The sequence below is a fragment of the Hyla sarda genome, chromosome 1, assembly GCF_029499605.1.
Source record: "Hyla sarda isolate aHylSar1 chromosome 1, aHylSar1.hap1, whole genome shotgun sequence".
Lineage (NCBI taxonomy): Eukaryota > Metazoa > Chordata > Amphibia > Anura > Hylidae > Hyla > Hyla sarda.
This window is the reverse complement of record NC_079189.1, coordinates 509379138-509451226: the sequence shown is the minus strand read 5'-3', so window position 1 is coordinate 509451226 and position 72089 is coordinate 509379138. Positions and strand designations below refer to the sequence as shown.

General features: G+C 43.8%; 1 long non-coding RNA gene across 2 annotated transcripts; it reads right to left on the bottom strand.

Moving 5' to 3' along the window:
* Positions 1-16403: 16403 nt before the first annotated feature.
* Positions 16404-68622, bottom strand: LOC130310525 (uncharacterized). 2 transcript variants are annotated; one of them, XR_008859047.1, is made up of 3 exons: positions 68573-68622; positions 63377-63500; positions 16404-16628 (listed from the first exon to the last, which is right to left on the bottom strand). It is a non-coding gene; the product is annotated as an uncharacterized LOC130310525 (long non-coding RNA). The 2 variants fall into 2 exon arrangements; XR_008859041.1 differs by lacking the exon at positions 16404-16628 and adding an exon at positions 23592-23751.
* Between the last annotated feature and the right edge of the window lie 3467 nt (positions 68623-72089).

Sequence of the window (72089 nt, the reverse complement as noted above, 5' to 3'; positions counted from 1 at the left end):
TTTATTATGAAGCTGAAAACAGAGGATCCCACCATGGACAAGAGGTGATGGGGAAAGCCAACTGTTCTACCCTTTCCTACAGGCAAACCAATGCACAGGCCACAGAGTATGCCCTTAACTCTCCCCAATAGATGTCAATGAGTCATGTCCAAATCAGTTTCTTATAGTCTACATGTCTTCTGCAAAACATATGTCTAAATGGTCTGAGAGCAGAGCAGCAGTCCAGACAAATGGCAGCCCAATCATGTGCAGAACATTGAATAAAAATAAATATTTTTTCATTTTTTTATTTTTAAAATGAACTGGTGCCAGAAATTGAAACAGATTTGTAAATACTTCTATTTATACCCTTAAGGACTGAGCGTTTTTTAGTTTTTGCACTTTCCTCCTCACCTTTTAAAAATCATAACCCTTTCAATTTTGCACCTAAAAATCCATATTATGGCAAATTTTTTGCGTCACCAATTCTACTTTGTAGGGAGATTAGTCATTTTAGCCAAATATCTTCAGTGAAAAGGGAAAATAAATCATAGTGCGACAAAATTGAAGAAAAAATGTCATTTTGTAGCTTTTGGGGGCTTCCGTTTCTATGCAGTGAATTTTTCAGTAAAAATGACATCTTATCTTTATTCTGTAGGTCCGTACTGTTAAAATGATACCCTACTTTTATAGGTTTGATTTTGTCGTGCTTCTGGAAAAAATCATAACAACATGCAGGAAAATTTGTACGTTTAAAGTTGTCATCTTCTGACCGCTATAACCTTTTTTTTTCCGCGTACGGGGCGGTATGAGGGCCCATTTTTTTGCACCATGATCTGAAGTTTATAGCGGTAACATTTTTGTATTGATCAAACTTTTTGATCGCTTTTTATTCCTTTTTTCATGATATGGAAAGTGAACAAAAATACGCTATTTTGTACTTTGGAATTTTTTTGCGCGTACGCCATTGACTGTGTGGTTTAATTAATTATATATTTTTATACTTCAGACATTTCCGCACTTGGCGATACCACATATGTTTATTTTTGTTTTTATTTACACATTTTTTTTTAAATGGGAAAAGGGGGGTGATTCAAACTTTTATTAGCCAAGGGGTTAAATGATCTTTATTAACTTTTTTATTTGCAATGTTATAGCTCCCATAGGGAGCTATAACACTGCACACACTGATCTTTTACATTGATCACTGGTTTTCCATAGGAAACCATTGATCAATGATTCTGCTGCTTGACTGCTCATGCCTGAATATCAGGCACTGAGCAGTCATTCGGCGATCGGACACCAGGAGGCAGGTAAGGGGACTCTCCTCATGTCCTACTGCTGTTCAGGATCACCGCGGTGATCCCGAACAGCACCCTGAGCTAACCGACAGCAGTTTAGCTTCACTTTAGGCGCGGCGATCAACTTTGAACGCTGCGTCTAAAGGGTTAATAGTGCGCGGCACCGCGATCAGTGCTGTGCCCGACCCGCTATGACGCGAGGCTTATAGAAAGAGAGAGGACTCAGAGCGTACAGGTATGCCCTGTGTCCTTAAGGAGTAAAAAATCTTAACCCTTCCAGTACTTACCAGCTGCTGTATACTACAAAGGAAGTTCTTTTCTTTTTAAATTTCTCTTGACACCTCTGACCATGTCAGGAACTTTCCAGAGCAGAATAGGTTTGCTACGGGTATTTTCTCCTACTATGGACAGTTCCTGAGACAAACAGAGGTGCCAACAGAGAGCACTGTAGTCAGACAGAAAATAAATTTAAAAAGAAAAGAACTACCTCTGGAGCATACAGCAGCTGATAAGTACTGGAAGGATTAAGATTTTTAAATAGAAGTAATTTACAAATCTGTTTAACATTCTGGCACCAGTTCATTTAAACAAGAGTAGCAGAGTACCCTTTTAAAGCCAACTGGACTACTATTAGACTTTGTCCACACTATGGTCATTTAGCAAGCTGAATTCTGCTGGCTGAATGACTTCTTGCAGCGCACGTTGTGTGGCAATAGGACCGTGCAGACATGGCTGTCTCCATAGATAGACAACATTTCAAGTAGAAATTAAGATAAGGGCACTCAATATTGACGGTAAATTCTTCTTCTTTATACACCTACATGATGATTGGGGGAGACGAACAGTAAAAGGGGTGTACAGATGAACAGGAGGCAACAGTCTATCGGTCCCGGCGGAGTTCTGCCCAAAGAATGAGCGTTTTTATTCTTTGAGAGGACTTACTTTTCATTGGTGGAAATTCACTGCGGCGTCCTGAAAAGAGCAGCAGAATTCCATTTAAAAACAATAGGACTCTGCCGGCAGAATATCCGCAGTGTGGACGAGACCATATGCTTTTTGAAAGTTTTGCCAAATGTAGGAACTAACTTCTGGGAAGTATCACTGTCCATTTAAAAGTTTGATATTTTTTATATAAGCATTCATGAAATATACCAAACTCAAACACTAAATATGGCATTAAAGGGGTACTCCACTGGAAAACATTTTATTTTAAATCAACTGGTGTCAGAAAATTAAACATATTTGTAAATTACTTCTATTAACCCCTTAAGGACTTAGTCCTTTTTTACCTTAAGGACTCGGCTGTTTTTTAGAATTCTGACCACTGTCACTTTAAACATTAATAACTCTGGAATGCTTTTACTTATCATTCTGATTCCGAGATAGTTTTTTCGTGACATATTCTACTTTAACATAGTGTTAAATTTTTATGGTAACTTGCATCCTTTCTTGGTGAAAAATCCCAAAATTTGATGAAAAAAATGAAAATTTTGCATTTTTCTAACTTTGAAGCTCTCTGCTTGTAAGGAAAATGGATATTCAAAAAAATATTTTTTTTGGTTCACATATACAATATGTCTACTTTATGTTTGCATCATAAAATTTATAAGTTTTTACTTTTGGAAGACACCAGAGGGCTTCAAATTTCAGCAGCAATTTTCCAATTTTTCACAAAATTTTCAAACTCGATATTTGAAGGATTTGAAGGGTCTTCATATTAGAAATACCCCATAAATTACCCCATTATAAAAACTGCACCCCTCAAAGTATTCAAAATGACATTCAGTCAGTGTTTTAACCCTTTAGGTGTTTCACAGGAATAGCAGCAAAGTGAAGGAGAAAATTCACAATCTTCATTTTTTACACTTGCATGTTCTTGTAGACCCAATTTTTGAATTTTTGCAAGTGGTAAAAGGAGAAAATTTTTACTTGTATTTGTAGCCCAATTTCTCTCGAGTAAGCACATACCTCATATGTCTATGTTAAGTGTTCGGCGGGCGCAGTAGAGGGCTCAGAAGGGAAGGAGCGACAGGGGATTTTGGAGAGAACATTTTTCTGAAATGGTTCTTGGGGGGCATGTTGCATTTAGGAAGCCCCTAGGGTGTCAAAACAGCAAAAAAAAAAAAACACACATGGCATACCATTTTGGAAACTAGACCCCTCAGGGAACATAACAAGGGATAAAGTGAGCCTTAATACCCCACAGGTGTTTCATGACTTTTGCAAATGTAAAAAAAACTAATAATTTTACCGTAATTGCTTGTTTTCCCAAAAATTTTACATATTTAAAAAGGGTAATAGCAGAAAATACCCCCCAAAATTTGAAGCCCAATTTCTCCCGATTCAGAAAACACCCCATAGGGGGGTGAAAAGTGCTCTGCTGGCGCACTACAGGTCTCAGAAAAGGAGTAGTCACATTTGGCTTTTTGAAAGCAAATTTTGCTCTGGGGGCATGCCGCATTTAGGAAGCCCCTGTGGTGCCAGGACAGCAAAAAAAAAAAAAAAAAACACATGGCATACTATTTTGGAAACTAGACTCCTCAGGGAACGTAACAAGGGGTTAAGTTAACCTTTATACCCCACAGGTGTTTCACAACTTTTGCATATGCAAAAAAAAATTTTTTTTTTTACCTAAAATGTTTGTTGTTTTACCAAAAATTTTACATTTTTAAAAAGGGTGAAAGCAGAAAATACCCCCCAAAATTTGTAACAAAATTTCTCCCGAGTACGCTGATACCCCATATGTGACCCTAAACTGTTGCCTTGAAATACGACAGGGCTCCAAATTGAGAGCGCCATGCCCATTTGAGGCCTAAATTAGGGATTGCATAGGGGTGGACATAGGGGTATTCTACACCAGTGATTCCCAAACAGGGTGCCTCCAGCTGTTGTAAAACTCCCAGCATGCTTGGACAGTCAACGACTGTCCGGCAATACTGGGAGTTGTTGTTTTGCAACAGCTGGAGGCTCCGTTTTGGAAACAGTGTCGTACCAGATGTTTTTCATTTTTATTGGGGAGGGGAGGGGGGCTGTGTAGGGGTATGTGTATATGTAGTGTTTTTTACTTTTTATTTTATTTTGTGTTAGTGTAGTGTAGTGTTTTTAGGGTACAGTCGCACGGGCGGGGGTTCACAGTAGTTTCTCGCTGGCAGTTTGAGCTGCGGCTGAAAATTTGCCACAGCTCAAACTTGCAGCCGGATAATTACTGTAAACCTCCGCCCATGTGAGTGTACCCTGTACGTTCACATTGGGGAGGGGGGGGGGACATCCAGCTGTTGCAAAACTGCAACTCCCAGCATGCGCTGACAGACTGTACATGCTGAGAGTTTTAGTTTTGCAACAGCTGTAGGCACACTGGTTATGTATCACTGAGTTTGTGACCTAACTCAGTGTTTCACAACCAGTGTGCCTCCAGCTGTTGCAAAACTACAACTCCCAGCATATACGGTGCATGCAGGGAGTTTTAGTTTGCAACAGCTGGAGGCACACCGGTCGTGAAACACTGAGTTAGGTAAAAAAAAAAACTCAGTGTTTCACAACCAGTGTGCCTTCAGCTGTTGCAAAACTACAACTTTCAGCAGTCACTGACGGCCATTGGGCATGCTGGGAGTTGTAGTTATGCAACCAGCAGATGCACCACTAAAACTCCCAGCATGCACTTTAGCTGTTTGTGCAAGCTGGGAGTTGTAGTTATACAACAGCTGAAGGTACACTTTTCCATAGAAAAAATGTGCCTCCAGCTGTTGCAAAACTATAAGTCCCAGCATGCCCATAAGGGAATGCTGGGAGTTGTGGTGGTCTGCCTCCTGCTGTTGCATAACTACAGCTCCCAGCATGCCCTTTTTGCATGCTGGGAGCTGTTGCTAAGCAACAGCAGGAGGCTGCCAATCGCCTCCAACTGCTGCTCCCCAGGTCAGTCCCTCGCCGCCGCCGCCGCTCCTGGGGCCCCGATCCCAACAGGGACGCCGGGGATCGGGGTCCTCAGCTTCCTGCACCCGATCACATCCTCCTGAAGAGGGGCGGAGCGGGCCGACGAATCAGGGCGATCGTGAGGTGACACCAGTGCCACCTCACCCCTGCTGGCTATGGCTGTTCGGGGCCGTCAGAGACAGCCCCGATCAGCCAATAATTCCGGGTCACCGGGTCACTGGAGACCCGATTGACCCAGAATCGCCGCAGATCGCTGGGCTGAATTGTCCAGCGATCTGCGGCCATCGCCGACATGGGGGTCATAATGACCTCCCTGGGCGATATGCCGCGATGTCTGCTGAACGATTTCAGCAGGCATCTGGCTCCGGTCCCCAACCGGCTAGCGGTGGGGACCGGAATTCCCACGGGCGTATGGATACGCCCGGCATCCTTAAGGACTCGGAATGCAGGGAGTATCCATACGCCCTGTGTCCTGAAGAGATTAAAAAAATCTTAACCCTTCCAGTACTTATCAGCTGCTGTATACTACTGAAGAAGTTCTTTTCTTTTTGAATTTCCTTTCTGTCTGACCACAGTGCTCTCTGCTGTCACCTATGTCTATTTTAGGAACTGTCCAGAGTAGGAGCAAATCCCCATAGCAAACCTTTCCTGCTTTGGACAGTTGCTGACATGGACAGAGGTGTCAGCAGAGAGCACTGTGATCAGACAGAAAGGAAATTCAAAAATAAAAGAACTTCCTCTGGAGCATTCAGCAGCTGATAAGTACTGGAAGGATAAATATTTTTTAATAGAAGTAATTTACAAATCTGTTTAACTTTCTAACACCAATTGATTTAAAAGAAAACGTTTTCCAATGGAGTACCCCTTTAACAGTTAACATACATTCAATTCTCCATTCTCTTTTCTAATTACCTATACTGCAATATTAGTATAAAAGTTAGAACCTTTTTCAAGAAAATTAAAGAGGTTGTTCGAAGATTTATTTTAAAAAAGACCAGGCTCAGCTAAAAAAAAGATTTAAAAAAATGTGTATAAACCTGCCCCGATCCCCCAATGCTGACATTCTGACAGTGCCGGTTCCTTTTGCCAAAAACTTGCCAAGAGGGGTCACCTCTGCGATCAGAAATTGGCCAGCAGTTTTTTCTTTATTTCAATTCAGTTGCCCGTATGGAGGAGCCATTTGGGGAGATTTTTCAGAACCTGTGCAGAGGAAAAGTTGCCCAGTTGCCCATAGCAACCAATCAACTGACTTCTTTCATTTTTAACAAGGCCTCTGCAAAATTAAATAAGCGATCTGATTGGTTGCTATGGCAACTGGGCAACCTTTCCTTTACACAGGTTTTGATAAGTAATGAAGGTGCTTGCTTAAGGAATGCAGCATTCTGTTCTGAAAGACAGTTCAGTATCCAATCCAGAAACCCCTAGAGCTGCTTCTCAGCACTACCAGTAGTGGTTGGGGAGGTGTTCAGTGCACAGAGCGTTTGGCACTTATCATAAGGAGTCCACCTCCAGGGCACTTGTGATAGCAGTGCCTAGGAGGCTACAAATATTTTCCTTACTGATACTTTAATTATTAAACTATTATTAAAGGGTACTCCACCCCTAGACATCTTTGGATAGGGGATAAGATGTCTGATCATGGGAGTCCCGCCGCTGGGGACCCCCGCAATCTCACTGCTGCACCCGGCGTTCGTTTAGAGTGTTGGGTGCAGTGACTTGCATTGAGGGGGTATGGCTGTGACTTCACAGCCACACCCCCTCAATGCAAGTCTATGGGAGGGGGCATGATGGCTGTCACGCCCCCTCCCATAGACTTGCATTGAGGGGGCATGGCCATGATGTCAAAAGAGGGGCGTGACTGTGACATCATAAATCTCCGCCCCGCATCGCCAGCATTGGATGTCTGAGGTGCCGCAGCGGAGATTTCGGGGTCCCCAGCGGCAGAACCACCGCAATCAGACATCTTATTCCCTATCCTTTGGATAGGGGATAATATGTCTAGGGGTGGAGTACCCCTTTAACCCCTTAAAGGGGTACTCTGCCCCTAGACATCTTATCCCCTATCCAAAGGAATTGACATGGGGGGGTCTCAGGACCCCTCCATGGGTTTGCACTGGGTGCCTATTGAATGATATAAGCAGTCATCCTGGTCCGGTCCCCGCCCAACACGCAGCGGGGACCAAAATTCCCACTGGCGTACAGGTACGCCCTTGGTCCTTAAGTACCAGGGAGCAAGGGCGTACCTGTATACTCTTGGTCCCCAACAGGTTAAACTCTTAACACCCCATCCACTATGTGAAACTGTCAGCCAGATTTATTCTCTTTCATCCCATAAAATCTCATAATGCTATCTCCTCCTGTATGAACCATACGAGCACTTACAAAGAATGTATCTATACTCACTATACATTTGTATAATCACTATAAATTCTTATTTGGTTACCAGCAGCTTTTTTCATTTTCTAATGCTTTATGCCTAACATTTTCAGCCATTACTTATCTTGCTCTCACTTTAAAATTTTAGTCGTTCTTGACAGTAGAGTTTTTAATTGCCTTATGTAAGATAAAACATTAGACAATATCAAAGCCTCAAGTTCTTTCAACCCAGCAGAAGCTTCTTTTCCTTTGGAATTACTGTCATTATTAATAGAAATTAAGAAACCTCCTCAGTCCTATAAAAGACTTCCAACAAGGAGGGAGTTTCAATATTCTTTCCTAATATAAATATTAAATGCCTTGAATTACCTAGAAATGTAGAATGTTGACCCACTTGATTTCTGCCATACAACATGAAGTACAATAATACAATATCATTACATCGCTCTCTGGTGAGTCAATTTCCATTGTAACTTCCCAAGGGCTGATAAAATATAGGTATCCTTATAATGGGTTACAATGAAACTCCCATGTCGTTCTTCCTTATCTCTTTCTTAACTAGAAAAATTATGTAACTTAGTCATAAAAAGCAAATATTCTTAAGACCTTATGATACAAAAAACTGTTATATTAGTAACAGGTTGTAAAGTTTTTCTTGTACTAAATTACTTGTCTTCAGACATTTATTGAATATATTCAAAATGTTCAGTAGTAATATAAAAGCGTAAACCTCACTTATACAGAATATTTCCATATTAACTGTAATATTACTTGCAGATGTCAAACTATTATGCTCCCACTGCTCTAATGTTATTTCTGGAGTTTACATTCTACCTGAGCAACCACAGCAGCTACCGGCAGGGAAGCTAAAAATGATTCTCTATTCATAGTTTTCCAATGCTCCGATCTGATTTACATGTTCTCAAAACCAGGTCTCTCAATAAGGGCATTCAATGCTAAATATTTATGTAAATCATATAATATTTTTGCCCTGCCATCACAGGGTTGGAGTTGCCAATCAGCAGGGCTGGACTATCAATTTGGTATTTCTGGCAAATGCCATGTGGGCCACTGGAAAGTTGGCTGGTCATCAAGCGACCTATCACTCATACAGACAGCCGATTTGCTACACGGTCATTGTCAGAATAAGGCTTTGTTGGTATTGACTTTGTAGAACAGTCTTCTCAGTCTCCTCTCCTATGATTGGAGGCTGGGAGAGCCCAGCAGGTCTCCTTAGCTTCCAATGGCGATCACAGTCTATTAGGCCACTTTCACATGTGCAAGTCCTGGCTTAGTGCTATGATTGTTTCAGTTCAGTTTAGACCTACTGTAGCCATAACAATAATGCTTATTTATTAATTTATTTTTTAAATTATCTATTTTTAACTTATTTTTTTATTTAATAAAATAGGGAAAGGGGGGTGTTATTTTTAATATTTGAGATTAAAAAATGCTATTTTTTCTTGGACAGTACACTACCATACTTATGTATTGCAATGAACTGCAAACTGATGATCTCCTATTAACATCTGTAACAGGAGATCTTTCTGAGCAGACACAGAGGTCTTCAGAGGGCCTCTAGCTTCTATAACCCCATAATTGTGTCGAGGGGGATACTTTTGGTCACATGACAGACACAGCACCTGTCAAGTGATTTTGATTCCTGCAGCTTCTGGTGGGTGTCAGGTCTACTATAAAGCCTGCATGTGCCACACCTTCTGGTTCACCCTCACCTGCCAGTCCCTCCTTCATTGACATATAGACTCTGTACATCGATCATGGAGTAAGGGTGTGTTCACACTGCAGATATTCACACTGCGGAATTCAGCGAGCGAAGATCCGGCCTGGCAGCTGGCGGCGGCTATATGACCGGGCAGCACTGCGCTGTCACCATTGATGGCTATGCAGTGCTCGGGGAGTTCCGCTCAAAGAATGAACATGTTCTTTCTTTGAGTGGAACAATTTCAGAGGCAAAATTCGAAGTCTGCAGCTGAAATTGCTCAGTGTGAACGGGTCTGGCGGAAGACCCATTCACACTGATGTTAATGTTCACTGCGCATAATTCTGATCGCGGAATTCCGCAGGAATTCCGTAGTGTGAACGCACCCTAACTGGGAGGGTACATACAAGGCTGTGGCACTTAAGCAACTCAGTACCACCACCTTGAAACTTGGCTAAGAATGAAAAGGCATTGTCCATATAAGGAACAGTGTAAAAAGGAAATAATCCCACATTTGTATTTTTGTTTATTTATTTATTTCATTTTTCAATTTCACCCCACAAATCATTTTTTCTTAGCTCACATTACATTTTATAGTAAAATAGTAATAAATGCTAATAAAAATATAGATAACCATGAAAATAAAACAAGCACACATATGGCTCTTGTTATGTAAGAGATAGGGCTCTTACGGGAGGCAAGGAGAAAAAAACAAAAACACAATAAGAAAAAACAGCTCTTGATCAAGGGTTAAAATAACACAGCTTTTTGATGTTTTTCTTAAAAGCTACATAGTTTTTGTTACGCCGAGCGCTCCGGGTCCCCGCTCCTCCCCGGAGCGCTCGCTACACTCCTCTCACTGCAGCGCTCCGGTCGGTTCCACGGACCCGGGGCGCTGCGATACCGCCTCTGGCCGGGATGCGATTCGCGATGCGGGTAGCGCCCGCTCGCGATGCGCACCCCGGCTCCCGTACCTGACTCGCTCTCCGTCAGTTCTGTCCCGGCGCGCGCGGCCCCGCTCCCTAGGGCGCGCGCGCGCCGGGTCTTTGCGATTTAAAGGGCCACTGCGCCGCTGATTGGCGCAGTGGTTCCAATTAGTGTTTACACCTGTGCACTTCCCTATATCACCTCACTTCCCCTTCACTCCCTCGCCGGATCTTGTTGCCTTAGTGCCAGTGAAAGCGTTTCCTTGTGTGTTCCTAGCCTGTGTTCCAGACCTCCTGCCGTTGCCCCTGACTACGATCCTTGCTGCCTGCCCCGACCTTCTGCTACGTCCGACCTTGCTTCTGTCTACTCCCTTGTACCGCGCCTATCTTCAGCAGCCAGAGAGGTTGAGCCGTTGCTAGGGGATACGACCTGGTCACTACCGCCGCAGCAAGACCATCCCGCTTTGCGGCGGGCTCTGGTGAAAACCAGTAGTGACTTAGAACCGATCCTCTAGCACGGTCCACGCCAATCCCTCTCTGGCACAGAGGATCCACTACCTGCCAGCCGGCATCGTGACAGGAGATCCGGCCATGGATCCCGCTGAAGTTCCTCTGCCAGTTGTCGCTGACCTCACCACGGTGGTCGCCCAGCAGTCACAACAGATTGCGCAACAAGGCCAACAGCTGTCTCAACTGACTGTTATGCTACAACAGTTACTACCACAGCTCCAGCAACCATCTTCTCCGCCAGCTCCTGTACCTCCCCCGCAGCGAGTGGCCGCTTCTGGACTACGACTATCCTTGCCGGATAAATTTGATGGGGACTCTAAGTTTTGCCGTGGCTTCCTTTCCCAATGTTCATTACACTTGGAGATGATGTCGGACCAGTTCCCCACTGAAAGGTCTAAGGTGGCTTTCGTAGTCAGCCTGCTGTCTGGAAAAGCCCTGGCTTGGGCCACACCGCTCTGGGACCGCAATGACCCCGTCACTGCCTCTGTACACTCCTTCTTCTCGGAAATTCGAAGTGTCTTTGAGGAACCTGCCCGAGCCTCTTCTGCTGAGACTGCCCTGTTGAACCTGGTCCAGGGTAATTCTTCCGTTGGCGAGTATGCCGTACAATTCCGTACTCTTGCTTCTGAATTATCCTGGAACAATGAGGCCCTCTGCGCGACTTTTAAAAAAGGCCTATCCAGCAACATTAAAGATGTTCTGGCCGCACGAGAAATGCCTGCTAATCTTCATGAACTTATTCACCTAGCCACTCGCATTGACATGCGTTTTTCCGAAAGGCGTCAGGAGCTCCGCCAAGATATGGACTCTGTTCGCACGAGGCGTTTCTTCTCCTCGGCTCCTCTCTCCTCTGGTTCCCTGCAATCTGTTCCTGTGCCTCCCGCCGTGGAGGCTATGCAGGTCGACCGGTCTCGCCTGACATCTCAAGAGAGGACACGACGCCGCATGGAGAATCTCTGCCTGTACTGTGCTAGTACCGAACACTTCCTGAGGGATTGTCCTATCCGCCCTCCCCGCCTGGAAAGACGTACCCTGACTCCGCACAAAGGTGAGACAATCCTTGATGTCCACTCTGCTTCTCCACGTCTTACTGTGCCTGTGCGGATGTCTGCCTCTGCCTTCTCCTTCTCTTCTGTGGCCTTCTTGGACTCTGGATCTGCAGGAAATTTTATTTTGGCCTCTCTCGTCAACAGGTTCAACATCCCAGTGACCAGTCTCACCAGACCCCTTTACATCAATTGTATAAACAATGAAAGATTGGACTGTTCCATACGTTTCCGCACGGAGCCCCTTCTAATGAGCATCGGATCTCATCACGAGAGGATTGAACTTTTGGTCCTCCCCAATTGCACCTCGGAAATTCTCCTTGGACTTCCCTGGCTTCAACTTCATTCCCCAACCCTGGATTGGTCCACTGGGGAGATCAAGAGTTGGGGGCCCTCTTGTTCCAAGGACTGTCTAAAACCGGTTCCCAGTAACCCTTGCCGTAACTCTCTGCTTCCTCCAGTAACCGGTCTCCCTAAGGCCTATATGGACTTCGCGGATGTTTTCTGCAAAAAACAAGCGGAGACTCTACCTCCTCACAGGCCTTATGATTGTCCTATCGACCTCCTCCCGGGCACTACTCCACCCCGGGGCAGAATTTATCCTCTCTCTGCCCCAGAGACTCTTGCCATGTCTGAATACGTCCAGGAGAATCTAAAAAAGGGCTTTATCCGTAAATCCTCCTCTCCTGCCGGAGCCGGATTTTTCTTTGTGTCCAAAAAAGATGGCTCTCTACGTCCTTGCATTGACTACCGCGGACTTAATAAGATCACGGTTAAGAACCGCTACCCCTTACCCCTCATCTCTGAACTCTTTGATCGCCTCCAAGGTGCCCACATCTTTACTAAATTGGACTTAAGAGGCGCCTATAACCTCATCCGCATCAGAGAGGGGGATGAGTGGAAAACAGCATTTAACACCAGAGATGGACACTTTGAGTATCTGGTCATGCCCTTTGGCCTGTGCAACGCCCCTGCTGTCTTCCAAGACTTTGTTAATGAAATTTTTCGTGATCTGTTATACTCCTGTGTTGTTGTATATCTTGATGATATCCTAATTTTTTCGGCCAATCTAGAAGAACACCGCCAGCATGTCCGTATGGTTCTTCAGAGACTTCGTGACAATCAACTCTATGCTAAAATTGAGAAATGTCTGTTTGAATGCCAATCTCTTCCTTTTCTAGGATACTTGGTCTCTGGCCAGGGACTACAAATGGATCCAGATAAACTCTCTGCCGTCTTAGATTGGCCACGCCCCTCCGGACTCCGTGCCATCCAACGTTTTTTGGGGTTCGCCAATTATTACAGGCAATTTATTCCACATTTTTCTACCATTGTGGCTCCTATTGTGGCTTTAACCAAAAAAAATGCCGATCCCAAGTCTTGGCCTCCTCAAGCGGAAGACGCCTTTAAACGACTCAAGTCTGCCTTCTCTTCGGCTCCCGTGCTCTCCAGACCTGACCCATCTAAACCCTTCCTATTGGAGGTTGATGCCTCCTCAGTGGGAGCTGGAGCTGTCCTTCTACAAAAAAACTCTTCCGGGCATGCTGTTACTTGTGGTTTTTTTTCTAGGACCTTCTCTCCGGCGGAGAGGAACTACTCCATCGGGGATCGAGAGCTTCTAGCCATTAAATTAGCACTTGAGGAATGGAGGCATCTGCTGGAGGGATCAAGATTTCCAGTTATTATTTACACCGATCACAAGAACCTCTCATACCTCGAGTCTGCCCAACGGCTGAATCCTCGTCAGGCCAGGTGGTCTCTGTTCTTTGCCCGATTTAATTTTGAAATTCACTTTCGGCCTGCTGATAAGAACATTAGGGCCGATGCTCTCTCTCGTTCCTCAGATGCTTCTGAAATTGAACTCTCTCCTCAACACATCATTCCTCCTGACTGCCTGATTTCCACTTCTCCAGCCTCCATCAGGCAAACTCCTCCAGGAAAGACCTTTGTTTCTCCACGCCAACGCCTCGGAATCCTCAAATGGGGTCACTCCTCCCATCTCGCAGGTCATGCGGGCATCAAGAAATCTGTGCAACTCATCTCTCGCTTCTATTGGTGGCCGACTCTAGAGACTGATGTGGTGGACTTTGTGCGAGCCTGCACTATCTGTGCCCGGGATAAGACTCCTCGCCAGAAGCCCGCTGGTTTTCTTCTTCCTCTGCCTGTTCCCGAACAACCTTGGTCTCTGATTGGTATGGATTTTATTACTGACTTACCCCCATCCCATGGCAACACTGTTATTTGGGTGGTCGTTGATCGATTCTCCAAAATGGCACATTTCATCCCTCTTCCTGGTCTTCCTTCAGCGCCTCAGTTGGCTAAACAATTTTTTGTACACATTTTTCGTCTTCACGGGTTGCCTACGCAGATCGTCTCGGATAGAGGCGTCCAATTTGTGTCTAAATTCTGGAGGGCTCTCTGTAAACAACTCAAGATTAAATTAAATTTTTCTTCTGCATACCATCCTCAATCCAATGGACAAGTAGAAAGAATTAACCAGATCTTGGGTGACTATTTACGACATTTTGTTTCCTCCCGCCAGGATGACTGGGCAGATCTTCTACCTTGGGCCGAATTCTCGTATAATTTCAGAATCTCTGAATCTTCCTCCAAATCCCCGTTTTTCGTGGTGTACGGCCGTCACCCTCTTCCCCCCCTCTCTACCCCCTTGCCCTCTGGTCTGCCCGCTGTGGATGAAATTTCTCGTGATCTTTCCATCATATGGAGAGAGACCCAAAATTCTCTCTTACAGGCTTCTTCACGCATGAAGAGATTCGCGGATAAGAAAAGAAGAGCTCCTCCCATTTTTTCCCCTGGAGACAAGGTATGGCTCTCCGCCAAATATGTCCGCTTCCGTGTCCCTAGCTATAAGTTGGGACCACGCTATCTTGGTCCTTTCAAGATTTTGCGCCAGATTAATCCTGTCTCTTACAAACTTCTTCTTCCTCCTTCTCTTCGTATTCCTAATGCCTTTCATGTTTCTCTTCTTAAACCACTTATCATTAACCGTTTCTCTCCCAAATCTGTTCCCCCCACTCCTGTCTCCGGCTCCTCGGACATCTTCTCCGTCAAAGAAATTTTAGCATCTAAAAAGGTCAGAGGGAAAACCTTCTTTTTAGTGGATTGGGAGGGTTGTGGTCCTGAAGAGAGGTCCTGGGAACCTGAGGACAATATCCTGGACAAAAGTCTGGTCCTCAGGTTCTCAGGCTCCAAGAAGAGGGGGAGACCCAAGGGGGGGGGTACTGTTACGCCGAGCGCTCCGGGTCCCCGCTCCTCCCCGGAGCGCTCGCTACACTCCTCTCACTGCAGCGCTCCGGTCGGTTCCACGGACCCGGGGCGCTGCGATACCGCCTCTGGCCGGGATGCGATTCGCGATGCGGGTAGCGCCCGCTCGCGATGCGCACCCCGGCTCCCGTACCTGACTCGCTCTCCGTCAGTTCTGTCCCGGCGCGCGCGGCCCCGCTCCCTAGGGCGCGCGCGCGCCGGGTCTTTGCGATTTAAAGGGCCACTGCGCCGCTGATTGGCGCAGTGGTTCCAATTAGTGTTTACACCTGTGCACTTCCCTATATCACCTCACTTCCCCTTCACTCCCTCGCCGGATCTTGTTGCCTTAGTGCCAGTGAAAGCGTTTCCTTGTGTGTTCCTAGCCTGTGTTCCAGACCTCCTGCCGTTGCCCCTGACTACGATCCTTGCTGCCTGCCCCGACCTTCTGCTACGTCCGACCTTGCTTCTGTCTACTCCCTTGTACCGCGCCTATCTTCAGCAGCCAGAGAGGTTGAGCCGTTGCTAGGGGATACGACCTGGTCACTACCGCCGCAGCAAGACCATCCCGCTTTGCGGCGGGCTCTGGTGAAAACCAGTAGTGACTTAGAACCGATCCTCTAGCACGGTCCACGCCAATCCCTCTCTGGCACAGAGGATCCACTACCTGCCAGCCGGCATCGTGACAGTTTTAGTTATATTTTATTTTTAGAACTGAGGAAAGGATATGTCCAGCGCGGGTAATGTGCAAAAATCTTCATCTTTTATTGTTTAAAAGCCAGCATTACAGGAAAAAAAGGTGACGCGTTTCAAGTGCCAGTCTGCACTCTTAATAATACATAGCATAACATGTGAGACAATACACATATATAGGGAATTGTGGGGTCAGCCCCCTCCAGGTGAAACCCGGTTAGGCCAGATGCAACGATTAACCCTTCACATGTTAAAACCCTAATACAACAATATTGCAAATATAACAGGACCAAACTGTCAATACATGTGACATACACAAATAGTTTTAACTCCTCTATAAACATAATACAAACACAAAATAAAAATCTGTAGAGAGGAAGTAGTATGTTCACATGAGCAATAATAACCTGTGGTGTTATGACATAAATGAGTACAGGCGCATAAAAGTGATATGCATTATATGGGTTAGTGTACCAAAAACATGTTATTGGCAGGGAGGAGAAATATCTTGCTAGAATACAAAAGACATATAAATGTACATCTATTAACAAGGACAAAATATTATGCACACTTAGAATATATGACAAAGAAACATATAAGGAAGTGTACTAGAACTGAAGAAACATAAAAAGTGAAAAAGAAGGCGAGATTTGTCATGGTGTTATTAAATGGTGTCAGTAATGAAGTATGACATCTTGACGCCCATTCAGACCATGTGGAAATCGAGTAGCTAGTTTAAGAATCCAGTACACTTCTCTATTGAGAAGCTTGTCTTTAGTCTCCTCACCGATATGGTAGATTAACTCTTTCTATACCTGTCAGTCTGATGGAAGAAGTGTCCCCTGCACGCTGTTCTGCGCAGTGTTGAGAGACTGCCGATATGTGTCTGGAATTAAAATGTTTAATATCAGATAGGTGTTTTCTCACACAGACTTTGAGGGTGTAAGTCATGCACCCCACGTACTGAACTTTGCATATGACACAGGAGATAAGGTAAACTGCATAGGAGGTATTGCAATTAATATACTGCTTAATACTAAAAGTTTCTCCTGTGGCATAATATTCAAAGTCAGTAGATGTAGACAAGACATGACAGCAAGCACATTTGTTGTGTCCACAAGAAAACACCCCAAGTGTCTTAGCCATGTTGACAAAATGAGGACACAACATCTAAAGGTGGTGGGAGACACTATTTGCCCAACTGTAGGAGCACGTCTGGCTATACACTTCACGTTGCCGGGAACAGAGTTACCAAAAAGTGGATCACTTGAGATAATGAGCCAATATTTCTTAATACTCTCTGAGATTTTATTAAAATCCATACTGTATGTACTTGAAAAATAAACAAAATTCTTTGGCTCCATCATTTCCGCTGAGGAATGTTTATTAACAGATGTAATTAGATCTTCTTGGTTCCTGGTCAAGGCGATGCGCCTAGCTCGATTAAGGAATTATTTAGGGTAGCCACAACTTTCTAGCCTACTGGTGAGACTATCCATTTCTCTATTAAAGTCTCTACTAGAACTGCAGTTTCTTCTAATTCTGATGGCTTCCCCCACGGGTAAATTTTTTACCACATGGGGAGGGTGGCATGACCTCGCATGGAGAGTGGCATTAACTGTCGTCTCCTTGCGGTATGTAGTTGAAGAAACTTATATGTTGAAACACACATATGGCTCTTATTGTTATGTAAGAGATAGGGCTCTTACAGGAGGCAAGGAGAAAAAAACAAAAACACAATAAGAAAAAACAGCTCTTGATAAAGAGTTAAAATAATACAGCTTTTTGATGTTTTTCTTAAAAGCTACATAGTTTTAGTTATATTTTATTTTTAGAACTGAGGAATTAGAACTAATTCTGATGGCTTCCCCCACGGGTACATTTTTTACCACATGGGGAGGGTGGCATTAACTGTCGTCTCTTTGCGGTATGTAGTTGAAGAAACTTATATGTTGAAGCACACATATGGCTCTTATTGCTATGTAAGAGATAGGGCTCTTACATGAGGCAAGGAGAAAGAAAGAAGAAACTGAAGAAACTTTTTTGTGAACTGTGACACCTGTCAAGTTAAGGTCCAAAAAGGAGACGATTTGCTGATAGTGTGTGAGCGTAAATTTAAGATTGAATTATTAATGAGATGTCTATCAAACAGAGGTGTGCAATCTTGCCCCGATTTCCACGCTATCAGCAAATCGTCTATATATCTGCCATACTAAGCAATATCCGAGGCGAACACATTAGCAGGAGAGAAAAGATGTTTTTTCTCCCAAAATCCCATATGGATATTAGCTAGTGAAGGTGAGAAACGAGCACCCATAGGGGCACCTGTTGTCTGACTGGGGGTGGAAAGATATTATTGTGAATCTTGGGGAAAGAATGGAATATAGCAATAATCCTTCACTCACCCCAAGATTCACAAGAATAATAAGCTCACAGCTGAATTGAAGAGTAGGATTGCTTGACAGAGGTCTATATGTAGATATATCGTTCAATACCTCCAAATTAAGCTTTTTGTATTGATCAGCATCAAGCAAAACAACCACCCCCCCCCCCCCCCTGTCAGCTTGGCGAACTACCAAATCTGGCATGTCCAGAATCTCCTTAAGGGCTATGTGTTCCTGTCTAGTGATGTTGCTGTGTTGTTGTCTTTTGGTATTAGACAGGAGGGCCAGGTCCCTTTCCACCACATCTTGAAAAAGATCCAAGATAGGAATACGAGACATAAGTGGATAAAAGCGTGGATTGCTAGTGTCGAAATTAGCTGACCCAATAGTCTGAGACTGAGTGTTATCTGCCATATGTTGTCAATAATTCATCAAAAGAATAGAAAATGCCCATATCTATAGAAGAGGTATTCGATACAATCCTTGCATCATTAACCCTACTGCTAGTAACATCTTGTACAACACCACACTCCTGCGCACCTAAGGATTCTGAGCTATACGCGGCCAAATTATCAAAATTCCTTTTAACGGTAACCCCTCTTACAAACTTGTTCACATCAAGTAAGGTGGAATACAAATCAAAAGTTCTGGTAGGTGCAAAAGACAGACCCTTAGAAAGTACTGATAGATGGTGCTGTGATAGATAGTACCTTTGCTGACAGGTTGTAAATAGGAATTGTTAATTCTTCTTGTACCGATGATGTAGTTCAGTTCTAGTACACTTCCTTATATGCATAATATTTTGTCCTTGTTAATACCCGGACATTTCTATGTATTTTGTATTCTAGCAAGATATTTCTCCTCCCTACCAATAACATGTTTTTGGTACACTAACCCATATAATGCATATCACTTTTATGCGCCTGTACAGATTATTATCTCTTAACATATTATTATTGTGTGTTTGTATTATGTTTATGGAGGAGTTAAAACTATTTGTGTATGTCACATTTATTGACAGTTTGGTTCTCTTCTATTCGCAATATTGTTGTATTAGGGTTTTAACATGTGAAGGGTTAAATGTGGCATCCGCCCTAACCGGGTTTCACCTGGAGGGGGCTGACCCCACGTTTCCCTATATATGTGTTTTGTCTCACATGTTATGCTATGTATAATTAAAGGGGTACTCCGGTGAAAACTTTTTTCTTTTAAATCAACTGGTGGCAGAAAGTTAAACATATTTGTAAATTACTTCTATTAAAAAATCTTAATCCTTCCTGTACTTATTAGCTTCTGAATACTACAGAGGAAATTCTTTTCTTTTTGGAATGCTCTCTGATGACATCACGAGCACAGTTCTCTCTGCTGACGTTATTATAATAATAATAATGCCTTATTTATTGTTGCCCTTAGTGGGATTTGAACCCAAGTCCCCAGCACTGCAAGGCAGCAATGCTAACCACTGAGCCACCATGCTGCTCTTAGCATACATCTGCTATGCATGGTTGCTAAAAATGGACAGAGATGTCAGCAGAGAGCACTGTGCTCGTGATGTCATCAGTGTTCCAAAAAGAAAGGAATTTCCTCTGTAGCATTCAGCAGCTAATAAGTACTGGAAGGATTGAGATTTTTTAATAGAAGTAATTTACAAATATGTTTAACTTTCTGCCACCAGTTGATTTAAAAGAAAAAAGGTTTTCACCGGAGTACCCCTGTAACCTCTTAAGGACCCAGGACATACTAGAACGTCCTGGCACCCTGGGCTTTAAGGACCCAGGACGTACTAGTACGTGTCTCCGGTCTCTGCCGCGCCCCTGGGCGAGATCGGAAGCGGATGCCTGCTGAAATGCTTCAGCAGGCATCCAGGGCAAACGCCGAGGGGGGCCATGTAGGCCCCCCATGTCGGCGATCGCCGCAAATCGCAAGGGATATCGCCCCTGCGATCTACGGCGATACCGGGCTGATCGGGTCTCTGGGACCCGACCGCCCGGTAATTTTGCATGATCCCGGCTATCACAGACAGCCAGGACCATGCTGGAGTATAGGAGCGAGGTGGCAAGCCGGCCACCTCCTCCTATACCCTGCGATCTGTCGGTTAGTTAACCAACCAATCGCAGGGGGGGGCGGTTACTTCCTCCCGCCCTGCCCGGCCCCTTGAAGTCCGGAGAGGATGGGAGGAAGACCGGAGGACGCGGCGGGGGAGTGCTGGGGCCCGGCCCCGGTACTTACCTCGTCCCTGAAGACCCGGATCCCGGCGATGAAGATGGCGGCGGCGGTGACAGGTGAGTAAATCTTCAGCCGCGGTCGGGCCCTTTACAGCAATGCACGTCGCCGTAAAGCGACATGCATTGCTGTAATGGGACCCTGTAAACTGCAACTCCCAGCATGCCCAGACAGCCCTTGGCATCTGGGCATGCTGGGAGTTGCAGTTTTGCAACATCTGGAGGTCCACAGTTTGGAGACCACTGTGCCCTTCCAGATGTTGCAAAACTACACATCCTCAGCATGCCCTTAGTGTCCAGGCATGCTGGGAGTTGTAGTTAGGTAACATCTGGCCCTTCAGATGTTGCAGAACTACAACTCCCTGCATGCCTGGACAGTTTTGGCATACTGGGAGTTGTAGTTTTGCAACATCTAAAGGGCTACAGCTTGGACACCACTACACAGTGGTCCCCAAACTGTTCTCCTCCAGCTGTTGCGTAACCACTACTCTCAATATGCCCTTCGGCTGCCTGGGCATGCTGGGAGTTGTGGTTTTGCAACAACTGGAGGCACACTGGTTGGGAAACATTGTCTGTTTCCTAACTCAGTGTTTCCCAACCCGTGTGCCTCCAGCTGATAGACCGTGCATGCTGGGAGTTGTAGTGTTGCAACAGCTGGAGATCCCCCCTCCCCCCCCTGTGAATGTACAGGGTACATTCATGTGGGCAGGGGGCTTACAGTGAGTATCAGGCTGCAAGTTTGCGATGCAGCAAATTTTGCGCGGCAGCTCAAACTCGCAGCGGGAAACTCACTGTAATCCCCCGCCCGTGTGACTGTACCCTAAAAACACTACACTACACTAACACAAAATAAAATAAAAAGTAAAAAACACTACATATACACATACCCCTACACAGCCCCCCTCCCCAATAAAAATGAAAAACGTCTGATACGCCACTGTTTCCAAAATGGAGCCTCCAGCTGTTGCAAAACAACAACTTCCAGTATTGCCGGACAGCCGTTGACTGTCCAAGCATGCTGGGAGTTTTGCAACAGCTGGAGGCACCCTGTTTGGGAATCACTGGCGTAAAATACCCCTATGTCCACCCCTATGCAAATCCCTAATTCAGGCCTCAAATGCACATGGCGCTCTCACTTTGGAGGCCTGTCGTATTTCAAGGCAACAATTTAGGGCCACATATGGGGTATCGCCGTACTCGGGAGAAATTGCCTAGCAAATTTTGGGGGGCTTTTTCTCCTTTCTACCCTTATGAAAAGGGGAAGTTGAGGTCTACACCAGCATGTTAGTGTAAAAAATAATTTTTTTTACACTAACATGCTGGTGTTGCCCTATATTTTTCATTTTGACAAGAGGTAAAAGGGAAAAAAGACCCCCAAAATTTGTATTGCAGTTTCTCCTGACTACGGAGATACCCCATATGTGGGCGTAAAGTGCTCTGGGGGTGCACAACAAGGCCCAGAAGGGAGAGTGCACCATGTACATTTGAGGTGATTTGCACAGGGGTGGCTGATTGTTACAGCGGTTTTGACAAACGCAAAAAAAACAAAACCGCACGTGTGACCCCATTTTGGAAACTACACCCCTCACGGAATGTAATGAGGGGTGCAGTGAGCATTTACACCCCACTGGTGTCTGACAGATCTTTGGAACAGCGGGCTGTGCAAATAAAAAATTTTGTACAGCCCACTGTTCCAAAGATCTGACAGACACCAGTGGGGGAAAATGCTCACTGTACCCCTTGTTACGTTCCTCAAGGGGTCTAGTTTCCAAAATGGTATGCCATGTGGAGGTTATTTTGCTGTCCTGGCACCATAGGGGCTTCCTAAATGAGACATGCCCCCGAGCAAAATTTGCTCTCAAAAAGCCAAATATGACTCCTTCTCTTCTGAGCATTGTAGTTTGCCCGTAGTGCACTTCTGATCCACTTATAGGGTACCTCCATACCCAGAAGAGATGGGGTTACAAATTTTGGGGGGTATTTTCTGCTATTAACCCTTGCAAAAATGTGAAATTTGGGGGGAAACACACATTTTAGTGACATTTTTTTTTTACATATGCAAAAGTTGTGAAACATCTGTGGGGTATTAAGGCTCACTTAATTCCTTGTTACGTTCCTCAAGGGGTCTAGTTTTCAAAATGGTATGCCATGTGTTTTTTTTCCTGTTCTGGCACCATAGGGGCTTCCTAAATGCAACATGCCCCCCAAAAACCATTTCTGAAAAACGTACTCTCCAAAATCCCCTTGTCGCTCCTTCGCTTCTGAGCCCTCTACTGTGCCCGCCGAACACTTTACATAGACATATGAGGTATGTGTTTACTCGAGAGAAATTGGGCTACAAATACAAGTATAAATTTTCTCCTTTTACCCCTTGTAAAAATTCAAAAATTGGGTCTACAAGAAAATGCGAGTGTAAAAAATGAAGATTGTGAATTTTCTCCTTCACTTTGCTGTTATTCCTGTGAAACACCTAAAGGGTTAAAATGCTGACTGAATGTCATTTTGAATACTTTGGGGGGTACAGGTTTTATAATGCGGTCATTTATGGGGTATTTCTAATATGAAGACCCTTCAAATCCACTTCAAACCTGAACTGGTTCCTGAAAAATAGTGAGTTTGAAAATTTTATTAAAAATTGGAAAATTGCTGCTGAACTTTGAAGCTTTCTGGTGTCTTCCAAAAGTAAAAACTCATCAATTTTATGATGCAAACATAAAGTAGACATATTGTTTATGTGAATAAAATAAAAAAAATATTTGGAATATCCATTTTCCTTACAAGCAGAGAGCTTCAAATTTTGGGATTTTTCACCATGAAAGGATGCAAGTTACCACAAAATGTTACCACTATGTTAAAGTAGAATATGTCACGAAAAAACAATCTCGGAATCAGAATGATAACTAAAAGCATTCCAGAGTTATTAATGTTTAAAGTGACAGTGGTCAGATGTTCAAAAAATGTCCGGGTCCTAAGGTGTAAAATGGCTGGGTCCTTAAGGGGTTAAGAGTGCAGACTGGCACTTGAAACACGTCACCTTTTTTCCTGTAATGCTGGCTTTTAAACAATAAAAGACGAAGGTTTTTTTCACATTAACCGCACTGGACATATCCTTTCCTCAGTTCTGTTTTTGGTGCCTGCCATAGCACTGTCCGGGCCACGAGCAGGATACACTGTGAGCTGGAGAATTGCTGCTATACATTTTATTTTTTACTATTTGTTTATAAAGTTCTTATAGAGTGCGGTTTGGTTCCTTTCTTTCTTGCTTTCTTTCATGGATATCTTAATATCTCAGCGCGGTTCTTTGAGGTGCGAAGATTGCGGCTCTGTGCTCAATTACAGTGGAATGCAGTTAATATGTCGGGTCCCACAGAGAACTTGATACATCACTTTATAAATTCCTGTACTGAAAGAGAGGATGCTGTGGAGTTTATTGAAAACAAATTGTTTGGATAATCCTTCTCTTCTGACAATCACAAAAAAACCTCATGTCTGGAGTGTGTGCAGCGCATGCTAAATGGAAATGCATTTGAGAAACTCAGAACAAGCCCTTTGAGTTGTGGCATAGTAAATATTGATACAAAGTGTATGTGTCAGATATACAGATTCAATTTCACAAGTAAAAACACAATATTTAGACGGGGTTTATTGACTAATGTTTTATCCTTCCCCAGAACACATCACGTCTTTACAGCAAATACCTGAGATCCTTGCACATCCTTGCACAAGTAGGATTTTCATTATCTTAACATATGGGTGGTCTGCCCAGCGAAAAGTGAATTCTGTATAACAAGATTCTATCCACACAAGAATAACACAGCAAATTGATGTGTAGAATTACAGAGAAGGATTGTCTTTGGCACATTGTCTCTCCAAACAAAAGGAAGATGACCTTGAGCACAATGCACTCTGTTATGTCTAATGCATGCATTTCTCTGATAACGGGAGAGAAATGTTGCTGTAGAGATGAAGGAGAAGTTACATTTGGCTCTTCATTATGGCCAACATAATAAGAATTCACAGTGCACTGCAAATAAAGCATAATCAATGAACTGTATATACACCCACAGATAAAATATTATCATTTCTCAATTCTAGAAAAAAAAAGAATATCCCCATCTCATAGAGTGATGGCATATTATTAGGATATGGCATCACATTATGATAGGTGGGGGTCTGACTTCAGAGATACCACCACTGGGAATGAAGTAACACAGTGCTGGTATAGTGCTGGTATAGTGCTGTTTTCCCCTTCACTGTGTCCTCTTAACAGATCGGTGGAGGTCCAATTATAAATTATGTCACCATCAAGATGTCACCACTTTTAAAAAGGGAAAGAATTTTAAAAGGAGTAGTCCAGTCTTAAAAAATATATCCCCTCTGGGAAAGAATCTTAAAAGGAGTAGTCCAGTCTTAAAAAATGTATCCCCTCTGGGAGCCACCGCGGTCTCCTGACCGGTGCCCTGGCTCTCTGTATGAATGAAGTGTGTTGACTACAGCACAAAGTGATGGCTGACATGCACCCTTCATGCATCTCTATGGGAGAGACGGAGATACCCAAACACTGTACATCCTGTGGACAGGGGATACATATTTTTAGACTAGTTTAACCTATTGAGGATGAAGGGTGTACAGGTACACCCTTGCATCCCAGTACTTAAGGAATAAGGGCGTACATGTACACCTTGGTCCCGTTACCGGTGTTTGAAGTGTGCTCACGAGCTGAGCACATTTCAAACTTCAAATCAGCAGCCAGGACACAGGGTTCATGCCGGGCACCTCTGATCGGGACAATGCCCAGCATTAACCCTTTGATCGCGGTGTTTAAAACTAAACTAAAAGTATCCCGGCAGCTCACATTGAAACCGCAATGTCCTGATCTGCCAAGAGGATGATGGGAGGGCCTTTACCTGCCTCCTCACTGTCTGATGGGTCCTTGTGATGCTCCCAGCATGCATAGCAGGCTGGAGCAGCAGAGCACCCTTAACACTGATCAATGCAATGCTATGGCATGGCATTGATCAGTATATGCAATCAAAAGACTGCATGGTATAGCCCCCTATGGGAGTTAAAAAAAATAAAATAAAGTGTTAAAAAAGTTTATAAAAGTAAATTAACCCCTGGCTAATAAAAGTTTGATTCCCCCCCCTTTCCCATTTTTTTAAATTTCACTGCACAAAGAAGTTTTTTTCTTTCTCCGCAGATTATGTTATAAAATAAGTGATGTCATTACAAAGTTCAATTGGTGACGCAAGCCCTTATATGGGTCTGTGGTGCAAAAATGAAAGCATTAGGATTTTTAGAAGGGGAGGAGGAAATAACGAAAGTGGAAAAATGAAAATTGGCCTGGTCCTTAAAGGGGTACTCCCATGGAAAACCTTTTTTGTTTAGATCACCTGGTGCCAGAAAGTGAAACAGATTTGTAAATTACTTTTATTAAAAAAATCTTAATCCTTCCAGCACTTTTTAGGGGCTGTATACTACAGAGGAAATGTTTTTCTTTTTGGATTTCTCTTATGTCACGACCACGGTGTTCTCTGCTGACCTCTGCTGTCCATTTTAGGAACTGTCCAGAGAAGGAGAAAACATATGCTGCTCTGGACAGTTTCTAAAATGGACAGCAGAGTTCAGCAGAAAGCACTGTGGTCGTGACATAAGAGAAATCCAAAAAGAAAAACATTTCCTTTTTAGTATACAGCCTCTAAAAAGTACTGGAAGGTTTAAGATTTTTTAATAGAAGTAATTTACAAATCTGTAAATAAAGGGGTAGTCCAGTGGTGAAAAACTTATCCCCTATCCTAAGGATAGGGGATAAGTATAAGATCGCGGGGGGTCCGACCGCTGGGGCCCCCTGCGATCTCTCTGTACGGGGGCCAGGCTCTCCGGCCAGATAGCGGGTGTTGACCTCCGCACGAAGCGGCGGCCGACACGCCCCCTCAATACATCTCTATGGCAGAGCCGGAGATTGCCGAAGGCAGCGCTTCGGCTCTGCCATAGAGTTGTATTGAGGGGGCGTGTCGGCCGCCGCTTCGTGCGGAGGTCGACACGCCCCCTTCCCGCGGGCTGTCGGGACTCCGTACAGGAGATCGCAGGGGGCCCCAGCGGTCGGACCCCCGCGATCTCAAACTTATCCCCTATCCTTAGGATAGGGGATAAGTTGTTCACCACTGGGTCACCACTGGACTACTCCTTTAAAATCAAATTCTGCCAACAAAACTCTTATCCGCAATCTTATAATAATAACATATTTTGCCCATTGTTCTGCTACTTTATATTTACCCTTTTCTGCAGATTGTTATGCCTCTTTCTCATAATGGACTTCCTATACGGTATCCATAATGTCTTTACACAATATCGTTGATCACCAGTATATAGCAGAATGAGAGCCTTGTGGAGGTGCTTATCTTTGCAAAAAGGGATGGGATTGAAAAAATTCTACTTATCAGATCCTTTTTCTGCTGACAGGACATATGAAGGGGTCATAGGGCAACAACCACTAGAGGTGATCCACTGTAAAAAATCACATGTTTAGAAATAACCTTCCATGGTTCTTACAGCGGGCTATTAACTATCCAAACACTTTTCTACTTTAATTTGTGTTCTGGGAACATACATTATAGTTAATGATGTTGCCCATGTTGAGTTTGATAAGCTTTTCACAATTCTATTTAAAAGCTATATAATGTATCACGAATATGCTGTAATATTCTCCATAAAATTAATCCATACTGTAAACATGATGAACCCTCTGTAATATCTTTTGCAGACTAGCAGCAGTCAGCTGTTAAAACGTCTTCTCAGCAGAGGATGTCACAGCTTGTAAAAACAGAGCTGCACATCCTTTCCTAGTTTGGCAGCTAACTCAATAATTACACGGGAAAATGAATTGGACCGCAAACTGGCAACAATGAATTCCAATTGAGTGACATAGTGCGGCTAGAATCCAAATAGATATGATAGAAAATTATGAAGATAGTAAAAATTGTAATTATAACGGAACATTCATAAACTGTAGTATTATTGAGGGAAAGACTTTTAAAGCCCATATCTAATCACAAAACAGCATTGACTTATAGAGCACATACAACATTCCAAGTATGTAAAGAAATTCACACAACTACATATAATTCTGACGATAACAGGTATAAAAAGCTATACCGGTCATGCAATATAAGTGGGACGATCTACTAGAGGGAAGAGTTTCTAGTGGGCCACTTTTTGTAGTACACTGCAGCTTCTAGAAGAACAGAGGTCCTAATCTCCATGTTTGAATCATGTTCATTGCATATTATAGACAAATATGTATGAATAAAAATCTAAACCCTAACCACACCAGTGTTAAGGCAGATCCCACAAAAAAAAAAAAAAATAATAATAATAATAATAATTTGTTACTCAGTTACTCAGTTCCTAATCCTGACCATGCGCATCTAATTTTTATGCCTTTATCACCTATATTTATTATAAAAAATATCTATTTTCATTTCATGGGAGGTGATTGGTGTGTCTGTTCATGCAACCTTGTCCATGAGTTATCTTTTGTCCATGACTCATGGACAAGCCTGATGCTGCTGCAGGGCTGGTTAGTGTCCCAGTATGTATGGGGACTTCTAGTGGTGGGATTTTCATGGGTCATTTTCTTTATTAAATATTCACAAATTTTTAAACCATATTACAAAAAGTTTTAAGTGTTTTATGAGTAACAACATATAAAAAGTTTTTGGATCTGACAGTGCCCATTTAAAGTGTTGGAATTTAGATTCCACAGGATATGTGATGACTGTCTGATCTGTTGGGGTCGGACTGATTGGATCCACACCAGTCACCATCTCCTTGCACGAATAAAGCAGCAGTAAAATATGCACACTGCCACTCTATTTAAACTCAATAAGACCTGCAAAGATAGCCAAGTTCTGTACTTACCTATCTTAGGCAGTCCCATACACTTTGAATAACATAGCAGTTCAATGGGGACCCCAATTCTTTGAACAGTGGGGGTCCTAGCCATTGGACCTCCACTGATTTGAAGCTTACCAATTATCTTGTGAATAGGTTATAGGTTATGATAATGTAAAGACCCTTTTAACTAATTAGCGTTGCAACCAAAATGGTGACAATGATGACACTTGATCTGAATGAGAGGGATCATAGAAGATGCAGACCAGAATTCATTCAATAAGAGAAAAGAACATAGGGTTTTACCCCTACAATTACATCCTATGAGTGTGAGTGAATGAGAGTTCCCCCCAATTAGATTATACACAGTAATAGCAGGATGATATTTATAATGATATTTCTCACCCAGCAGTCAACTGGTCGAAACACGCCCCATCCATTCATCTCAATGGGAGAGGCGGAGACGCAGTATTTGCTTGTCTCCGTCTCTTCCATAGAGATAAATGGAGGGTGTGTTTCTACTATCTAATTGCTGGGTGCGAAACACGCATTAGCAGAGGGCCAAGTCAGACATCTTCTTTAAGCTAAAGTTCATCAGAAAAAAGTTTCCAATTTTAACAGATGGGGATTCTTTACTGTAAGAGCAGTGAGACTGTGGAACTCTGTCACATGATGTTGTGATGCCTGACTTAATAAGCAAATTTTACCCTTTAAGGACACAGCCTTAAGGACACAGCCAATTTTGGGGCTTGTTTTTTGCACGACCAATTGTACTTTGTAATGACATCACTCAAATGTTTGGTAAACACCCCAAATTTTTTTTTTGTGTAAGGAAATTTAACCCCTTGAGGACGCAGGGCGTATGGGTATGACCCCATTCCCCTGATCACGCTAAAGGGGTTTAAACCATTCTCAAAAGTGGAGAACAGGTTAAACCCCATGGGTCCCAGTTGCTACAGGCAGTCAGGACCCACGGCTAATGCCGGGCACCACCGATCAGGCCGATGCCCAGCATTAACCCTTTAAAGTATAGTTTTACTTTCAGTTAAGATGCCGCGATCAACTTTGATTGTGGCATCTAAACTGAGAGTAAAACTATCCCGGTAGCTCAACGGAGCTGATCGAGACTATAGCGACAGAATCGCGATGTTCTGATCAGCTTACTGGACAATGGGAGGGTCCTCATCCGATTGGTGATCTACTGCTCCATGCCTGCGCAGCCGGCTAGAGCAGCAGAGCGCCAGTAACACTGATCAATGCTATGCTATGGCATAACATTAAACAGTGTATGCAATCGAAAGATTGCATGGTATAGCCTCCTAAGGGGGCTAAAAAAAAAGTTAAAAGTGGTAAAAAAAACAACAATTTTAAACATACAAATTTTTGTGCATGTAGTTCTAATTTTTTTAAAGTAGTAAAATAAATAACCGTATGGACCTACAGAATAAAGATAATGTGTCATTTTCACCTAAAAGTGCACTGTGCAGAATTGGAAGCCCTAAAAAATAGCAAAATTGCGTTTTTTTTTTTTCATTTCATGCCACAAATTATGTTTTTAGGTGTCTTTAGGTGCAAAATTGAACGTGTTATGATTATTAGAAGATAAGGAGGAAAAAACTAAAGTACGAAAACAAAGATTGTTTTGAGTTCTTAAATGGGCACTGTCGGATACAAAAACTTTTGATATGTTGTAAAGCATGCAAAATGAATAGGTTTTGCAATTGCTTTCATTAGAAAATTTTCAGTATTTCATACTGAAAAAGCCAGTCAAACAACTGCCCCCCCCTACCTGCTTGGACACATATTAGTCCTGCTGTGTCCATGCTTCATCACATATGTCATGGACACACTTCCTTGATTGACAGCTGTGAGCGCAGGACTCACAACTGGAGGAAAAATCCTCCCACTGTCAGCTTGTGTCCCGCTACTGTCAGTGAGGACAAGCTGGGAGTCGTAGTTTTGCTAATGCTAGGGGAGATGTGAGCAGACAGAATACTGAGGGAGAGGGCGGAGACCTGCACAGTGAGGCAATGCCCCCTCCCTTTGAGAGGAATTCAGACTAGTGAGCTAAATTAAAAGTGCAATAAAAAATAAAAATAAAGGTTCTAGACACATAAATATTTGATGTACATGGTCAGGATTAGGAACTGAGTGATATATTTAAAAATAATGTTTTTTGTTGGATCTGACGGGTACGCTTTAAGGTGAAAATGGGCTGAGTCCTTAAGGGGTTAAACAAAAATCACAATTTAGCAAATTTGGGGGGATTGTTTTCACGCTGTACACGTTACGGTAAAAATTACATGTTTTCTTTATTTTGCGGGTCAATACGATTAAAATGATGTCCGTGGTTACATGCTTTTCTATTATTGTACTGTGTTTTAAAAATCTCACTGTTTCTTACAAAAACAGTGCCCGACATTTATCATTGTCTTTAGACAGTTTTTTGTGTCATCAAAAGGCGCAAAAAAGGCGCAAGCAGGGTTTATTTGCGTCTTTTTTGCGCCTTTTGGTTTACACATTTCTGCTGATTTTGAGTTGCAATCCACTGATTTTGGCAATACACATGATATGGAAGGGTTTTATGAACTGTACCTTTTTGTGAAAAGGCGCAAAAAAGGCGCAAAGCCACTGAAAAGTCTTCAAAACTACACTGGGCCCAGACTTAGCTTAGCTTTTTGGTGTATGTGAAGAGACAAATTTAGACCACCTCTAACTTTCTCATTTTTATATGCAAGGGGATGTATGAGGGCTCATTTTTTGCGCCACGATCTGTAGTTTTTTAGCACCACTAAAAAACTTCTTTGCGCATATGTGACATTTTGATCACTTTTTATAAAAAAAAATTTGCAATGTGATGTGACCAAAAAGCAGAACTTTTGGACTGCCGCAGATGCCATGATCTGTATTGATCACGGGCCGGCATCTGAGGGGTTAATGGTGGACATTAGCATGATTGCTGATATCCGCTATTACCATCAGGTCCACAGCTACTGAGAGGCACCAGGACCTGCTGTGCATGAAGTCGCTTCATAGCTCTCCGTAAATGTACGGTGCTGCAGCGCCGTACATTTACGGCATATGTCCTTAAGAGGTTAAGGGGGGGCTGGATGTTTTTTTGGAAAAATATATTATATTGCAGGTTATGGATACTAGATTTATGGGTATGAAACATTAATCCACGGACTCATTCTGATTCTTGTCTTTTTTTCAACCTTACAAACTAAGTAAGAGTGCATGCACACAACGTTTTTGCAATACAGTTCCGGTATATGGTTTCAAGTTAAAAACCGTACGAAACCATATGCATTGACTTAACATTGTAAACCGTATGTCAAACGCATCATCCGGTTTAGTCCGTTTTGCGTCTTATATTTAGTTGTCCGTTTTTATACCCGTACCCAAAACCATAGTCTACCACATTTTTTGGTTCAAGTGAAAAACCGTATTAAACCATATACGTTTTGTTTTTTAACATGGGAGTCAATGGGAACCGCACAGAACCGTTTGTGCGTACGGTTCCATCCGGTTTACACCATACAGTTTTTGACTTTGCACAGTTTTTTTTTCTTGGAATTTCAATCAAACAAGTGAAACTTTATTTAAAATGGAATGAAAAGTTAAAAATTAATACGTTTTTTTCTTAAAAAACGAATGCAACTGGACATCATTTTTCAAACCATATACAGTTTTTTAACCGTATACGAGTTGAAATTTGTACACACGTTTTGATACAGTTTAGTCAGGTTTTGAGGAATCCTTTTTTCATCAAAAACCTGATGCGGGAACTGTATTGCAAAAAGTGGCGTGCATGCACCCTTACTATGTTAATGCAAATGTTGAGTGTGTCAAAATTTGTAACACAAAAATATTGGCCCATACCTATTCCGAAATTCCTCTCAAGGTTACAAATGCTAGGAAATAACATAACATTATATGAGTGCATACAATGCATTCTGAATGTTTTCAGACCCTTTCACATTTTTGCACTTGACAAGTCTGAATACTTCTGTCCATACAATATTTAACATTTTCCTTTCAATAAATTAACAAAGATTTTGAACATTTTGTTTTCACTTTGTCATTATGGTGTAAGTGCAGAATGATGGGGCAAAACTTAAGTCTACCACATAACAAAATGTGAAAAAAATTGAATGGGTCTGAAAATCTTTCTAATCTGATGTATTATTCCAAAGGGAACTGGCTCCTAAGAAATGAATGGACTATATTTTGTTTATTTCTTTAAGTATTTTGTCTATATGACATGTACACTCCATTCCCAATAAATTCTCAAGGCTTCTCACATGTCATAGCCCCTTGAGGCACTTTATACAACTTGACTACTGGCTAATCCTTCACAGTAATTTATTTGACAAAAAACCTTGGTGTCTGATAGATTGACACTCCTATTACATAATGTATTTTGGTGCTTGTTTTAACTTTTAATGACCTCCAATTTGCTTTGATTGAAGCCTTATAATACAGATGCCTGGAGGCTTCTATCTCACAATTACTAATGAATGTCATTTCCAAGCTCAAAATATTCCCAATTATTCTCAGCTTTTGTTGTTAAATACCCAAGTGTGTTAGGAAGTGTAGTCAAGTATGCCACAAATATAATGAAATGGATGTTACTGGGCAGAACATGGTTTGTGAGAAAAATTTAAACACGGCTTCAACAATAATTAGAAAAAAAAATGTTGATACCAAATAATATTCTCTCTAGGCAAGTCTTCTGATACATTGTATTGGTATAATGCCGTAAATATATATAGGTAACACTAAACAAGCTAATATTCCACTTCGTTATTTTTACCACAATCTTCCAAAATCGCTCTAAAAACTGAGCAGTTTAACCAGAATATTGAAACTCTCTATGGAAATGCAATGAAAATGATGGCAGCATAAACAAATACACATCTGAACCATAGCAGCTAAAGGTTATTTCCTATTATTCGTGTATAAAATGTATTCCTGTTTGTTGTCAATAAATAGAATTATTTGTGATGTCATCCAGAGACTTAAAACTAGTGCAGACCTAATATTTTTAACAGCTAGGGACCGATGTATCCAGTGTAGACAATCTTCTATGAGCTTCTCTGCTGCCCGTACAGTAATGTTTTCCAAACAGAGCACCTTCAGTTATTGCAAGACTATAACCCTCAGCATGCCCGGACAGTCTTTGGTACAAATTTTCATCCACTAATAAGGCCTCACATGCTTCAGGAGACGGATATTTGGAGAGAGGGATTACTGTGATAGAGGCTCCTTTTCGACCATCCTACTTATAGCTATTTATTCCATTATTTTTCTCTACCTTATTTCTCATCTTGCATGGTATATTCATTACACAGCATCTTCTTTTTCCCATATCATCTACTGCATATGATCATACACACCAGCTTATATTATTTCATGCCTTTTCCATATGTCCATCATCTGTACATACATATATGACATTCCACTTTATATTTTACACATTCATATTCATTTCTACATTTTCCACCACTTTCATCCCATATCTCCTGCAGATTTGGTTCCTTATTTTATATTCCCATGCATACTGGTCCACATTGTTATTGCTTGTGTATATCCTATGCATTCACATCCAATGCATAAAGATGTGATACCCCATCCATTCCATATATACTCATTACTTCATGCTCAGTCTATTCTTCAGCTTTAACTCTTCTTAGCCATTCATCTTCACTTTACACTCTAACTGTATATTTTATTTCATATTTGATATCATTTGATTTCCTATTACACATCTGTATGGTTAAGTCTATGCCTCTCTTACTACTGTTTGCGTTCCATTTCCCCATCACATGACTCCTGCTTAACGCTGTGGAACACAGCAAGCACTTCTCATGATGCACTTCCAGTCCCACGACATCAGACCGAAAGTCCTCTTCACTGGGCCTATTTTGTCTTTACCTTGGTTTCTCCTTTTGATCCTTGCCATTGTGTTGCTCTTTACTTTTTTCCTTTACTCTCATTTCCCTCTTATGTCTCCATTTTAAATTTTTCTATGACACCTGACCAATGATGCACTTCCGGTCTCTGGACTGGATGTCTCCACCTGACCTGTCTAACTTGTATGAATGGCTCCTTAGGACTGCCTCAAGCCATTCTCCAGTGACTAGAGATCAAAATTACCTTGTGATTCTGCTCATGGGGACAGGCTGTTATTCTATGACTTTTCTATAACTCTGCAGCAAACCAGTAAGTTATGTTTAGGGGAAGGGTCATATGTGCCATAATTTGCTGCCTATTTTTCTGCACAACTTAACTCGCCACGAACCAAACACTTTCAGAAAGCTCGCTCAACTGTAGTAAATAGGCATCAAAAGTGTGTATAGTGAATTTGGAACACACATTTTAGGTCAAGTTATGTGTATTTTCTGCATTTAATCAAAAATATAGTACATATGATACATATAGTATTTCTACCTGGGTTGAACATTAAAAGCATTGAGAGTGAAAGTTGACTTGCAGTTCCTCCACCGCGTGATTACTTGGTTATTGCCAAACCACTCCAAAACATAGTAATAACCTCCAAATCTTTTTAAATTAAAATAAATGTCTCTTAAAGCTTGGCAATAGAAGAGAAAGAGGAAAAAGTACTCCTGTCATGTCCTCTGGTGGAGGTGAAAGCTGTGGCCGAGCATAGCACTATTGGGACTAGTGGTGGTAGGCATGATGGGGATACTGTAAGACATCATGATGTATATGCTGGGGGGGGGGGGCAAAGAGTCCATGATCAGACTTCAGAAGAGCTGAGCTGAGAGAAGTGGCGAAGACGATGAGGAATTTGAAGACGATGATGTAGTTTTGGACAGGACATGAAAACCAGAGAAGAAGAGCAAAGCGGAGGTAGAGCCAGATGCTGTTGTTATTTGAATCACTTCATAAATAAGACTTTTTCGACCCTTCCTTAATTAAACAAGAGACAACAGGGTGACGTTACACTCCCTCCTGACTTTAACATCATTAAAGTCACTGACGGACATTTTACAGGGTACCCCTCCCAGTCAGCTCTTTCAATACACGCAGCTGAGTCATTTCTATCATGCTACGAAACACAAACTGTTGCTACCCAACCTGTGTCTCACACAATCAGTGTTCTCTATGCACTGTTATTCAATGCAGCTACTACTCAACTGTTACCCTTCAGAGCTGGATGGGAAAGGGAACTGGGCCACTCACACCCCGGTGGTGATTGAAAAAAAGCAATAACCCACTGCCCCAGATCTTCCATTTTTTGTAAGGTGCAAGAGATCAACTATTAAAGCCTGAAAAGGGGATAAAGGGTTCCTGCCCTTTAGGTTTCCTTCTACCCGGGAGTCCCTGACACCTGTAGGCGTTGTGATACCTCCACAGGTACTATGCTTCATATCTGGCTGACATGTCCCTCCCTAGCTGACTTCTGGTCCAAAGTTCACGATACTATTAGACACATCACCTCTGTTTGTCTCCCACCCACCCTGGAGATTGTGCTCCTCTCTATCCTGCCATCGAACCTACCTAGAGTAACCTCTCGTTTGACTTCCTTTTTGCTCTTGGCGGCCAGGGCAGTGATTCCTAGGCTTTGACCCGTATACATAGAATGGAAGAATTGCTGGCAGAATCAACCTTCCAGCTAGCAAAATATGAAGACCTAGTCCCTCTGGGGAACTTTCCTATCCTCTAAGTAATTTGAGAATCTTCACATCTCTATCTGAGGCTGTAGACTGAACACCCCTCACCACATTTGCCTCCTTCTCTCCATTATCCCTATATCCCTCACTGAGTGCTTTAGCTTCTGCCCTTATTGCTGTCTTGATTTGCCCAGGTGTCGTGGAGGTTCGGGATCTCTCCAGCTTTCAAGTTTTACTCCTGCTTTGACTTTCTCCTTCATCTTCTATGCTTTGGTCTATACTTTTCTTGATCCTCTCTTTCTGCATAAAACAGCTTACAATTGCGTGGTCTGCAGTGGCAAGAGATACTCAACCCCAAGTGCAGTTGTGCACTCTGTGCTGGGGTGGAGCTCCTGCACTTGTGGTCCATTGCTATGGGCGATCCCCAGCATGATATGCATACAATGGAGGATGCCTGCAAACGGTCACAAGTACCACAATGGCATCCTACACCTGATAATCGTGTGGATGCATGAAATCTAGACATCAAACTAATTAACCGATGTGGTCCAAAATGGCAGATGGTCCTCAACCCCAAGTGCAGTTGTGCACCCCAAACTGGAGTAGAGGTCCTGCATTTGTGGACCACAATATAGGTTCACTACTGTGGCAGATGCAAACAATGACATTAACTAACCCTCAAAACTGATGTTAAAATTGAGACATTAGCCTGTATATCCTCATTTGAAGGACATACCAGAGCCCGCACACCAACGTCATGGTTTCTCAGATGGTACGGGACCTAACACTAACCTACCTGTGCGTAATAAGCAAAACCAGGAACCAAATTACAGCAGCATCAGGTCCAGCTTGTAGACTGCTCCCAGGTTAGCTCCAGTGTGACCATGCACACATACAATGGGAGGGGGAGAGACAAGCTACAAGCCCAACCCTGTTTGGCTAATATATTGCCAGCCTCACAGGTGAAATCTTAATGCTACCCAGTATGATAAAAAGGTTGCATTAGTATAAACTTTAGACATAAAACAGCTTACAATTGCGTGGTCTGCAGTGGCAAGAGATACTAAACCCCAAATGCAGTTGTGCACTTTTGCTTATCACACACAGGTAGGTTAGTGTTAGGTCCCGTACCATCTGAGAAACCTTGATGTTGTTGTGCGGGCTCTGGTATGTCCTTCATATGAGGATATACTGGCTAATGTCTCAATTTTAACATCAGTTTTGAGGGTTAGTTAATGTCATTGTTTGCATCTGCCACAGTAGTAAACCTATATTGTGGTCCACAAGTGCAGGACCTCTACTCCAGTTTGGGGTGCACAACTGCACTTGGGGTTGAGGACCATCTGCCATTTTGGACCACATCGGTGAATTTGTTTGATCCTCTCTTTCTAGACCTCTTTCCCTCTGTCCCCCCCCCCCTTTTTTCCCCCTAACCTGAAGCCACCCCCCCCCCACCTCCCCTAGTTGCCACATTGATAACATTGATTCATTCCTATCTTACACCCCTCATTGTTTACCTTAGACCGATTTTAGGGATCCATTGGCTAACTTATTGCCTTGTAATATGACATTGAATATGCAGGTGCTCAGTAATTGTTTACTTTTTTCTTATGTGATATACTTTTCCCGCTGCAAGGGGTGCTACTGCCGTGGCAATCGTTACTTACTTACGCTCTGTTTATGTATTATGGCTATTCCTAAACTTCATTTTTAATAAAAATTTACAATTGAAAAAAATAAATAAGACTTTTCCTGGTGTGCACTAGAACTGACATCTTAAAAATTAAAGTATTTTCAAAATTTAATTTCAAAAATGTATTCAAAATGGCTGAGCATAGCACTATTGAGACTTTTGGTGGTAGGTGTGGTGGTGATATTGTAAGGCATCATGGTGGATATGCTGAGGAAAAGAAAGTAGCCCAGGATCAGACATCAGAAGTTCATACTGATAGGAGTGGTGGGGACGATGAGAAGGAGTTTGATGATGATGTCAGCAGGCCTCTAGATCTGATCAGCTCTGGAGCAGGTGATGTACCTATCTCTTTATCGTATCCTGTCATATGGAAGTTCTTTACTATCTTACCAGATGCAGACAACCAGGTACAGTGTCCGTCATTGGATATAAGAAATTCATGCTGAGAGAAGTGACAGAGACGATGAGTTTGATATTGACAATGCAGTGTTGGATGGGAAGTGGTAACCAGGTGAGGAGGAGAAGGCATGTTCACAGCAGAAGGATAGTGGTACTGTCATCAAAGAAGAGTGTAGCCTAGGTAGGGCCATAAAACTTGTCAAATATACCAGACATAGCCCTGCTGGTCTAATGAGCTCAGGAGCAGGTGACTGCAACGCTGCTGTATCTGTAGACACAAGAGAAAAACCTTTCAGAAGAGGAACACAGTCTGGCGGTGATGTAACTGTCCTGTTCAATATTCTGTCATGGGGTGTGGTAACACGGGGATACAAGGAATTCCTATCCTATTTGTGATGCCAAGATTTGTGGTGACACAGGGGTGCAAGGAATTCTCATCACTTTGTGACGCTAGGGCACCGATAGCCTATATACAGTCCGAGGTGGAGACAGCTTCTCCTGGGCCAGACCGACGTCGGGTTACGGATAACTGCCTTTTACTGAGCAGTTGCAGATGGTATTACATACAGTATGGAGCAGAGTAGAAAGGATGCAGTGTAACCCTTGGGAGCCCTGTTGCCTTGCTCGGACTTATGGTGCTTTTCACCAACTTGATTCATATAGAATTTAGATTTGAGACTGAAAGTTATCCCACGCTGACTAGGGTTCTGCCAAAGTACAATTACTATCACTGCCAGGGTTTGACCCACCTCTGTACAGGCGAACACTTGCAGAATGGCGGGGCTGGCTTGAGAAGATATTTTCTTAGGCTTCCCCCAGGATTCTCCACACTATACTTCCACCTACTCTCCACACTGTACTCAGCAAACTTCTTACTCTTAGACTGGACTTAGACTGGGGCAATTCCTCCCTCCCCCTACACTATATACTGGCCAATTTAGGGGTTCCCGTTGGGCAGACAGGGTCACCTGGTTAACACTGTATCTTTCCATCTTAAAGGCACAATACATAAATTACATAATACACAGTGAATACAGTAAATGTTATAAAGTGCTGGAACATCCTAAAACATAGCAAACATTTTCACAGTGGGCCTAAAACAAGTGCAGCAGACATGCCCGAGGAGATCCGCAGCCCATCGGACAGCCTTTGGTGCTGGGACACCACAGTGGAAATTCTTTTCTACCTTACTAGATGCAAAAAACGTGGCACTATGCTGTCTCTGCAAACAAAAGTAAACCGTGACCAGGGTATGAATATAGGAACTACATCTCTATGTAGGCACATGGAGGGACATCACAAGGCCATATGGGACAGTTGAGACATCGCATAATGTGAAGAAAACCTTGCCCTTGCTTCTCCTCCATTGTCCACAGGCAGTGCATTCTCTGTCTTTTCCTCATCAATGCTGTGTCCTCTTCACCTACCTCATCTATCCCATCTATTGGAGAATTTATGTCATACAGACAAAATTATTCACCCAGTCACCCTGTTGTAGTGTGTCCCAATTCGCACCTGGCCCAGTTGTTAGTGGTGCAGGCACTGCCATACCATCTTGTTGAGTCCCTGGTGTTTAGGCAACTAATGGGGTGTTTCCAGACCAGGTTGTGCATACCTAGTCACCATTATTTTGCCAAAGAAGTTGTCCTTACTTTGCACAATCTTGTGGCAGAGATGTCCACTCCATGCAGTTGTCAGTGAGTAGCACAGTGAATGCCAGGGTAGATACTTGGAGTCAGGGCCAGATTAAGGCTGCCTGGAAGACGGAGCACTTCATAATGATGCCCCCCCCCCCCCCCCGACATTCCCCCCACATTAGGTGCGGTAGCGTTCCGCCGCATTAGGTTTTTGTTCCCCCCACATTAGGTGCAGTATAGTTCCCCACATTAGGTGCAGTATAAGTCCCCACACACTAGGGGTGCAGTACAGTTCCCCCGCATTAGGGGTGCAGTACAGTTCCCCCCCATTAGGGGTGCAGTACAGTTCCCCCACATTAGGTGCAGTACAGTTCCCCCACATTAGGTGCAGTACAGTTCCCCCACATTAGGTGTAGTGCAGTTCCCCACATTAGGTGCAGTATAGTTCCCCCCCATTAGGTGCAGTATAGTTCCCCCACATTAGGTGCAGTATAGTTCCCCACATTAGGTGCAGTACAGTCCCCCCCCCCCCCCATTAGGTGCAGTATAGTTCCCCACATCATGTGCAATATAGTTCTATCAATAGGTGCAGTATAGTCCCCCCACATTCGGTGCAGTATAGTTTCCCACATTAGGTGCAGTATAATCCCTGACGCCCTTGTGTGCGCTACCTCCCGGCAGCCCCTGCGTTTTTAAAGTTAACGCGGGGCCGCAAAAAGGTAACAGGGACATCCTTGTGTCCTGAAAAGATTTTTTCGGGACACTGGGATGTCCCGAATGTGACGGGGGCCCCCTGCGGGCCCGGGGCCCAGAGCAGGTGCTCCATGAGCACCAATGATGATCTGGCCCTGCTTGGAGTAGTAGCTATGGCCAGGGCCAATACTTGTCTTTTATGCCGCACTGGATCAACATTTAGCAGAATTACTACACCGCAACAAGGCCAAATAATAGTAGTGATACTTCCATTACTGCTGTAAGAGGCAGGAAGAGCAGCAGCAGTGGCATCTTCATGCTGGAGTACATGATGACCAAGTTTTTACATCTGGTACTTCACCCTCACATAATTCATCACCAAAGGGATGTACACCACTGCCCGAACAACCAAACTGATGCATACCTAAGCTGTTCTCTTTCTTTGACAGACACCATGAGCCCAGACCCCATGGATTTTTGGGTTACCAGATTAGACCATTGGCCAGAATTTGCCCAGTTTGCTATTGGTATCCTGTCTGGTCCACCCTCCAGTGTAATATCACAGAGAGGGTTCAGGGCAGCAGGTGTCAGTGTCATCCCTAAGTGAACAAGATTGTGTGCAGCAGCATGGAAAAACTTATGCTTGCTAAAATGAATCAGGCATGGATCAGTAAGGAATTTAAACGGATTGGACAGTACTACTACCACCCTTGCTGTAAGCTGGTTACTACACCTTACATCAGTCTGCCACCTCATGCTGTCTGCTGGTTACTACAACTCCCAACAGTTCACCACTGTCTACTATGACTCCCACAGTCTGCCTCTGCCTGCTCTCTGCTGCAACTCCTACCAGTCCACCACTGCCTTCTGTTCACTGGCTACTACAACTCCCACCAGTCAAGAACTGCCTGCTATCCAATGGATACTACAAATCTCCCCAGTTTACCACTACCTGGCTATTACAACTACAACCAATCTACCACAGCCTGTTGTCTGCTGGCCACAACTACAGCCAGTCCACCATCACCCTTGCTGCTTCTACTACCAGCCAGGCCTACACATACACAATCCATAATCAAGGCTTGTTGCAGCTACCAAAAAGTGAGAATTTTTGGAACACCTGGACAAAGCCATTGCATCTTCTGGTACCACCGTGTGAATTTTAACACTGACAACCAGGCATCTGCCAACTTTATTCACCTCTATTTTTTTGTTATTAAAGCATACAAAAGCATACAAAATCAGTGAGTTTTTAGACAAGCTGCATGTCGCCATAACATTGACATTAAATTAACCTTAAAACCACTTTAAAACGAGGAGGAGGGTAGGTGCGTGGCCTGAACATGGCGCTGTGAGGACGTGTTCTGAAAGAGCTCCCAGATTGCTCTTGCATACGGTAATTATACACTTTGGGCGAGGATATAGGGGGAGACACTCGAAATCTGCCAGGAAGAAAGCTTCCACGGGTCCCCCATCTCCTCAGAAGGACCTCACCACCTACTTTACCCGCTCCCAGCAGCCCAGAAGTGGGTCCATGCTGCCAAGCAACATGGCGTCTACCCTCCCTGCAATGGTGGCTTCCCCTGCTGCGACCAGCCCGGACCTTTGACTCATGTCCCCCGCACCTGTCATGCACCGGACGCGCAACTTGCCTCCAATCAGCCTGCACAAACTCCGGGTGCATCCAACTGTCCCGAAGCCTCCGGTATCAGTCCCACTGCTCCGGGTCCACAGCAGCATGGCACGCAAGATGGCAGGTGGCTCCTCCTGGGTCCGGGGGCACATGCAGCCCCGGCCTCCTCCTCTACATTCTAGATGCTGCCGGCTCCTGCTTCTCCTGTTGGCATGGGCCTGCGATCTACAGTTGCCTCCTCCAAAGCCAATCGGCACTGAAATGCCTACACCTTGCTTTGAGGCTAAGGTAATCCCACATGATGAAGTAAATAAGCCCCTGATGGCCTGAGGCCCACCTGCCTAGGTCCCCATGTTGGAACTTCTTCTGGAGGGGGAACCCTGCTGCTCCAAGGCTCCCATTCCTTCTCCTGGGCAACTGGCTGTGCCCTCTGCCCCTTGGAGACCCCCATCCCCTTGCCCACCATGGATGGACTTTTGCTCCCCACCAGGGGCAATCAGCTGTGGGGATGCCCTTCTACACTGTCCCTGTGTGCTATCAGGGTGCCCCCTTGGTCACAGCACCTTCTTCCCTGCATTGGTCCTCGAGCTCCTCAGCCCCAGCACCGCAGGTCTCTCCCTCTAGTGCTCCCGGGGATCCCTACGGAGTCCGCGCTGCAGCAGATTGCAGGTTCCCAACAACTGTCTCGTCCCTCTCCCCCTGGATATTCTGCCTAGTCTGACGGGCACTCCACCAGTTTTCCAGGCGCAGTCTCCCATCGTGACTACCCCAGCTTCTTTCTCCACTTCAGGTGACCAGTCGAATGTCCTGGCCACGGAGACCTCCTCAGCATCCTCTGATGGTCGACTGGCGGACCTGTTCTCTCTGGTTATGTCCCTGCCTACTAAAGAGGACTTTTCATTTTGGCTAAACAAGTGGTGGTAGACAGGAGTTCTTCACTCTGCACTGACCTCTCAACCCTGTCCATCAGGGTAGATGTGATGGACTTGGCCCAGAAATCATCATCCACATCTCTTCAAGTTGTAACACTCATGTTTCAGTAGATTGGAAAACTAAAGATAGTAGATCCGCTGGACCTGTGTGGTAGATTACTCAGACCGTAGTCTGAGGTGCCACTGGTTTTCACCAGAGCCCGCTGCAAAGCGGGATGGACTTGCTGCGGCAGGCGGCACCATGTCGCTACCCCTGGAGATTCGAGGCACAGGCAACTCGTGGTTAGGATAGCAGAAGGTCAGTGCTGGCGGCACAGTAGCGTAGTCAGGAATGTAGCAAGTGATCAGAAGGCAGGTGGCAAAGGAGCAAGGTCAGGTCACGGAGCAAAGGGTATGATACAGGGCAAGGAAACTCTCAGGAACGCTTTCTCTCAAGCACTAGGGCAACAAAGATCTGGCAGGGAAGTATGGTAGGTGGAGGAATTTATCAATGAGCCACAGGTGTTAATTAACTAATGGGCGCATGGGCCCTTTAAATCTTAAAGCTCTGGCGCATGCACACCCTAGGGGACAGCGATACGCGTGCCAGAGAGGCAGAGGCGGGGACAGGAGAAGCAACAGGTGAGTGACAGACTGGGATTCACAGGCGGGAGCTTCCCACGATGCAAATCCCAGCCCCACCGGCACCAGCAGGTAACGGGACAGCATAACGTAACAGTACCCCCCCCCCCTTTGGTCTCCCCCCTCCTTTTACGATTCAGAAAACTGGTGAGAAGGTCACGGGACAAGATTATTTTGAGAAAACTTGTTTATGACAAGAGGCTTGAGGAGAGAGACGTGGAATGAATTGGGAATACGTAAGCAGATAGACAGAGTTTGTAGGAGACAGGATTCATTTTTTGTAGAATCTGGAAGGGACCAAGGTAGCAAGACCCAAGCTTGTAACAGGGTATTTTGAAGCAGATGTACTCTGATGAAAGCCACACCATGTCACCAGGAGAGTAGGACAGAGGAGGACTTCTACTCTTATCAGCTTGCGCCTTCATGCGTGAAGAAGCCTGGGATAATGACTGTCGGGTCTGTTGCCAGATGGTGGAGAAGTCATTGACCAGATCATAAACAGCAGGTACACCGGGGGAAACTAAGAAAGGCAGAGGAGAATGGAGACAGAGTCTGTAGACAACAAAAAAGGGAGACGTCCTCGTGGACTCAGAATCCTTATGATCATCCGACAATTCAGCCCAGGGGAGAAAGTCGTCTTGGCGAGCTGAAAAAAAATGCCGAAGATAAGTCTCAAGAATTTGATTAGATTAACCCTCTTTACCGGACCATTGGACTGAGGGTGGTAGGCCGAGGAGAAGTCCAGATTGATGTCCAGATGGTTACAAAGGGCTAGCCAGAACTTAGAGACAAACTGCACACCACGATCCAAAACGATACGCTGAGGAAGACCATGTAAACAAAAGACATGCAACAAGAAGTACAACAACCCAAGAAGTACAACAACCCAAATGACAGTGTTATTATGAGATGGTGGCAAATCAGTGATGAAATCCATGGCGACATGGGACCAGGGAGTCTCTGGAAGGGGTAAAGGCTGTAAAAGTCCTGCAGGTCTCTGTCGAGGAGTTTTGTCACGGGCACAAGTTTCCCAGGAACGAACAAAATCAGAAACATCACGTTCAAGATGGGGCCACCAGTAGTGCGAGAGATTAGAACTAGAGTCTTTTGTATACCAGGATGACCTGCTGTCAAGGAAGAATGATCCCATTTCAGTACCTTGCGTCTCAATCTGGCATGCACAAAGGATTTTCCCGGAGGAACTTGCTGAATTTCAGCAGGAGCAACAGGAATCAGTCAGGAGGAATAATATGCCTAGGCGTGGAGTCCAAACCAATTACGTCTGAGGACCTGGAGAGAGCATCTGCCCTGATGTTCTTATCTGCCAGAAGGAAGTGGATGAAGAAGTTGAACCTAGAAAAGAACAATGACCACCTTGCCTGGCGGGGGTTCAAACGCTGAGCAGATTGAAGGAATAGAAGATTCTTATGGTTGGAGTAGATGCTGATGAGAAAAACCTTTCAATAAATGTCGCCATTCCTCCAAAGCTAGCTTGATAGTGAGGAGTTCACGATCTCCAATGGAGTAATTGCTCTCACCAGGGGAGAAGGTCTTGGAGAAGAACCCACAAGTTACAGTCTTGCCCTTGGCGTTTTTTTGAGTAAGAACGGCACCCACTCCAATAGATGAGGTATCGACCTCCAAAGCAAAGGGCCTCTCCGGATCTGGTCTTGTAAGCACAGGAGCAAAGGCAAATGCAGACTTTAAAAGGGAGAAGGCCTCTTCAGCCTCTTGAGGCCAAGACTTTGGATTAGAAGTCTTTTTAGTGAGAGCCACAATTGGAGCAACCAAGGACAAAAAATGGGGGATAAATTGACAATAATAGTTAGCGAATCCCAGAAAGCGTTGAATAGCATGTAGGCCCGAAGGACGAGGCCAATCCAATACTGCAGACAATTTATCTGGATCCATCTGCAGGCCCCGATGAGAGACAATGTAGCCAAGAAAGGGAAGACTAGACTTCTCGAACAGGCATTTCTCCAGTTTGGCGTAGAGATGATTCTTCCGTAGTCGCTGAAGAACCAGATGAACATGAATACGATGTTCCTCTAAGTTGGAAGAGAAGATCAGGATGTCATCAAGGTATATGACAACACAGGTGTAGAGAAGATCACTGAAGATATCATTGACAAACTCTTGAAAAACAGCTGGAGCATTGCAGAGACCAAATGGCATTACGAGATACTCAAAATGTCCATCACGAGTATTGAAGGCCGTTTTCCATTCATTTCCCTTGCGGATACGAATGAGCCTATACGCTCCATGTAAGTCCAACTTGGAGAAAACCAAGGGCAGTCGTAAGGACGATGTGGAGGCAGAGACTCAGCCTGTTTCTTGCAGAATACGTCAGAGAAATCTTGGTAAGGTGGCTGCAGGCCATGTAAAGGAGGAAGATGAGAAACAACTTTAGGCTGAACTGGTTGGAGGCAAAGATTTTGACAGGATTGTCCCCAGCTAATTATTTCTCCAGTTCTCCAATCCCGTTGCGGAGAATGGCGTTGCAGCCAAGGAAGGCCAAGAAGAATCTCTGAAGTACAGTGTAGAAGAACATAGAATTCAATCTTTTCTTTATGCAATACACCCACGTGCATGACGAGAGATTCTGTACGGAAGTGAACCATACAGTCCAGATTTTGTCTATTAACAGAAGAGATGAACAAGGGCTTCACAAGCCGAGTGACAGGAAAATGATTCTTGTGGACCAAAGAAGCATCAATAAAGTAACCTGTTGATCCAGAATCCAAAACTGCTGTAGTACAGAAGGAAGACTTGGCTGAAGCCAAGACGGGTGCCAGGTGAGGATATCTCTGTGTTCGGGCTTGTTCCCTCTCTAAGCACAGTTCCTCCTGTCTCTCAGCAAAACGCACATATTGATGTGTGGCCAAGTGGATATGTTCAGTCAAAGAAGATGGAGGATCACGTGCTGCAAGGGCATCTTTAATCCTGCTTGATAGTCCTTTTTTGAATGTGGCACACAAGGCCTCATCATTCCATGCAAGTTCTGATGCCAGAGTGCGGAATTGAACCACGTCTCAGCAGAAGAGGCATATGCGGGTTCTTCAAAGACTCTGCGAAATTCTGCCAAGAAAGTTGACAAATTGGAGGATACCGGATCACCACGGTCCCAAAGGGGTGTAGCCCAGGCTAGGGCTTTCTCAGACAGTAGACTAATGACAAAGGCCACCTTCGCACGTTCTGTCGGAAACTGTTCAGACATGAGCTCCAAGTGCAGGGAGCACTGTGTGACGAAGCCTCTGCATAACTTGGAATCACCATCATATTTAGAAGGTAAAGGCAGATGTAGCAGGGAGCCAAAAGACACTGCAGGAACTGGTGATGGGAGTGGGCCAGGTTGCGGTACCTGCAGTTGTTGTTGCTGCAAGACCAACACTTATTGCATCATAGCAGACAGTTGGGTAAGTCGCTGTGCCTGTCGCCCCAATTGCTGAGACTGATGTACCACAACGGAGGGAAGATGCACTACTTCAGGCAGGGGTACCTCAGCGGGATCCATGACTGGATCTTACTTGTAACACTCACGTTTCAGTAGACAGGAACACCAAAGATAATGGATCCGCTAGACCTGTGTGGTAGATGACTTGGACGGTACCAGGGAGTGGAGTCTAAGGTGCCGCTGGTTTTCGCCAGAGCCCGCCACAAAGCGAGATGGACTTGCTGCGGCAGGCGGTACCCAGGTCGCTACCCCTGGCACGGCTTGACCACACAGGTGGCTGAGGAGATTCCAGGTAAAGGATGGGAAAGGGCAACTCATGCTCAGGATAGCAGAAGGTCAGGGCTGGCGGCACAGTAGCATAGTCAGATACGTAGTAGTAGGCAGGCGGCAAAGGAGCAAGGTCAGGTCACGGAGAGAAGGGTATGATACACGGCAAGGCAACTCTCAGGAACACTTTCTCTCAGGCAATAGAGCAACAAAGATCCGTTAGGGAAGTGTGGGAGGTGGAGGAATTTATCAATGAGCCACAGGTGTTACTTCACTAATGGACGCACTGGCCCTTTAAATCCCAGCCCCGCCGGCAGCAGCAGGTAACGGGACCATGCGCTCACAGCCAGTGTGTGCGGCCCGGAGTGCATAACATAACACAAGTACTGCAGAAAAGTGGTACAACAGCACTCAGATCAGCTCTTCACCCTACAACAGCATTTGGACGACTTGGAGAATCGCAACAGGCTACACAGGCTTGCCAGAACTCAATCCAGCACTGTTGGCTATCTTCAACGGCCTACTGGATTGCCCTCTTGGCGCTCATATAGAGCTGGATAGGCCCCATAGAGCTTTGCGCCCTCCCTCTTTAGATGACCAACGCCCATGGGATGTTGTACAAGGATGTTCCAGTTAAGCTGTTCCCTTATTTGTCCAGGCATACTCTTGCCCAAAGAGCCACTCTCAAACCCATCCTAGAAATTTTATGAGAACGGGACATCTCATACAGCTGGGGCTTCCTTTTTGCTCTGTTGGGGTGTAAAGATGGGCAAACCCTCACCCTTCGCACACCTGATGATCTGCCTAGCTTTCTACAGGACTTGGACATGCCCTCACTCACCCTGACGGACTGGCCCTCCTTGTCCTCAGCTGCTTTAAAGCAGCCACTTCAGCGGTCCCCCCCTGCAAACTTCTAAATCAGCTCACTCAGGTCTCCCCCCAAAGAGCACATGATATCAAAGACTTGAGATGTGCTGGGAATCGGTGCCTTCTATCTCTACTGGCTCGTGCCCAAACACCTGAGCTGCCCGCTGTCATCTGTTATCATCTATTTTTCTGTTGTTTGTTTTTGCCCATATTTTTCTGATTTATATCCAACGCGGCCCTGCTTGTTTGTTCTCCCCACCCTTCCCAACCCATGGTGAAGGACTCTACCAGTTGTCCAGGTCTCTTCTCCTGTTTTTGAGGGGGACTCATTCTCTCTTGTGCCTCCAGTGTTTCTTCCTCGCCCTTGTCACTGCTCTCTGTGTCCCAGGAGCTCACTCCCTAGTTGCCTTTGCCAAGTCCCCCCCCCCCCCCCCCCCGTAGGTAGGTGTTTTGCCAGGGCTTAACCTTGGTAGGTGCCACCTATGTAGACTTTTGTCCCATTTAGCTGCTGATTGTCTGTTTCGCTTTTATTTTTTTCTCCCTCACGTCTCTCTTCTTTCTCTGACGAAGGTACCACTGAGGCCCTCTAGGCTGCCGGGGTTTTGACGACCACGGTCCACCATGCCCGGACTTGAAGAAAGACGTCAACATCGCCTCCTTCAATGCGAAGGAGCTGAACATACCCTCCAAGTGAGTCCAGATCCTTCATCATTTCCATAGGTGCAAGGCACATATTGCATGCTTCCAAGAGACACACTTCAAAGTAGGTCACTCCCCCTCCCTTAATAATAAATTCTACCCCGTTTGGTTTTGCGCTGACAACCCTGATTCCCGCTCTAAAGTAGTAGCTGTGGCCATTCATAAGTCCCTGGCACATCAAGTCCTGTCTGTCATGATAGACCCCTCTGCCTGCTATCTAGTTCTCTCAGTCGCTCTGGGGGGAGGGAATTCGCCACAGTCATTTCTTACGCCTCGAATCAGGGTCAATTAGATTTCCTCATTTCGTTGTTTGACACTGTCCTCCCTTTGATTAGGGGAACGGTGCTGTTCTGTGGCGACTTCAACCTGACTCTTGATCCTACCATGGACACCCCTCGGATAGGGATTATAGCTTCTTTTCAACCCCGAATTACTCACAGTTGTATACAGTAGATTATGTCCTGGTCCAGCATAGCTCCCTGTCTTGGATTACTGACGCCTCTATTGGGAGCATCCTGTGGTCTGATCATGCACCTGTATTCTGCTCTCTCGCAGTCCCCTCCCTGTCTCGTTCTACGTGGTCATGGAGGTTGAATGAATCCTTGCTTCTTGACATGGCATGTGTTGCTGATCTTTCCCAGGCTGTGAGCGATTGTGTTGGCGATCATGCTGAAGACACCACCTCACCCCCAGTATGCTGGGAGGCTCTAGAATGCATCCTCAGGGGGGGTTCTCATAAAGCCCGGCTCACGACTTAAAGAGTAGCTATCAACAACTAAACTATCCCTAATCCCCATCCGCATCTGTCCCTGACACTAACTATCACTATCCCTAAATTTATTAATAAGTCAAACCCAATTTAATTACCTTTTTAATATCACATTTGGTAGCTCATTGTTAAGCTCTCTGCTGAGGGCAGGAAGTGGGCGTGGCCCGGCAGGCGCGACGTCATCTGAAGCCTGGCCGGCCGGCTTCCGTCCGTCTTCCTGCACTAAGAAGAGGGATATGCAGGCGGCAATATTTAAATTACGCGTGCCGCGCGTGCACGAACTGCACTGGGAGGAGGGAGACGCAGGGGCGGGGATATTCTGACTGTTTCATATACAGGCAGAGAGCGAGCTAAGAACGCACATTTTGGACCATGCAGCCCGGCCAAAAGTGGTCCGAACGTGATTCCTGGGCCATGTAGGGTGACACCTAGTGGCCAGGATTTCAAATGTAAAATAAAGTGTGAAAGAGAATTTTTTTTTTTTAATGACATATATTAGTAAAATTTTTATTTAGGCATAATCTTTTGAAAAAAAAAAAATAATGTTTAATGAGAGTACCCATTTAGAAGGCAAATGGCCCACACAAAGCTTTTGACCGCGTCTCATTGTCCCCCCTGGCACCAAGCCTTTGGCGTATTGGCCTGTGCCCCATGTTTATAGATAACATTCTAACGCTGTACAGGTCCCCGGCGGCCTGCCTTAAAATAAATGGCTCCCTGTCCACTCCCTTTGCAATTAATAATGGCACTAGACAGGGCTATCCCCTTTCTCCCCTGTTGCACGTCCTGGTGATGGAGCATCTCTTGGCCTCTATCAGAGCTGACCCTGATGTCCGTGGTATAATAATTGGAAGCCACGAGTATAAATGTGCAGCCTTCATGGACAATGTTTTATTTTATCTTACCAATCCATTGGTGTCCCTCCCTGTGCTGATGGCCAGGCTCTCAGACTTTGGTAGATAGAAGAAATCCCGGCACTCACTAGGTATGCTGAATCATAATGGTTTTATTAATCCATATGCAAGATAATATAGAGACTCGCAGGACGCGTTTCGGCCAGGTGACCTTTGTCAACTGATCTACCAAATAGAGATCACAGGTGTACATATATAGGGAGAGGAAGCCCTCCCCTTCCGGCTCATAGGTGTAAACACCTGACAGCTGAGTCGGGAGGAGACTGCATCTTACAAATAATACATAAACAAAGGAAAATAAATAAATATAAACCAATAATGGTAAGGGAGCAGCATGAATTTCATTGGATACAGTAGTCATCAAGGAAAAAACTAAATATCTGTACTTGGACTATATAGAGATTCGTTTGGAATCATTCTGACCGTGCTCTATGCTTGCAGTGATGAGTGACAAGAAGAGATATCAATGTGGTCTCTAGAAAAGAAGGAGACATAGTAAATTAACCCCTTAAGGACTCAGGGTTTTTCCGTTTTTGCACTTTCGTTTTTTCCTCCTTACCTTTTAAAAATCATAACCCTTTCAATTTTCCACCAAAAAATCCATATTATGGCTTATTTTTTGCGTTGCCAATTCTAATTTGCAGTGACATTAGTCATTTTACCCAAAAATGCACGGCGAAACGGAAAAAAAAATCATTGTGCGACAAAATCGAAAAAAAAACGCCATTTTGTAACTTTTGGGGGCTTCCGTTTCTACTCAGTGCATAATTCGGTAAAAATTACACCTTATCATTATTCTGTAGGTCCATACGGTTAAAATGATACCCTACTTATATAGGTTTGATTTTGTCGCACTTCTGGAAAAAATCATAACTACATGCAGGAAAATTTATACGTTTAAAAATGTCATCTTCTGACCCCTATAACTTTTTTATTTTTCCACGTACAGGGCGGTATGAGGAATCATTTTTTGCGCCGTGATCTGACGTTTTTATCGGTATGATTTTTGTTTTGATTGGACTTTTTTTATCACTTTTTATTCATTTTTTTAATGGTATAAAAAGTAACCAAAATACGCTTTTTTGGACTTTGGAATTTTTTTGCGCGTACGCCATTGACCGTGCGGTTTAATTAATGATATATTTTTATAGTTCGGACATTTATGCACGCGGCGATACCACATATGTTTATTTATTAGGGACCTATGACACTGCACACACTGATCTCCTATGCTGATCACTGGCGTGTATTAACACGCCTGTGATCAGCATTATCGGCGCTTGACTGCTCCTGCCTGGATCTCAAGCACGGAGCAGTCATTCGTCGATCGGACACCGAGGAGGCAGGTAAGGGCCCTCCCGGTGTCCGATCAGCTGTTCGGGACGCCGCGATTTCACCGCGGCGGTCCCGAACAGCCCGACTGAACAGCCAGGATACTTTCAGTTTCACTTTAGAAGCGGCGGTCTAAAGGCTTCTAAAGGGTTAATACCGCACATCGCCGCGATCGGCGATGTGTGGTATTAGCCGCGGGTCCCGGCCGTTGATGAGCGCCGGGACCGAAGCGATAAGATGCAGGATCGCAGCGTGATCCCGCTTCATATTGCGGGAGCCGACGCAGGACGTAAATATACGTCCTGCGTCGTTAAGGGGTTGAAAACAACAATATTAAATGCAATGACATTACTTATAGAATTTGACTGATTTCATAGTCCCTATTAAGGCCCCTAGGTTCAATAGTTTTGAGGCGGTGTATCCAGTATGTTTCCTTTTTCAGTAGGAGTCGTTTAATGTTGCCTCCCCTTCGTGGTTTTTCAACATGATCTATGACTTGGAATCTCAGTTGTGAGATATTGTGACCCATTTTGTCAAAATGGAAAGGGATGGGGAACAAAAGATTTTTGCAACGAATTGTGCACTTGTGTCTATTGATGCGGTCCCCTACACGCTGGGTGGTTTCCCCAACGAATAGGAGACCGCACGGACACTTAATGGAATAGATGACATTCTTAGACTCACATATGTAAAAAGATATGTAAAAACGGATTTTAATGTTTTCACCGCTATGTGGATGTTGTACAGTATCACCCTTAATGATATGGCTGCATTGAGCACAATGCAGACATGGGTATGTGCCATTCTTTTTACTTTGTAAAAAGGTTTGTCGTGGCAACACTTTTGTTGACCCTATATCAGCCCTAACTAGTTCGTCACGTAAGTTAGGTGCTCTTTTGTTGCAGATAAGGGGAGGGTTTTTAAATTCGGCAATCTGAGGGTAAGATCTATTTAGAAGGTACCAATATTTTTTGATCACATTGTCCACTTTATAGGAGAGGGAATGAAAATTTCTTACAAAGGGGATCCTAGGGTTGGTTGAGGAAATCCTAGTGGAAGGTATTTTTGCTGCCTCCAGGACAGTTTCTGGGTAACCCCTCTCACGGAATTTGTCATCCAATTCCCGCAGTCTCACATCCCTCTTTTGTGGGTCACATACAATCCTCTCTACTCTTTGTCGTTGTGCTCTCGGGAGGGATTTTTTTTACCGAGGTGGGGTGTGAGCTGGAGAAGTGGAGTAGACTATTCCGATCAATAGGCTTTCTATAGAGATCAGTCTCAAGATCGCCCTTTCCATCTTTAACAACCAGTGTGTCCAGAAATGTAATACTTTCCTTGCTGCATGACATGGTGAACTGTAATTCACTCCTAATACTGTTCATGTAGTCCAAAAAACAATCAAGGGTAGAATGTGGCCCCTCCCAAACGCAAAAAATATCATCAATATAACGTTTACAACATCTAACGTGTTGGGAAAAGAATGTATTGGTATAGATAAAAAGATACTCAAAGTATATATAAGCGCTTGCATAGGGAGGGGCCACGTTCGCGCCCATCACCGATCCACGTTGCTGCAAGAAAAAGTTGTCACCGTACATAAAATAATTCTCAAACAGGACTAGCCTCAATAGTCCCAACAAAAAATCCTTCTGTTGTGGGCTGAAGTCACTAGATTCTAGTAGCCATCTGGTGGACTCCATTCCCTTTTCGTGCTCAATGGACGTGTAAAGGCTGACAACATCTATAGTTACTGTTACGCACTCCGGGGAGGAGCAGGGACCCGGAGCGCTCGTGGCGTTCTCCTCTATGCAGCGCCCCGGTAGGGCCCGCTGACCGGGAGCGCTGCACTGACATTCAAGATGGAGATGCGATTCGCATAGCGGGACGCGCCCGCTCGCGAATCCCATCCCAAGCCACTTTCCTGTCCCGGTCCCCGGCTATCATGTTCTGGCGCGCGCGGCTCCGCTCTCTAGGCGCGCCAGCTCTCTGAGGTTTAAAGGGCCAGTGCACCAATGATTGGTGCCTGGCCCAATCAACCTAATTAGCTTCCACCTGCTCCCTGGCTATATTACCTCACTTCCCCTGCACTTCCTTGCCGAATCTTGTTGCCTTAGTGCCTTGAGAAAGCTTCTACTGTGTTTACCATTACTGTGTTTCTGACCTCCTGCTATTACTATTGACTATGAACCTTGCCGCCTGCCCCGACCTTCTGCTACGTCTGACCTTGCTTCTGCCTAGTCCTTTTGTCCCACGCCTTCTCAGCAGTCAGCGAAGTTGAGCCGTTGCTGGTGGATACGACCTGGTTGCTACCGCCGCAGCAAGACCATCTCGCTTTGCGGCGGGCTCTGGTGAAAACCAGTAGCAACCCTAGAACCGGTCCACCGACACGGTCCACGCCAATCCCTCGCTGACACAGAGGATCCACATCCAGCTAGCCGAATCATAACAGTTACCAACCATGTATTACCAGAGATGTTATGTAGGCCTTTTATTACTTCCAAAAAATGTGAAGTATCAAGTAGGAAGGCAGTGGTATTTTTAATCAGAGGGGTAAGGCATTTTTCCAGTGTGATAGACAAGGGTGAGAGGATGGAGTCCACTGAGGCCACAATGGGTCTACCAGGGGGATTCACTGGGTCTTTATGGACCTTGGGGAGTATATAAAAAACCGGTGTGATAGGAAACTCATTACTCAAAAATGTATGCATTTTAGAATCTATCACCCCCTCCTCTAATGATGTGTTGAGGAAGGAAGTGATTTTACTCCTAATTTCAGGTAACGGATCTCTGGTAAGTTTTTTGTATGTAAGGTTATCCGCCAGCTGTATTTCAATCTCACTTCTATATGTCAAAGTATCCATCACCACCACTGAGCCCCCTTTATCGGCTGGTTTTATTGTAATTCATTTTCCTTTGCTTATGTATTATTTGTAAGATGCAGTCTCCTCCCGACTCAGCTGTCAGGTGTTTACACCTATGAGCCGGAAGGGGAGGGCTTCCTCTCCCTATATATGTACACCTGTGATCTCTATTTGGTAGATCAGTTGACAAAGGCCACCTGGCCAAAACGCGTCCTGCGAGTCGCTATATTATCTTGCATATGGATTAATAAAACCATTATGATTCAGCATACCTAGTGAGTGCCGGGATTTCTTCTATCTACCATTTGTACCTTTGGTCCACATGCACCACCACCTAGATGAGTGCCGACTCTCTACTACTTTTGTTAGGCTCTTAGACTTTGGCCATTGGTCCAACTTTAAGATCAAGTACTCTAAATATGAGGCTCTTGGTGTTTCAGTACCAGGGCATGCAGTGGAATCCCTTCGCTCCTCTTTCACTTTTACTTGGCCCTCTAGTGGTATCTCTTACTTGGGGACCGTTATTCTGGCATATTTAGCTTCTTTGTTCTCTCTCAATTTTCCACCGCTGTTGGCCTGCTTTAAAACCAATTTAGCTTCCTGGGATTATAAGGATTTTTGCTGGTTCGCTAGGATCAACACACTTAATCCCTTAAGGACTCAGCCCATTTTCACCTTAAAGGGGTACTCCGGTGGAAAACATTTTTTTTTTTTAAATCGACTGGTGCCAGAAAGTTAAACAGATTTGTAAATTACTTCTATTAAAAAATCTTTACCTTTCCAGTACTTTTAAGCAGCTGTATGTTACAAAGGAAATTCTTTTCTTTTTGAATTTCTTTTTGTCTTGTCCACAGTGCTCTCTGCTGACACCTGATGTTCGTATCAGGAACTTTCCAGAGCAGCATATGTTTTCTATGGGGATTTTCTCCTGCTCTGGACAGTTCCTGATACGGGCATCCGGTGTCAGCAGAGAGCACTGTGGACAAGACAAAAAATATATATAAATTCCAAAGTAAAAGAATTTCCTCTGTAGCATACAGCTGCTAAAAAGTACTGGAAGAGTAAAGATTTTTTAATAGAAGTTATTTCGTTTTTGCACTTTTGTTTATTCCTCCCCCCTTCTAAAAATCATAAGGCGTTCAATTTTACACCTACAGACCCATATTAGGGTTTGGTTTTTACGTCACCAATTGTACTTTGTAATGACATCACTTAATTTATAACATAATTTGTGGCGAAACAAAAAAAAAATTTTGTGGGGTAAAATAAAGAAAATGCCATTTTGCAACTTTTTAGTGCTTCAGTTTCTACGCAGTTCACTTTTCAGGTAAAAATGACACCTGATATTTTTTCTGTAGGTCCATACCCAAGGATACCCAATTTATGTAGGTTTTATTATTTTTTTACTACTTAAAAAAATTCTAACTACATGCACCAAAATCTGTATTTTTTAAATTGTCCTCTTATGACCCCATAACGATTTTTTTTCCGCATATGGGGGATATGTGAAGGCTAGTTTTTTTACGCTGTGGTCTGTGGTTTTTATTGGTACCATTTTTGTTTTTATGGGACTTTTTGATCACTTTTTATAAATATTTTTATGGAAGTGACCAAAAATACACAACTGGACTTTGGTATTTTGTTACGTGTACGCCATCGACCGTGCAGTTTAGCTAACCTTATATTTTAATATTTCAGACATTTGCGCATACGGCGGTACCATACATGATTATTTTAATTTTTTATTACATTATTTTATTTAAAAAATTGGGACTGGGGGGGTGATTCAAACTTTTATTAGGGGAGGGGCTTATTCAAATTTATTAACTTTTTTTACATTTCTTACTCTTGTTTTTTTAGCCCCCATAGGGGGCTATACCATGCAATATTTTGCTATGGCCATGGCATAGCATTGATTATGGGTGCTCTGCTGCTCCAACCTATCCTTTCAGCAGATCAGGGCATCGTGATTTTGTCGCGATAGTCAAGATTAGCTCCGCTGAGCTGCCGGGATACTTTCAGTTTCATTTTAGATGCTGCGATCAAAGTTGATCTAAAGGGATAATGCCGGGCATTAGCCCGATCATTGATGTCCGGCATTAACCCTGTGTCCTGGCTGCTGATAGCAGTCGGGACCCACCGGGTTTAAAGCATTCTCTGCTCGTGAGGACACTTATAAACGCTGGTAACGGGACTCAGGACGTACAGGTACGCCCTGAGTCCTTAAGGACTTGGGAACGGGGGGCGTACCTGTACGCCCTGCATCCTTAACAGGTTACGATGACCCTAATGTATTTTCTCCAGACTTCACCGGTCCATATGCCTGTCTGGTTTGGGACATGGCTACAGCTGCATTTTGGCCCTTTTGTGTGGTAGACTTGTTTTGTCCAGACATAAACTTTTGGGTGGTGTTGGGCTCCCTGATGGTAAACTATATTACCTTGCCTGTGTCCATGTGAAAGTGTTGGATATGTTTCATAATGTTGATCGCAAACTCTGGGTTCATCTGGCGCAGGATCTAAGCCCCAGCTCCCTTTCCAAGTTTACATGGACGTGGTCACCCTCGCTTCATGATATCTTATCTCTCTCATTCTCCACTCGACACACCTTGGTCTCTGTGCACACTCCTAGTATAGCAGGCTCTCTTATTGATCAGTCAGGCCCCCTCCATCCTATTTTAGACCATCCTGATTTTCCTGGTTTGTCCTCGGAAAGTGGGATCCTAGGTTCTTTCCTCTCCTGTCCTTTGCGTTTCACCCATGTTCTGGATAATGGTGCCCTCCAGCCTCTGGACGACATTTGGGAATCCTGGCCCACATCTCACCGTGCCCCATTTAAATACCTTCAGCTGACACACTTTTACTCTTCCCTACCCAGTGGCCATAACTTACACCGCTCCCTCTCCCCTTTGAGAGACTTTTCATGGCATCGCTTTGCCCCGGCATGCCATCTCACACCTCTATGCTCTCCTAATTTCCCCCAGATCGCAATCCCTCCCTCCATTTTGTGCAGCACGGGAGGCTAGGCAAACAGTTCTCTCCTGAACAAGGTGGTTATCGCTATCAAGGCTCAGGAGACGAGCTTTAAAATACTTTCAAGGTGGTATCGGGTGCCTTTGGTGCTGCATTGCTGGTACCCATCGGTACCGAATTCTTGCTGGAGGTGTGGTTCTGCCGAAAGCATGATGGTGCACATTTGATGGAGTTGCCCAGCTCTGTCCTCATTCTGGGACTCCATCCTCACTATTGTACAGACAGTCACAGGATTGTCTGTCCCTCGTGAACCTGAAGCAGTCTTGTTATTTATGTTTCCCATCGCCACCTCCAAATACAAACGCTCCTTATTATGGCACCTTTTTCAGGTGGCTTAACTGTAATCCCAAGACATTGGCGTTCCCCCAAAGCTCCACTATAGCTGAGTGGACCTGTGAGGTGGCCTTGACCCAGCGTATGGAGGAGTTCCTGGCAGTTGCCCCCAATGAGTGGGATCGATTCGCCTTCACCTGGCTGCCCTGGTCTGAATTCTGCTCTTCTGACCAATACAGTACTCTGATCTAATTACGGGGGGCTCTTGTTAGAGTAGTTCTTTCTGCTTTTCCCTTTCCCTCGATGTCCAGTGTTGGGGACTTTTTGCTTTCTTTACTGCTTTCTTGCCTGCACACTATCCCCCTGGTCTCTCTGCCTCTCTGTTTTTCCTGCTCCTCTTTTTCCTAGTCCTTGTCCTTTGTGTTTGACCGTCCTGATATCTTTGTTCTGTGGTGTTGATTCATTGTTTTGTTTTAAGGTGATGTTTGCCAGTCTGTTGGGGCTCTTAGCACTAAGTAATATTCCATTGCCAACTCTAGTTTATATTGTTAGCTCCCCTTGCCTCATCTCCATGGTCTCCTTATTCATTGGTACATCTGAATTTGTCTTTGTTCTCCTTGTTTGAGGATTCTATTTTATGATTGGACCGACCAGGTCTCTTCCAGTTTTTATTGGCACTGTCATAAATGCCCTGTATGTTACCTTGTTTACTTTAAAATTAATAAAAACCTTTTGAATTGGAAAAAACACTTTAAAACTAATTAGTTTGGCACACATCTCAAGTCACATTTACATTATTCACTACATAAGATTTGAGCAATTCTGGCTTAATACTGATAAATATCTAGGCATACTTTTATCCCGACAGGGATACTGTTCTTGTTTCTGTTTTTTTGCTTTCTTCTACTCTGTTGTATATTTGTTATTAAGTTTTACGCCCTCTGGAGTGATGACTTCTTTATATCTCTGACAGCTGCGTCTATCACAAACAACTGAATCTCAAAGTATTGAGCTCTAAGTCTGTCCTACACAATTGTATCACTTTTGTTAGACAGCTGCGCCTGTCTTTGGATGCTTTGATAACGTTTTGAATATTTATTTCTTTTAACACAATAAAAACTATTGAAAGGAAATCTACTTGAATACATTCTTCTGTGACCCTAGCAGTGTTATACAGGGCTTAAAGCTCTAAGGAAATGTTATACACATGTTTTGAGGCCAATTTCATCGGAAAACCTGTTCACCGCGAACCAACTTTTTCGGAAAGTTTGCCGAGCCCACTAAATCAAACTTTGAAAAGTTCACTCAACTCTTATGTCACTATCTGAAAGAATTGTACAATGTACTTATGTAACTGCCCTGTTGCAATGTAGCACATCTGCTTGTTGTGTCTTAAAGACCCTGATTCATAATTAATAATATTGATGTTTCTGCCTTAATGGATATTTTTCACTCTGCTCCAGTCATCACCTTATGTTTTTATGTAAAAGGATCATTTTGCGTCAACAGTTTGACTTTCAAGCGATCTATGAATGAAGTTTGATTAAACCTATTGACCTTCTATCGTTACGATATGATTTGTGATCCTAAAGAATCAATACAACAAGAAAAACCTAATTATATTTCACTGATCATTAATTTATTGACGGCAGCAACAGAATTATTGGATGTGATGTTAAAGGAACATTCCAGGCAATACTGATATACTATGTTATGCCTAGTATAGGGCTCAGGGATGAGGTGCAGAACTCTCAAAGAATGCAATTGATAGATATCATGCAGTACACAAAGCATACCATGGTGTGTCAATTTTCCATTGGCTGTTCCTTTATTTAAGACAAGTAACATCTGACCCTATATAAAATCATAATTACAAAAGCAAAGATTTGACAGTTACATCATAAGGGCAAGAGGCTGACATAATATGGGATCAAGTGTGAACATGGACTGCAATGTACAATAGTGAATAAATACCCTGGCAGTTCATTCATAAATGGAAACTTAAAAAGATGCTTTGCATGACTGGTCACCCTTCGGAACTATTTCCTGATGAGTATTATATACATTATTGATGTATTAACCTGCTTCCTTCCCTCATATACAGCTTTTAGACTCTTTTATTTAGTGATATGTCCTCTAAACACTCAATGGGTGTGTCCCTGTATTCAGGTTGTATCCCTGCATTTTGGATTCAGTTTTTAAGTAATAACCTGGAATGGCTGTAAACAGTCTTTCCTTTATGCACATCCTCCATTTATGATCTGTTTCTAGCTTTGGCTTTGAAACTGCATCAACAATCCTCAGTATGAGAACATACCCTTAGGCTATATTCCTATGCTATTTTTGATCTGTATTTTCAGCTATTTTTTGCATGAGGCTAAACTTTGGCTCCATTTTCAGCTGCATATAGCTGAAGCAATGATCCAATATACTGTACTTTATGTAAACCCAGCCTGAAAGTGAATTGTTACTATCTATGATATACAATAATCTTGAAACCTTGAAGTTTTTAGGCGGGCCTCTAAGCCTAATATTAAGCTGAGACTTTATGTTCTGTACAGATCACTTTGCAGCAGCCCTTCCTTTTTCCTCACAGACAGGACTAGAAAGGTGACACTAGTAGATCAGGCCATTCATAATAGGTGATGGTCAGGCCATTCAGAATATGTGATGGTCACAACCCAGACTATTCCCAATAGATGATGGTCACAATTTCCCCCCCCCCCCCTCCCTGCACACTGATCTCTGCAAAAGTCACACAGTATGCCTAGAAAACACTTCCATAGAAGTCAATGGGTCATCTACAGTCTATTCTTTTGTTTGATCAATGGATCAATGTGACTACTGTAAAGCATTTGTTTAAACTGACAGAGCAGAGCAGAAGTATGTTGCTGCCATAAAATTTACAAAAATGAAATAAAAATAAAAAAATTGTCAAATAGAAACAGTTTAAGAAAACATAATGTTTTGATATCTGGCTATAATGAGCAAAAAAAAAAAAAAGTCTAGGTGACATATTCCCTGGAAGACACAGAAAATTTTTGTTTCAGTTTTTTTATTAATTTTTTTATTGTTTCCTCTTTTTTTTCTAAGAGCCATAACTATTATAATTTTCCATCTACAGAACCATATGAGGGTTTGTTTATTACGGGACCAATTTACATTTTGTAATGATAATTTTTCTTCTATATATATAAAACTCAACGTGTGTGTGTGTGTGTGTAAGTATGTATGTATGTTCCACAAAAACATCCAAACGGCTAAAGATATTAACATGAAACTTGGCACACATGATACTTATTTGTCAACAACAAACATAGGATAGGTAATTTAACCCTTACTCATGCCCATTTGCCAGGGGCGGGGTTTATGTTTAAAGTCCCATACAAGTCTATGGGAAATAAATGTTACTGCATAACTTCCAAACGGCTGGAGATATTTTGATAATACTTGGTCACATGTTACTTATATGTTCACTTAAAATATAGGATAGTTAATTTAACCCTTAACTACCCCCCATTTGTGAGGGTCAGGCTTTTTGTTTAACGTCCCATGCAAATCAATGGGAAATGTATGTTATCACATAATATCTTTTACGGCTGGAGATATTTCAATACCTGGTACACCTATTACAGGTCTGGATATGAGGACGCAATGGTAGGTCGAGATAGGAGGACGGGATGGTCGGGATAGGAGGTCGAGATAGGACGGGATAGGAGGTCGGGATAGGAGGTTGGGATATGAGGACGAGAAAGGAGGATGGGATAGGAGGACGGGATAGGAGGTCAGGATAGGAGGTTGGCATAGGAGGAAGGGATATGAGGAAGGGATAGGAGGATGGGATAGGAGGACAGGATAGGAGGACGGGATAGGAGGTCGGGATATGAGGACGAGAAAAGAGGACAGGATAGGAGGACGGGATAGAAGGACGGCATAGGAGGTCGGGATAGGAGGTTGGGATATGAGGACGAGAAAGGAGCATGGGATAGGAGGACGGGATAGGAGGTCAGGATAGTAGGTCGGGATATGAGGACGAGAAAGGAGGACGGGATAGGAGGACGGGATAGGAGGATGGGATAGGAGGTCGGGATAGGAGGATGGGATAGAAGGACGGGATAGGAGGTCAAGATATGAGGACGAGAAAGGAGCACTGGATAGGAGGATGGGATAGGAAGATGGGATAGGACGTCAGGATAGGAGGACGGGATAGGAGGACGGGCTAGGAGGTCGAGATATGAGGACAAGAAAGGAGCACGGGATAGGAGGATGGGATAGGAGGTCGGGATAGGAGGATGAGAAAGGAGTACGGGATAGGAGGACAGGATAGGAGGTCGGGATAGGAGCACCGGATAGGAGGACGGGATAGGAGGTCGGGATATGAGAACGAGAAAGGAGGATGGGATAGGAGGACGGGATAGGAGGTCAGGATAGGAGGTCGGCATAGGAGGAAGGGATAGGAGGATGGGATAGGAGGACGGGATAGGAGGACGGGATAGGAGGTCGGGATATCAGGATGAGAAAAGAGGACAGGATAGGAGGACGAGATAGGAGGACGGCATAGGAGGTCAGGATAGGAGGTTGGGATATGAGGACAAGAAAGGAGGACGGGATAGGAAAACGGGATAGGAGGTCGGGATATGAAGACGAGAAAGGAGGACGGGATAGGAGGACGGGATAGGAGGATGGGATAGGAGGTCAGGATAGGAGGACGGGATAGGAGGACAGGCTTGGAGGTCGAGATATGAGGACGAGAAAGGAGCACGGGATAGGAGGACGAGAAAGGAGGATGGGATAGGAGGACAGGATAGGAGGTCAGGATAGGAGGTTGGGATAGGAGGTCGGGATAGGAGCACCGGATAGGAGGACGGGATAGGAGGTTGGGGTATGAGGACGGGGTATGAGGTTGGAATATGACAACAACATATGAGGACGGGATATGAAGTCAAAAGCTTCCTCCTTTGTTGATTTTCCTCCCCAACAAGGATTAGGAAGGAAATACCGGGCAACGCCAGGTATTCAGCTAGTTTACTATAAAATATACTGCAACACAGAAAATAATTATTTTTGAGGGGAAATTGAAAAAACAAAATGCAATGTTGCAAATGTGGGGGGTTTTGTATTTACACTGTTCACTATGCAGAAAAGATATGCTATCTGTGTTCCTTAGATTTCTACAATTCCACCAATTAATTTGTATAGTTTCCGTCATGTCTTAATGCTTTTAAAAAAATTGCTAACTTTTTAGAATAAAACATTCAAATTTCCATTTTCTGGCCCCCTACAACTTTTATTACTTTTTTATCTAATTTTTTTCTTGTAAATGTAGCAAAAAAAAGACAAACTGAGAAAGACTTTTTATATAATGACTTTTTCCTTGTGGAGTTCAATTACCACGGTTAAAAGTATACAAGGTACTCACCTTGTTGTGTTGCGCTAGGAGGTACAACACTGTTCATAGCTTTTATTATAGACCTGTGCTCTTCCGTCAAGGATCTGGGAGCTGCTGGCCGTCAGTATTGGGTCCATTATGGTGTTGCGAAAGACTAAGAGTGGGAAAGAGTAAGAAGATTAGCAATTCTGGAGGACTGGATCTGATGTAGTCCTCCAGAAACAGGTTGTCCCTGCTTGCATCTCCTAATAAACATTTTTATTTATTCACCATCTCTGATGCACCTCATCATCATTTGAACCAAAAGTCGGATCTCAAGGGGGATTTCCTGCGAGAAACAACTGGCTAATCTTCTTACTCTGTACTTTTTTTCTTGTGACAGTGGTTCTCCGGCCCACATTTGCGTTGCAGGCAGGAGATCTGTTCCACTGCACCACCAGTATGACTTGTTACTACCCTGTAGATGCCGCTGTCAGCTTTGACAGTGGCATGTAAAGGGTTAATAGCCAGCCGCATTCTCGTCCTATGTCTTTAAGAGGTTAAAGATAAAAAATTTTGACCACACCATGGGACAACTGAGAATCAGTTATCAGTTGTAAGGACCATTATAGTTATATTATCATAACATTTCATTTGTGAGATAACCATGTTCTCAAGAGATGCAAAGTTGGTCAAAAAATCAAAATGGGATTCTCTATGCCTTTTATTGGAGAGCAATTTGCATTTTTTCAAATCCATTAAAACAATATTTTTAGCAAATAATTGTTAAACCTAGTAAAGATGTATTTACAATCTATATGAATGAGATAATTGTCACATATGGGCAGGAAAAAGGTGAGGTCCTACACTTGCCCACAACCCCCTGTCCCTTACTATTGCGTATCTGCCCTAACTGATGGATCCACAACCACAAAGATGGTCCCTGCCCATCTACATGCTGGGACCTCAGAGTTAAAATAAAAAGGTCAAAAGGTCAGGCAATGTCAGGAATACAAAAAGGGAAATACACAATACAATACTCAGGGGAGACAAACAAACACACAGGATAGTCAACACACCAAACCAAGAGAACAAACATAAGCCAAGATGCAAAACAAGAGGGAATATTTTAAGAAAAAAGCAGGGGTCACAAAATACCAGATATTTAAGAGGAATACAGAAAGCAGGATAGGGAAGCTAGCTTCAAAAACAATGTTCTTTCACAGGCAACCAGGAAGGGACCAGGCTGACTTAAAAACCCAGGCCTGACAGGGTGTGGATGAAAGATGGAATCTGAATGGATAAAGAAACAGCAGAGAGGATAGGCTAGGACATTCCCACAGCAATTGACTAGGCAACAAACAGACATTTAAGGAGACACTGCTCTTACACTAATAAGCACTTTTCTTCTAGCTAGAAAACAAACTCCCACCATTATAAAATGCCAGCATGCCTTTATTTTAATGAGAGGTGCAATGTAACATTGATGGAGTGGGGAAAATTTACTATGACAATTTTGTTTCATTGTGTCCTTTTAGCACTCCTGTCTGCTTAATATAACATTTCCGATAATTCCCTTTAAACTACACACACCACTGGCTCCTGATTTAGTATGAATAATATTTTCTATTCAAGCTTAGAACATGGAGGCAGCTTATAGAAACAGCAAGAAAATTTATATAAAAGAAAGTTAAATGCCACATATAAAGACAAATGAAAAAAACTGATGAAGCAGAACATGACTTCAGCTCCTCTCGGTTACCCAGGACATTTTCTAATGCGAGCTGCGGATCAGTTGAACATTTCCAATGTGTGATTAGATGACATGAATGGCACCCTCTAGGGCTCCCTTCTTTCTATTCCTTTTCATTTTCAGATGCTCTCATTAATATTTTACGCAAAATGCTGGGAGCTGCCAATTATTTTCTGAATGCTTAAAAATACAATCAATTCCCTACAAAAAAAAACCTTGGCTCGCTCTAGCTGTGGTCAACCAATGACCTTGTTTCCTTCTTGAAACATATGGAATGTGTTCTTATAAAAGGACTCATTAAACACAAGAATTGCATAAAATAAGCATGAAATGGCATAGTAAATACCATACGCCCTTCTCCTGTAACACGCCGCTTCATGTACAGATTTAATCAAGTGCATTAGACCTTGAAAACATGACATAGGTTTGACAGCCAGGACGTTTTGTAACAAGCAGGTGATTTATTTATGCAACATTATACTTTTTTTTTTTTTTTACATTACAATAATGTTATATATATATATATATATATATATATATATATATATATTTCCAAAAAATAATATATTGCAGCACTACTCACCCGATCAAAGTCCCTCCAATATAGACAAAAGATGGCACAGCACTCCAAAAAACAAACGGTGAGTTTATTGGCTCACATCACAGCAATGTTTCTGTCTACCATAGGACCATTTTTTAAGCTTAGTGATACATTGTTACAAGGGGGTATATATATATATATATATATATATATATACATACACACACCCAAACACATCATTCAATAAAGTGCAAAGTGATAATTAATTCATCCAATAAATACATACAGTGTCAAAAATATACATAAATATGTACATATACAATTCATAAAACAGTGCTCCTCATATTTCATATCATAGTGCATGATTCTTGTAACAGGTCATTGCAGGTGGTGGTTCCTCTGGGCCTGTGTGGATAATGACGTGAGCCGTGCCAGGGAGCAGAGTCTAAGGTACAGCTGGATTTCACTAGAGCCCGCCGCAAAGCAGGATGGTCTTGCTGTGGCAGAAGGCACCAAGGTCGCTACCCCTGGCACGACTTGTCCACACAGGTGGCTGGGGGGTGGTGTGGCACAGAAGGAGACTGTCAGGACGTGGCAAGATGGCAGTAGGTAAGGGCAGGAAACACAGGTGCAGGGTAGGTAAGGTAGCCAGTGGTATTCCAAGTGGGGGGCGGGGGAGGCATCCCGCCCTGGGTGCGACCCGCAAGGGGGGTGCAAGGGGCGGACTGACTGGCCGGTCCGATCAGACGTCGTCCGAGGGCCTGGATAGGTTGCACAGGAGGTGACGTGACCTCCGCCCCCACGCAGCTCGCAGTACAGGTGCCGATGACGTCACTTATTGGTGCCTGTACTGTGGAGGGAAGAAGATGCAGGCCCCCGCTGCTGAGGAGATCGCCGTGTGGGATATCAGGTGAGCATCATTTATTTTTTATTTTTTAACTCTGCCTATACCTATGGGGAAGAGGGGGGGGGGGTTACTCTGCCTATACCTATGGGGAAGAGGGGGGTAACTCTGCCTATACTAATGGGGAAGAGGGGGGGTAACTGCCTATACTAATGGGAAAGAGGGGGGGTAACTCTGCCTATACCTATGGGAAATGGGGGGGGGGGGGAACTCTGCCTATACCTATGGGGAGGGGGGGGGGTAATTCTGCCTATACCTATGGGGAAAGGGGGGGTAACTCTGCCTATACCTATGGGGAAAGTGGGGGGGGTAACGCTGCCTATACCTATGGGGAAAGGGGGGGGGTAACCCTGCCTATACCTATGGGGAAAGGGGGGGGGGTAACTGCCTATACCTATGTGGGAGAGGGGAGGGGTAACTCTGGCTATACCTATGGGGAAAGGGGGGTAACTCTGCCTATACCTATAGGGAAAAGGGGGTTTAGCTCTGCCTATACCTGTGGTGAATGGTGGGGTGTAACTCTGCCTATACCTATGGGGAAAGGGGGTGGGGGGTGGTACTCTGCAGCCTATACCTAAGGAGAAAGGGGGTTAACTCTGTTCCTATACCTATTGGGAAGGGGATTTAACTCTGCTGCCTATACCTATGGGGAAGGGGGGTTAAGTCTGCAGCCTATACCTATGGAGAAGGGTGGGGGGCTAACTCTGCTGCCTATAGATTTGGGGAAGGGGGGTTAACTCTGCTGCCTATACCTACAGAGAGGGGGAGGGATTAAGTCTCCTGTCTATACCTACAGGGAAGGGGGGGTTAACTCTGATGCCTATTCCTACAGGGAAGGGGGGCTAAAAAACTTTATACCCGGATGCCTAACTACTTACCTACATACCAGGCTAACTACCTACATACCCAGATACCTAACTATGTACATACCTGGCCTTCATGCATGGCTGCCTAACTACCTATCTAGCCCTCTACCTACCTGGCTTGTTACCTACCTACATATCTGGCTTCCTGATGTACCTATTTACCTGGCTACCTACCTACCTGCCCTTTTACTGTGCAGGACACCAAGGAGGGCATTATTACAGTTTGTGGGCCTGTAGATGGAAAGATTGTGTAGAGGAGTGCACTGAAAAAATGCAGAGTCTGACATGTTTGTCCTGCAGATGTTAAGAGATCCACATGGCGGTCTTACCCGAACGGAGAAGAAAATGAAAGAGGATGCCACTAATTAGAAAAGACGTAATCGTGAGTCCCAAAATGTAATTGTAATCACTTAGATGGTATACACATCCTGTGTACAGCTGATATCTACCGCCATATGGTCCTGTATATAATCACCTATATTGTATACAGATCCTGCATAGTATACTGTTCTGTGTATAGTGGTTTTATTCAGTACAATATGGCGGTATTATCCAGTTATTGTGTGGTGGTATATATTTACCATTAGAGGGGGAGGGGGTGTAATAAAGGGGGTGTGCAGTTGGGGGGGGGGGTGCCAAACAAAGGGTCTGCCCCGGGTGCCAAATACTCTGGGTACGCCCCTGAAGGTAGCAAGGAACAGGTACACAGTAACAGAGACACAGGACTTTCACAATGGCAATAGACAACGACAACCAAAGATCAACCAAAGGAAACCAAGGGAGGAGCTGATATTGAAGGACAGGGTGCAGGTGTAGACACTTGACTAAATGAACACTGGCCCTTTAAGAGTCAGAGCTCCAGCGCGCGGGGCTGCGAGGACATGGAGAGGCGGAAGATGAGGTAGGTGAGTGACGGGCTGGGATTTGCATGTGGGCGCGTCCCGCAATGCGAATCCCAGCCCCGCCGGCAGCGGAGACATGAGCAAAGATTGCTCGCGGCCGGCGTGTCTGGCCAGAGCGCAGGCGTTACAATTCTAAATTGCATAGTGGAAAAAATAAAGTGCCAGTGTAGAGATGTAAACTTGAAAATGTCATAATTATCATCATAGGACATTAGCATGATTCCATAAAACACCTGCGTACATGATTAAAATATTAATAGAGATAAAAAGCACATACTCACCTGCTCTGGTTAGCCAAACATGGTGATGCAAGTGTGGGTCTCTGCTTACTGAGTCTGCGCTGAGACCACAGCTGCAGTCAGCTGATCTGAGTCATGTGACTCCTGATGAGCACGTGACTTGTATCCATAGAGCTAGAGATACTATGATCACTCTGTAGGTTACTATTATATTGGTGGTAGCAGATGGATGCATATATCTAACTATATACAAACACCACATTACTACATACTGTGAAACTGAGAATTGTATGGATTATGTCTGTATGAGGCCCATCAAATACCAGGATAAACTAAACTAATATTAAATGAATGAAACAAAAATATAAATAAAAATTAATAAAAAAAATAATAATAATAATTATAACAATTATTATTATATATATATTTTTTTAAAGCTAAATTTTTCTTAATGAAGAAAAGGAGCGTTATCCATATCATAATATATGGCTATTTGGCCAATTTAACAATGTTATAGTCATCATGATAGCAGTATGTTGTAAACGGGGATAGTTCCCTGGTTTGTAGGGTCACTGTTAACTGCACCCTTCACGGTTGTCAGAGAGCAGTCACCAACGGAGGAATCAGTGGCAGAGATCTCTCAAGATCTCACACAACCTGGCTCCAACCTCTACAGCCAATTCGGGAACTTGCCAGCTAACAAACAGCAAACCCCAAAAGCATAAGCATCATCATCAAGTAAATATGTGGGGGGAAACAATCAGCAAGAAGGATGAAAAAATCATAATAATATGAGGAGCCTCAAATTACAGGCACAATCAATACTATTACCTCCCCAAAAACAACCTTATAAAGAATCAACAAAAACATCTCCCCCATCACCTTCAATTTATTATGATTAATTTATAACAACTTTATATTAAATGAATATTATGATCCACAGCAGATGTCACAATTCATCTTGATATTCAGAATTCAACTTGATCTAACAAAAATGAAAATGTAAGTATTAATAATACAATAAATCAGTGATAACAAATTCATATTCCATAATAAATATTAACAATATTTACAAGGTATCAAAATGTATGCCGAGGGCCACATCAGCACCACACAAGAGAGTCAAAGGTAAAGCACATATTTAGCGATAATACCGCACTAAAATCTACATTGATGGTATCGTACCTAATTGATGGATCCACCATAGTTCCTTTCTTTTTAGTATAGCTAACCCCTCCCCTCCTCTTTTCAGTGGGAGGATTTGATCTATGGCCATATAGCGTAGGTCCCTCTCACTGTGTCCTACTTCCGTGTAGTGCTTAGAAACCAGTAGATCCCTTTTTCTTTTCCTGATGATGTATCTATGGTTGTTCATGTGCACCTTTAAAGGGGTACTCCCACCCTAGACATCTTATCCCCTATCCAAAGGATAGGGGATAAGATGTCTGATCGCGGGGGTCCCGCCGCTGGGGACCCCCACATTATTGCATGCAGCACCCACTTGTGTTCTCACCGGAACAGCTGGAGGGTCTGAATCGCGACTCCGGGAACGGAAGCCCGTGACATCAGGGCTCCGCCCCCGTGTGACGTCACGCCCGTCCCCTCAATGTAAGTCTATGGGAGGGGGCATGATGGCAAGTCTATGGGAGGGTGGGAGTACCCCTTTAACCCCTTAAGGACCAGGCCATTTTACAACTTAAGGACCAGAGCGTTTTTTGCAAATCTGACCACTGTCACTTTAAACATTAATAACTCTGGAATGCTTTTACTTATCATTCTGATTCCGAGATAGTTTTTTCGTGATATATTCTACTTTAACTTAGTGGTAAAATTTTATGGTAACTTGCATCCTTTCTTGGTGAAAAATCCCCAAATTTGATGAAAAAAATGAAAATTTTGCATTTTTCTAACTTTGAAGCTCTCTGCTTGTAAGGAAAATGGATATTCAAAATAAAAAATGTTTGGGTTCACATATAAAATATGTCTGCTTTATGTTTGCATCATAAAATGTATGAGTTTTTACTTTTGGAAGACATCAGAGGGCTTCAAAGTTCAGCAGCAATTTTGAAATTTTTCACAACATTTTCAAACTCACTATTTTTCAGGGACCAGTTCAGTTTTGAAGTGGATTTGAAGGGTCTTCATATTAGAAATGCCCTACAAATGACCCCATTATAAAAACTACATCGCCAAAGTATTCAAAATGACATTCAGTAAGTGTATTAACCCTTTAGGTGTTTCACAGGAATAGCAGCAAAGTGAAGGAGAAAATTCAAAATCTTCATTTTTTACACTTGCATGTTCTTGTAGACCCAATTTTTTTATTTTTGCAAGGGGTAAAAATGAGAAAATTTTTACTTGTATTTGAAACACAATTTCTCTCGAGTAAGGACATACCTCATATGTCTATGTTAATTGTTCAGTGGGCTCATTAGAGGGCTCAGAAGGGAAGGAGCGACAAATGGTTTTTGGGGGCATGTCAACTTTAGGAAGCCCCTATGGTGCCAGGACAGCAAAAAAAAAACCCCATGGCATACCATTTTGTAAACTAGACCCCTCGGGGAACGTAACAAGGGGTAATGTGAACCTTAATATCCTACAGGTGTTTCACGACTTTTGCATATGTAAAAAAAAAATGTTTTTTACCTAATATGCTTGGTTTCCCAAAATTTTTACATTTTTAAAAAGGGTAATAGCAGAAAATACCCCCCAAAATTTGAAGCCCAATTTCTCCCGATTCAGAAAACACCCCATATGGGGGTGAAAAGTGCTCTGCTGGCGCACTACAGGTCTCAGAAGAGAAGGAGTCACATTTGGCTTTTTGAAAGCAAATTTTGCTTTGGGGGCATGCCGCATTTAGGAAGCCCCTATGGTGCCAGAACAGCAAAAAAAAAAACACATGGCATACCATTTTGGAAACTAGACCCCTCGGGGAACGTAACAAGGGGAAATGTGAACTTTAATACTCCACAGGTGTTTCATGACTTTTGTATATGTAAAAAAAAATTTTTTTTTTACCTAAAATGCTTGTTTTCCCAAATATTTTTCATTTTTAAAAAGGGTAATAGCAGAAAATACCTCCCAAAATTTGTAACACAATTTCTCCCGAGTACGGCGATACCCCATATGTGACCTTTAATTGTTGCCTTGAAATACGACAGGGCTCCAAAGTAAGAGCGCCATGCGCATTTGAGGCCTGAATTAGGGACTTGCATAGGGGTTGACATAGGGGTATTCTACGCCAGTGATTCCCAAACAGGGTGCCTCCAGCTGTTGTAAAACTCCCAGCATGCCTAGACAGTCAATGGCTATCTGGCAATACTGGGTGTAGTTGTTTTGCAACAGCTGGAGACTCCGTTTGGAAACAGTGGCGTACCAGACGTTTTTCATTTTTATTGGGGAGGGGGGCTGTGTAGGGGTATGTGTATATGTAGTGTTTTTTACTTTTTATTTTATTTTTTGTTAGTGTAGTGTTTTTAGGGTACAGTCACACGGGCGGGGGTTCATAGTAGTTTCTCGCTGGCAGCTTGAGCTGCGGCAGAAAATTTGCCGCAGCTCA